Source organism: Lithobates pipiens, unplaced genomic scaffold (genome assembly GCF_037356315.1).
Source record: "Lithobates pipiens isolate NorthernLeopardFrog02 unplaced genomic scaffold, aLitPip1_a1.2 Scaffold_1, whole genome shotgun sequence".
Taxonomy (NCBI): Eukaryota; Metazoa; Chordata; class Amphibia; order Anura; family Ranidae; genus Lithobates; species Lithobates pipiens.
This window is the reverse complement of record NW_027507685.1, coordinates 149,345,464-149,417,552: the sequence shown is the minus strand read 5'-3', so window position 1 is coordinate 149,417,552 and position 72,089 is coordinate 149,345,464. Positions and strand designations below refer to the sequence as shown.

Here is a 72,089-nt window from a genome sequence, read left to right as displayed (position 1 = left end):
GGGGATTGTAGTTCCTGAACAACTGGAGGGCCGTAGTTTGGACACCCCTGACCTAGGGGGTTATCTGTTGCGAGGAGGAGCTGTGAGAACTGCCGAGGGAACCCAGAAGAGGATGATTGGGCCCACCCTGTGCAAAATAAGCTGCACAGTGGAGGTAAGTATGACATGTTTGTTATTAAAAAGAAAAACACACAAACGTTTACAATCAATTTAAGTTCATTTTTATGGCAAAGAGGGACTTTGCAATTATTTGCAATTCATCAGATCACTCTTCATAACATTCTGGAGTATAATCAATATTTGTGTGATTCTGAAAACTTTTGGCCAGGTCCGTAAGTTCACCTTTTCTCAAAGTATGAAACGGAGAACTAAAACCCTTCCCACCCCCCAGTCTCTGCTGTACTTGCCTCCCTGGATGATTAGCTGTTATTGCCCATAAAGGCGGTGCAGCGGTCTGGGGATCTGAAAACCCTGCTCTTCTTCTTTCCTTAGGGCTTCCGGAATGGTTACAGTGATTGTGATGTCACCCCGTGGCCTGTCAGAATCCTCAGAACCTCAGCAGGTATTCTCCTACTGGGGAATAGCAGACATTCAAGTCTCTACATCTTTGCAGGAAGGGCCCCACCACGTCCAATGGGGGCCAACTATGGAGCTGAGCTCCTACCTCCTTTCAGTCTCCATCCAAACTCCTCCCACCGTGTAACACACTCACTATATATATATTTTAAGGGGTGCGTTGCCCAGTGGCCAAAGTGGGAAACACACTATCACCCCCTTACATGGGCATCTACACAAATGCTGTCAGCTTCTGATCTATAGGCACTGAGCACATGCTGAATCTTTCAGCACTCGTGATAACACATTGACTCCTGGTATAGGTGTGACATGGCAATCTCAGGTGGCAGTGAAGCTCGGCGTAGAATGGAAAGCAGGAAGTCCTGTTTTGCAGCACCAAATGGTACTACAAAATAATAACAATAGTGAAACATTTTCACCACTTTTGTAGGGTGGCTGTCACAGGCTTGGGGCTGCAGGGGAACCATTGCCCGGAGAACTCTGTGCTGTACTGTGCTTTCAAGTTATCCAGCTATGTATAATGTAGTCCTATGTGGTCACCAGACTGTCCAAGGTGGGCATTGTCTGTAATAATGTATTTAGGTCTTATCTGATGGTTTTCTGTATAACTTCACTGTGTTTCTCAAATAAAGCAGTTCTTGTTTACTACAAAAACTGGTGTTGTCTAGTGCTTTGGGGTAGCTAAATCATCACTTGCCTCATGTTCCAGAGCTTGGAAAGCAGCTTCTTGGCGGAGATACCCATTCGGGGTGTCCAGAGTCTCTCACAGGAACAAAAAAAGAAATGGTTGCTGTATAATTTAAGTTCTGCTTTACTTGTAAAGCCAGACAAATTGCCTTTATAGATATTGTTAACAATTACATATCTGTAGCGCTACCACTGAGGGGGCCACTGTAGGTCGCACAGGTTCTCTTCCTACACAGTACAGAGGCAGCCAGGCACACAGCAACATTCCTTTCACTCCAGCTCAAAAATAAGATATCTTTTTGTAATTTATTGCTGAAGTAACTTGTAACAAGAGGGGTAAAAGGGGTGCAGGATACTCCAAAACGTTAGGCACACCATGCTGAGGACACCTCTCTCTCTCCGGCATCAGCATAGGTAGAATTGGACTAGGACAGTATATTGTACAGCTGGAGACCATACAAAAATCTGTAGCACGAGTAGTAGACAGTACATGGCTACACAGCTGGGGATCACTACAAATAGGGGGATATTTATGAAAGGCAAATCCACTTTGCACTGCAAGTGCACTTGGAAGTGCAGTCGATCTGAATCTAAGGAATAGATCTTAAATGAGTGGAAGTTCTGCTGATTTTATCATCCAAACATGTGCAAGCTAAAATGCTGTTTTTTATTTTCCTTGCACGTCCCCCTTGGACCTACAGCGACTGCACTTCTAAGGGCACTTGCAGTGCAAAGTGGATTTTCCTTTAGTAAATAACCCCCATAGAGTCTTAGTATGCACATAATCCATAGATGCAGCCCCAGCAAAGTAGTCCAGTGTTCAGTCCTTGAGTGCTCGATGGGCAATCAGCCCCCTGGAACTCACTGGTCCATTTCCACTCAGGGGGAAGACCATCTGTTCAGTGCTCTAGCCTATTTAACAGAAACTCAACCACCATCTGAGCACAGCCCCTCTAAGGGATTGGCCAGGCTCTGCTAAATATTTAGGCTGGATACCTAAATTCTCACGCCCTAAGCAACAGAAGCTTCTCCTAGAGGGTAGAGGGAATCACGCTCTCAGACTGTGAAACTCTGAACAGACCAAACTAAACAATTACTGCTCCTGTGATTATGGCAGAAGCCAAAAAAACTAAAATTTGCCTAGCAGCCTAAGTAGGAGGTGCTACAAATCATTTATACTGTTTTAAATAATGAATACATTGGGGGCATAATTTTGTTGGTCCGATTAAAGTGGACGTGATCAGTAGGGTGTCTCCCAGATTTTGTTTTGAAAATCTGGTCACCTTTTTCTTTGCAAAATGTCCATTTCTGTTTTAGATTTAGACAGTGGGTGTCAGTCTGTTATCAGTTAAATGGGAATTTGTTAGGAGCACAAGAACAATTTTTATACATACCTTTTACTTAACTGCATAATGGAAATTCATCACACAGAATATATCCAAATGTATTAATAAAAATATGCTGCCTGAGGTCAATAATGCATATGGGGCTTAAATGTCAAGTTTGTTGAAGTTGGAAACTTTTAAGATAATATTGAAAATATTATGTTGCTGTCAGTTATGTATGTATCTATCTATCTATGGCACCCCTATGCATCAACGTTACAGCACTCTGCAAAGCACAGTAACATACTACGGCATCCTCAGAAGCTGGGTAATTTTTGCTTTTGATTTTGAGGTCAGGCTTCATTGGAAGACCAAAAGCAACAAGAAATGGGGCCTGGATATTTGTATATACAGTAGGTCAATAGTGACTTTACACTTTCAGTGATATACTAACATTAACTTCTTTTCTGAGAGTTTTAAATGGATGATTCATCTTAAGTATGAAAGATTTGGACCCTATCTGAACTATGGGCCCCATCATAAAGAAAGCCCGCAGCAATGCATAAAAGGAATATGCGGAGGGCGGACATGACGGGGTTAACAGGGGAGAGCAGAGAAAGAGATGGGTGGTACTATGGTGGCGAGGGGGAGGGGGAAGGGGAGGCGTTTAGGTCTCCTCCGCATGCTGTGAGTCAGCAGAGCATGGGGAGAAATTCCCGCCCGCCCTTCCTTATATTGTTAATTTGGACTTGTGTTTTGTAGGTTGTTGTTTTTTTCTTTTGTTTCTGACAGGTTTGTGTAAGAGGGTATGTCATGGCAGTGGCGGGTATTTGGTCTGTGCAGGGGAAGGAGATATGTGTCAGAAGAAAGATTTCCAGAACTATCACTGGTATGGGTCCTGATGGTGGTTTCCAGATAACGGAGGTTATCCGGAAAGTGTCAATGGGGCACCGCGGTCATTGGTTGTCTTTGAGTCAGCTTGTCGGCTTGAGGCCTATTAATATATTTGGAGAGGGACCGCAGTGTAATATGGTAATTTACACAGATGGATACGAATTGCCTGCACAGACCAATGCCATGTTGAAGGTTCGATTAACAGATCTTATATTTTTATATTTTATATGTTTATTTGAAAATATTTCTTAAAATAAAGTAGGCTGCTATGGCCTTTGTTACTCCAACCTTGGTGTGGTCTCAATTTAATAGGAATAAGGAAAAGGGTTGGGGTTTAGGTAATTAGTGGCATCACATCTGTTATACAACAGTCATGTCCTGATTCTACCGTACACATAACTTACAACACGTTTCATGTTTTCAGTGTAAATGAACATTGTCTTTCTGTACAAGGATTCTCCTTGATTTACTAGTACCAACTAAACAATTTTTTTTTACAACTACAACTTCCTTCTAATCATTGTAGATATACTCCAGTCAAACACACAGAGGGAGCAGAGTCTACCTGCTCAGTATTTCACATTCCTTGACCCTTTTGTTCGTAATCTGGGGTCTTTGTTTGTGGTGCAGTAAAGCTATTTCCAGACGCACCCAATGCAGGCTTCTTGCTCTCTTCCATGTCAGTACTGAGGATGGTTTCCAAACAACCACTCAGTGAGATTTGCCTTGTAAGTTTGGGTAATACATAAATCAGAGAGAAAGGAAGTTAGACTTTACAGGCTTTAGGAAGTACACTTCCATTACCCTGTAAGGTGCTGTCTGGATCCTGCTGTGAGGTTTTACTAATCTTACACTGGCCATTCACTGATTGAAATTCAGCTGGTTCAACAGGGACCGGCTGAATCTCGGTGAGTGTGAAACATACAATCAAACATATGATCAACTTCTGTCATAGGGACATGTTTGCAATTTTCCTTGGTCAGTAGCTGAAGCCAATCAGCTGAAGGCTCGGCTCCTTGTGATGTGACTGTAGAAGCTGCCACTGTCAAAATGTCTCAATAGGGGCTTTATCTCATCCACATTGTTTGTGTGAATGGAGGAAGCCAGTTTGACCCACTGGCTGAATGATAAAACTAGCAATGTGTGGCCAGCTTTAGACTAAGGTCAATTAAGTGGACTAATACTGCGTACACACAATCGAATTGTCCGGCCCGACCGCATTACGCCGGACAATTCGATCGTGTGTGGGCTCCAGCGGACTTTTTCATCGTAAAGTCCGGCAGACTTAGAAAGTAGCTTTGACTCAAAATTTGTCCGCTGGACTTGGCTTTCAGCGGACAATCCATTCGTCAGTGTGCTAGTCCGGCGGACTAAGAATGACACATGCTCAGAAGCAAGTACGAGAAGGAAGCTATTAGCTACTGGATATTGAACTTATTTTTTCTAGTCCCGTCGTACGTGCTGTACGTCATCGCGTTAGAAATTGCCGGACTTTCGGAGTGTCCGAGTGTGGCCAAGTCTGTTCGTTAGAAAGTCCGGCGGACTGTTTGCCGGACTAAGTCTGCTGGACAATTTGATCGTGTGTACGCGGCATTACTGACTTTAGCACAGATGCAGTGTTTGCTGGTTAAGCTTTCACTCCTTGCATGAAATGGCTTTTTAAAATACAGACGCATAAAGTTCTCTCCTCTGCGCTCCAGGTTTTGTTACATAAATGCACATTTGTGCTTTTAGTCAGTTGCACAGCACATGCTGCTTATGGATTCAGAGAATATAATTAGTCTTTTCATCAGTGACTGATGAGAACCCTGTCCTCTGAGTCCATCTCCCACTCCCTGTACAGTGCACAGAGCTCAGGGTCTGCTGGCAGCACTTTACAGTTTTTTTTTTCTCTCTGTCTCTGTCGTTTGCTTTGTGTTAAGCTCCCTTTCAGCTGAAAATGGCAGAGGCTGGGTGTTCTGTGCTGGCAATAATTGCTGTAGTCTAGACAGTGTCTGGTATGAAGTGCAGGGAATCAAAGAGGCCCCTCTCGTCCTCTCCACTTCTCGTCCTCTGGTTTAAACTTCTCTTTCTGACATCTGCTCATTTCTCCTCCATTTTAGTGTAGCCCACCCTAGTATTTTGCCAACACCCCCTCTCTCCCCGGCAGCCACTTCTGTGCTTGCCTCTTCTCGCCAGCTCTAGTCCCTTCTGTCAGATCCAGAATGGATGATGAGTGACATTGTCTATGGAGAAACTGTCTGTGGACTAGAAGCAGGAATTTAAATTGAAGGCTGTCTTGACAGGTTAGGCTTTCCCAGTACTGTCAAAGGTCAACTCCTTCCCAGGAGTGGAACAGAGACTGGTGTACCTAAACCCTTTCTGTCCATCACCATTTTCCTCCTGCAATCAATGTGTGCTATACACAGAACCTAATTTATGGTGAGCGCTTCTTTGTCTATGAACATGGCAGCTTTGTGTATGGATCACCTTGTATGTCACCTCCTAGTGTTGCTTGTCTTGGAACTCCAATAAGCCTGGCATGTTCTTTTGCCAAAAAGTCATGGTTTTGACCTGAAAAGCTTTATAGCTGGCTGCTAAACTTCTTTCTTTTTTTTAAAGACATGCACAGTTCCAGGAACGAAAGGTTGTCACTTTTCTACAAGGCTCCTAGCTGTTAAACTGGAGACAAACACTAAATTACATTCCATTTTGATGTGATACTCAATGCCACCATTACCCATCTGTTTCCAAATCTGTATTACCCAAGCAAGCATGTTTTTTGAATTTTAAGGCAAAAAAAGATACATAACCCAATTTTTTGTAAAATATAAAAAATTATGTTACTCCGGGTAACTAGATACCAAACATGTCACACTTTAAAATTGCACACGCCCGTGCAACTACAAGAAATTATGTGGTTTTTATTATCCATAGGCAATGGTTTAAAAGTTTTTACAGATTACCACTTTAGATTTACAGAGTAGGTCTGGTGCTAGAATTACTGCCCATGATATTTGTGGTGATACCTCACATGTATGGGATGGTGACGGTTTATGTGCGTGAGGGATGGACTTGCACGTTCGCCTTTGCAAGGAAACATGGGGGGATGGGGCACTGTCATTTTTTTAAAATTGTGATTATTTTGATTTTTTTTTACACTGTTGCTTTCATTTTTTTTTAATCACTTTTATTGCTGTCACAAGAAATGTAAACATTCTTGTGACAGCAATAGACATGTTACAGGTACCCTCTATGGAGAGATCTGGGGTCTATAAGACTCCCAAATCCTTATTTGCCCATAAAAACATTCAAAACACCAAGATCAGTGTTTTTGAATGCTTTCATTTTTTTGGAAGTAATTACTATAGTAACATCAGTCTCTTTAAATCAAGAGGCAGAGATCTGCCTATTAGGACTAGCAGGGAATAATATCATCCCTATAGGGAGGAGAATACAGGTGGGTCTGTTGCTTTTTTATGCTAGAAAGACAATAGTGCTGAGTTGGAAGAAGGCGGAAGCCTCAATGTTAACACAGTGGAAAAATTTAGTAAATAGTAATCTATCATTATATAGGGAAACATATTGGAGTAGAGGACATGGAGAGAAATATGAGAGAGTATGGGCAAGCTGGATAGATTTAATTAAATTCCATAACTACATTCCATGGATTAAATTCCATAACTACATCAGGATAAAAGAGCATGAAGATAGGGCAAGCCACACCAAAGGGGGGGGGGGGGGGAAGGGGTAAAAGGGATATGAATGTATAAATGTATATGTATAATTTTGTAGTATTTGAGGAAATGACTATGAATGGATTTTATGGAAGCTCATAAAAGAGCGATGCATGTAAATGGTGAAATGTATAATGGATATGTAAAGAAAAAAATTAATAAAGAGAGTTAAAAAAAACTCGAAGTGATATCGTTATCGCTTCCAGGTTACTATAGCGTAGAGCCGATCCTGGCTTTGTTTGGCTGTCCGGCCAGCCAGCGGACACACCAGGTGGCTGCTTGGGTCCCCCAGTGGGTAGTTTAATCACAGTGAAGGACTCTTTTCTCCTAAATGACATGAAACCATTTGGCTAAAGCTGGTCATAGATGGTTCAAATCTCGGCAGGGCTTGGCCGAGATTTAAACAATCTATGGGCAGGCTAATTGTACCCAAATCGATCCATCAATCAATTTGGGTACAAACAATGCCAGATTTTTACATGCAATTATTACCAGCAGCTATAGACGATATCAATAGTAACTGTGTTCTCCCGGCAGGGAATGCTCCCCACTCTGCCCGTCGGGAAGACACATTAGCTCAGTGGTAGAGATTCTACCATCAACCCTGACTATGCTGATAGGGGATCCCTTGGTTGCAGGAAAAAAGATTGCATCATCTATGGCTGGCTTTAGTCAAGAATGAACAGGCTGATAACAAACATGTAGTTACATAGTAGGTAAGGCTGAATAAAGACAATAGTCCATCCAGTTCAACCTGTGTAGGTGCACATGTGTCATTGTCTAGAATTATTTCCCATATCCCTGTATGTTGCGTTCTTTAAGATGCACATTGAAGAGTCTCTTAAAAATATCCATACTTCTCACAGCTACCACCAATTGTGGAAAAGAATTCCACATTTTTATTGCCCTGACAGTGAAAAACCCCTGCGCTGTTTAAGGTTAAACCGCTTCTCCTCCAATCTTATTGTGTGTACCTGTGTCCTCTTACATTCCTTGAGACTCATTCGTTTTTTTCCTATGCTGGGATCGCCATTGAGGTATTTGTAAATCGCTATCATATGTCCTCTCAAGCATCGTTTCTCCAGCGAGAATAGATTTAGTGTTTGCATTGCTCTTCTTATTAGTTTGTTGCCCTTCTTTGGACTCTCTCCCGCTCCAGCACATCCCCTCTGAGGATTGGTGACCGGAACTGGAGAGAATACTCCAGATGTGGCCTAACCAGAGTTTTATAAAGTGGCAGGATTATAGTTTTACTCCCGGAGTATATCCCTTTTTTATGCATGCTAATATTCTGCCTGCTTTGGTAGCTGCAGCTTGACATTGCATGCTATTGCTCACTCTGTCATATACTAGGATCCCCAGATCTTTCTCCATCCTTGATTCCCCCAGCGGTTCTCCCCCTAGTGAATAGTTTGCATTTATGTTTTTTTGCCCCCAAGTGCATTACTTTACATTTTTCTACATTAAACCTCATTTGCCATGTATTTGCCAACTCCATTATTATATCCTGATATGAAGTTATTGCCCTGCTTATTTTTGTCATCCACAAAAACTGAGATTGAGCTATTTATCTCATCACTTATATCATTTATGAATACATTGAATAGAATTGGTCCCAAGACAGAACCTTGGGGCATCCCTCTTACCACTCCAGACCAGTCTGAGTACATGTTTTTATTATCACCACCCTTTGGGCATGCCCCGGTAACCAGTTTTTTACCCAAGAATAAACCTTATGATCCACGCCTGTGGACCTCAGCTTGTAGATTAAGATCTTATCGAATGCCTTTGCAAAATCCAGGTACACTAGAGATACAGGCGTTCCCTTGTCAAGATGGCAGCTCACTTCCTCGTAGAATGTTAACAGATTGGTCTGGTATGAATGACCTTTCGTAAACCCATGCTGATTACTACTAATGATATTTTTTGTTCCTCAGTAAATTGGCTTTTCTCCAATCAGCTAGTACAAATCCTGTAAGTATGTTGTCATAAAGATTAGGAACAATGGTCTGGCTATAACCTGACTGAGTTCTCTGAGGACTCTCAGGTGTAAGCCATCTGGTCCTGGTGATTTATTGGTCTTAAGTTTATCTAGTCTTTCCTTCACTCCGGCCTCTGTTAGCCACGAGGGTATGCCCTGTGACGTGTCACTAACAGTACTGTCACGGTGGATATACCCCTCCTTTTCCTGCATAAACACTGAGGAGAAGAAGGCATTTAGTACAGTTGCCTTCTCTGTTTCATCCGTAAGCATCCTCGTCTTTTATGTGGGCAATGTTCTCCGATTTTGCCTTTTTACTGTTAATGTATCAAAAAAAAAATCTTTGGATTTTTTACTCTCCACCGCTATATGTTTCTTGTAGTATTGGTTTGGCCACTGTCAGAGCTGGCTTAGCCCTTCCTTCTCTGGGCTGGCTACTCAGCTGTCGGCTAATTGCCAGCTCTCATCTCTCTCCACAGTTACCCAGCTGTTCCTGATCCTGCTCGTCTGATCTGCCTACTTAAAGCCTCCAGATCAATTCATCTCTGCCTTTGCCTTGGTCACATCACAAGAAACCATCTCCTGCGGTCCTGTTTAAAAACAGGCTTGCTGACATCCCTTCTGGCTCCTTATCCTGCTTGCTGTTCCTCTACTTGGATCCCTGACTTCTGGCCTGGCTGTTTACCCAACTTGGTTACTGAACTTTGGCTTGGCTGACTACTCAATCCGTTTACTGGACTCTGGCTATGCTTTGACTATGCTTACTGTATTCACCTTTTTATTTTTTATTAATAAACAAGTGTGATTTAATTGTACTTCTGTCTCGGTCTGGTCCATGGTTTCTGACAGCCACCCTGATTGCGTTCTTACACTTCTTTTTGCATTCCTTGTAGTGTTGGAATGCTGACGTGACCCATTCTCTTCATGTTGTTTAAAGGACATTTTTTTTTTTTACATTGCAATTTAGCCACCCAGGTTTCACGTTCACTGTTCTACATTTATTGCCCATTGGAATACACTGTGTAATCCCAATTGATGTCATGTAATGACAGCAGTTCAGAAAAATTGGCTAGTTTGAAACTTAGTATTCTTGTGCTACCCTCCTGCCTCCTTTTTCTATATTTTACATTAAATTAGATCATCTTATGATCGCTAGATCCCAAGTTATCCCGTATTTCCACATCTGAGATCAGACTAGGATCGCTCGTAATTAATAAATCTAACAGGGCATTCTTTCTAGTTGTGGAATCCACCATGTAGTATTTGTCCTTAAAGAAAAGTGTGTTTTACAAACTGTGTATAATATATGCAGCCTATATTAAATGTACACATGTAGAAAACCAGTATACTTTCCCCTTAATCGCTTGCTGCCCGCCGGCCATCATATGAACAGGTAAACAAGAAATGCGGGCGATCATGTGTGCGCATCCCTGTACCTTCAGTGGCGGCGTGACACCGCTCACCACCGAGGGGGGTGAACAGCCATTGCGCATGGGTGTTTACCATGTGATCGGCCATGATGAAGTCACAGGCGATCACAGGTGGTACCGCCCCATTTTGCACATCGCATGCGCACAATCACAAGCCGATTACTTAATGTCAACAAACCGCGGTAACGAGATGTTACCGGGTTCTCCTCTTCACACAACGATTGTGTGTGAGAAGGAGATTGCATTAACATCTCGTTACCACTTACAGTGTACACCAATCACACTGATTGTGTCCCCCCCCCCCCCCAATAAAGAGGATCTGTCACCACCCATCAAAGTACATGTCACAGTTCATCTGAGTACCTGTCAGTCAGTATGAGTACCTGTCACAGTTCATATGAGTACCCGAGTACCTGTCACAGTCCATCAGAGTACCCGAGTACCTGTCACAGTCCATCAGAGTACCCAAGTACCTGTTACAGTTCATCTGATTACCTGTCACAGTCCATATGAGTATCTGTCAGCGCCCTTCAGAGTACCCGAATACCAGTCACCAGCCCATCAAAGTAACCAAGTACCTGTCACCAGCCCATCAGAGTACCCAAATACCTGTCTCCAGCCCATCAGAGTACCCGAGTACCTATCTGCAGCTTATCAGATTACCCAAGTACCTATTTGCAGCCTATGCCACATAGAATATACGTTGGGGTGTTTGCTTTCTAAAATTGGGTCATTTTGTGGGTAATTCCACTAGGCTGGTGCTCAAGGACCTTCAAAAGTGTGATAGGTAGGAATGAAATGAGATGCAGTGTATGCTCCTAGAATGCCTGAAGGTACTACTTTAATGTTGGGCCTCTGTATGTAGCCAGGCTGTGTAAAAGTCTCACACATGTGGTATCACCATACTCAGAGTAGCAAAATGTATTTTGTGGTTTAATGTTTTGTATGCATATGCTGTGTGTGAGAAATAACCTGATAATATGACAATTTTGTAAAAAACAAACAAAAAAAACAAACTTCATTTGGCAAAAAATTGTGGGAAAAAACGACAACTTAAAAAAACTCACCATGCTACTTACTTAATACCTTGGAATGTCTACTTTCTAAAAACGGGTCATTTGGGGGGTATTTGTACTTTCCTGATGTTTAGTGTCTCAAGAAATGAAATTCACCTGATGTACTGAAGGCCTCATCAGATGCAATCAATTTTCAGTGATTGGCACCATAGTTTGTAGACTCTATAACTTTCACAAAGAACAAATAATATACACTAATTTGGATTATTTTACCAAAGATATGTAGCAGTAGAAATTTTGGCCAAAGTTTTTGAAGAAAAATTACCAATTAGCTCAATTTTATGACAGAAACAAAGAAAAATGCATTTTTTTCACAAAATGTACAGTCTTTTTTTATTTATAGCACAAAAAATTAAAAACCCAGTGATTAGTGATTAAATGATTAAGTGATTAAATAGTGATTAAAAGAAAGCTCTATTTTTGTGCAAAAAAGGACACAAGTTTCATATGGGTACAGTGTTGCATGACTGCGTAATTGTCATTCAAACTGTGAGAGCACTGAAAGATGAAAATTGGTCTGTGCAGGAAGGGGGTGTAAGTGCACTGTATAGAGGTGGTTAACCTCCTCCCGCCCGCCCTATAGCCGAATGACGGCCGTAGAGTGGGCGCTTTCGTCCGGGAGGCCGTCCCTGGACATCCTGATGTTTACTTCCGCAATGCGCGCCGCCGCGGGCGCGCATCAGGGAAGTTCTGTGTTTGCCGTGTCCCCCGGAGACAGGCAAACACAGATCGCTGTAAACGTCCAATCACAGCGGCCGTTTACAGCGTGATCGGCGTGTCCAATGTGAGATGATCTCATATGTAAACATATGAGGTCATCTCGCAGCGCCGCTCTCTCTCCTCACACAGACAGGGTGTGAGGAGGGAGAGATGAAAGGCTGCAGCGGTCGTAAGTGTGAAAAAAATAAAAAAGTGCAATCCGCCCCAGTGCCATGCTCCCCCAGTGCCATCCGCCCCAGTGCCATCCACCCCAGTGCCATCCACCCCAGTGCTACGTGCCACCTGTTAGTGCTATTTGTCCTCAGTGCCACCTGTTAGTGCTATCTGTGCCCAGTGCCACCTGTTGTCAGTGCCATTTGTCCCCAGTGCCATCTGTCATCAGTGCCACGTATAAGTGCCATCTGTCATCAGTGCCACATAGTGCCATCTGTCGGCAGTGCCACATATTAGTGCCATCTGTCATCAGTGCCACCTGTCAGTGTCACGTGCCATCTGTTGTCAGTGTCATGTGTCATCAATGCCACTTATCAGTGCCATCTGTCATCAGTGTCACGCGTCATCGGTGCCACGTATTAGTGCATCTGTCATCAGTGCCACGTATTAGTGCCACGTATAAGTGCTATCTGTCATCAGTGCCACGTATTAGTGCCACGTGTCATCAGTGCCACGTGTCATCAGTGCCACGTATAAGTGCCACGTGTCATCAGTGCCACGTATAAGTGCCATCTGTCAACAGTGCCACATATTAGTGCCATCTGTCATCAGTGCCACGTGTCATCAGTGCCACGTATAAGTGTAATTGCCATGTATCAGTGCCATCTGTCATCAGTGCCACATGTCATTGTCCTGGTGCTCCAGGGCCTTCAAAAGTGTAATAGGTAGTCAACAAGTTAGATGTGTAATTTATGCTCCTAGAACACCTGATGGCGCTCCCTGCATGTTGGGCCTCTCTATGTGGCCAGGCTGTGAAAAAGTCCCACACATGTGGTATTGTAATACTCAGGAGGAGTAGCAGAATTTTTTTGGGGGTGTCATTTGTGGTATACACATGCCATGTGAGAGAAATAACCTATTACAATGACAATTTTGTGGAAAAAAAAATAAAAAATCTTAATTTTGCAAAGAATTGTGGGAAAAAAATTACAACATCAAAAAGCTCACCATGCCTCTTACTAAATACCTTGGAATGTCTACTTTCCAAAAAGGGGTCATTTGGGGGGTATTTGTACTTTCCTGGCTTTTTTCGGGTCACAAGAAATGAGAAAGGCCACCAGTACATCAGATGTGATCAATTTTGTATGATTCGCACCACAGCTTGTAGACTCTCTAACTTTCACAAAGACCAAATAATATCCACTAATTTGGGTTATTTTTACAAAAGATATGTAGCAGTATAAATTGTGGCCAAAATTTATGAAAAAAAATTAATAATTTGCATAATTTTGTCACAGAAACAAAGAAATATGCGTTTTTTTTTCAAAATTTTCAGTCTTTTTTCATTTATAGCGCAAAAAATAAAAACCCCAGAGGTGATCAAATACCACCAAAAGAAAGCTCGATTTGTGGGGAAAAAAGGACAAAAAATTAATTTGGGTACAGTGTCGTATGACTGAGTAATTGTCATTCAAAGTGTGAGAGCACCGAAAGCTGAAAATTGGTCTGGGCAGGAAGGGTGTTTAAGTGCCCAGTAAGCAAGTGGTTAAAGAATGGGTTTGGACCCTAATATTGTTTGGTTGAAAACATTGTATTCTACCCGTTAATCTTGTATGCATCTTTGTGAAAAAAAGAACTGTATGCAGTATTTCATTATGATCCCAGCTAGAAGTCTACTGTTGCATTCCTTTCCATCCTAAAGCTATTTCTTTTACTTCCACCGTTTTCTACAAAAATATCCAGCAATGTCCTTTAGGAGTGAAATAAAATACAGGACGTTGTGTTAATAGCAAGCATGTGCATAATTCCTCTCCGATGCATTACCCTGTGGGGAGCTTCCAAACATAACAGTTATATATACTAGTATTGCTTAGAGAATTAGACTGTTGGATAAAGAGGAATGCACTGTTTCATTGCTTATTTTTAGCCTTCTACTGAGTTTTTGTGCCACCTTGTATGTTTTCTAAAGGCCTCCTCTCTTTGTTGTGAGTAAAATAAGGATGCATAATGCTTGATATATATATATATATATATATATATATATATATATATATATATATATAAGGCTATTACCATGCCCCTGACACCTAAATACAGAAGATTTTAAAAACATTCTCTCTTCACTAGGATGGAGAAGTGTGACCAAATTCCAAGGGAATAAGAACCCTGCTCCACCCACCACTGATCCATTCTTTTGTAACTGTGACCCCCTGTCATGTACCTTATGCCAGAGCCTGAAGTGTAGAGGGAAGTGCCTCTTGCATCCCCAGCTCTGAGACCACTGATGTTGCGACACTGGCTGCGAGAGCATGATGAGGTAACAGTGCCTGTAAGATGTTCCTGCAGCAGGTGCGTCACCAGGAGAAGGTAAGATCACTGGAACAGGAGATGGCAGCAGACTCCAGACTAGGCAAACAACAGGCGGCAGATGCTAGAAGGTGGCTAGTGTGGCAGGATTGGTAACACTCAACAGGTGAAGAACCAGCAGAGAACAGGTAGCATGCAGAATGGAGCTGGAGAATAACTGGATGCAAGGTCAAGACAAGCCAGGTCAATAACAGGATTCAATACAGGAACAGATGCAGGAACACAGGTAGTAGCGGCAGATCAGACAGCATAGGCTGATAGCACTGCTGAAGTTTAAATAGTGTCATTGGGGCCAACATTAGCAGCAGGCGTAGTTGCGTGTTCTCGATTGTGCTTTTGCGCATGGTTATGCACAAACAAACAGGCATATCTCTGGATGTCTAGAAGGTTCAGCCGTACTAATGCTAGTGCCTTCTTAACAACCACTAACCAGAGAGAGAATGTTAACACTGGACATACACCAGTAGATTCCTTACCAATTCCTCCATGCTTTCAAGCATTGAAGATGGATGAATCCCTCCTATTTATTGTATTACTACTGGCACCAGCTGAATTGGGTCATTCATAGTCACCTTTCCGTGTATGTTCTAGATGCCACCAGCCAACCTTTCTTAGAGTGCACCATCAACAATTCAAGTTAAAAACCCCATTCCAGACGTTTTTTACCCACCCCCTCCCCAACTTGTCCAGCTGAGAGTGGTGCCTGAGGATAGGTGGGTGGCACTTGGATGTTACTAAAATACGCACCCTATCTCAGTTCTACAGATGTTCATAACCAAGAAGAGCATAAGCTGAGTTGTTGGGTTTAGTTATTTAAATTTGCCAACAGTCCTGAAAATCTTGTAAACCTTGGGACAGGACACCAACGGGTTATTGAAACTCCATTGCAGATTAGGAGATAATTGTGGTCAAAACTGCACTAATAATGTTCCACAAATTCACCAAGGGCCGTTTGCAAATATAGGTATATGTGTGTGTTAAGAAAGAATAGAGAAATGTTCAGTGAACAGTGGACTGTTCACTGTCAGCCATTACAGCATTGTGGGGTACAATAGTGCTCTTCTCCTACAGTTTTGCACTGCCTACTATTTTGCAACCAACTCCTGAATAGAATAATACCTGTGATCCAAGGAACTTTTAGGAATTAAGGTTGCAACATCTGCATGGCCCAATACTGCAGCCAGTATTAAATTGAGTGTCCTCTGGCTGTCTCTTTTAATAATGATGTTTACTGAACCAAAATGGGTTATTGTATTAATGGACTGAAGACGCATTGTTAAAGGTTTGTCTGGAAATCCAGAAGCAAGATCACCACCACCACCAACCAACCAACCTCAAGTTAAGTAATCTTATTCAGGTGACACTGGTGGGCATGGATCCTTAAGGATTGAAAAATGCAGACTTTTTTGACCTGCTATGGTAAATGAAGTTTCAGAAGACACCAGCAGACCATTATGTGTTTGTTGTGCGCTAGGGGTGGAGATACAGTTGGGGAAGGGCAAAAATGGGATATGATAATCAGCTAGCATTGATTGTCCCTGTTAACCAGCGGAATTTATTGGTTTCTAACTTTTGGGCCATCAGAGCTATTCTCTCTGCTACTTCTGCGAGTAGGCCTGCAAGCCATGTAAGTAAAAAAAGTTCCATCATTTGTGTTAGTGTGCATAAAAGAAATTCATTGTTGTCAGTGAGAGTAAAGTAAATTCCATTATTGGTATCAGTGGGGGTAAAATAAGCCCCATCATTGGTGTCAGTGGGAGTAAAATAAGCCCCATCATTGGTGTCAGGGTGATCAATTAGGCCACATACATTATCTCACACAAAAGTGAGTACACCTCTCACATTTTTGTAAATATTTTATTATATATTTTAATGTGACAACAGTGAAGATATTACACTTTGCTACATTGTAAAGTAGTGAGTGTACAGCTTGTATAACAGTGTAAATTTGCTGCCCCCTCAAAATAACACAACACAAAGCCATTAATGTTTAAGCCGCTGGCAACAAAAGTAAGTACACCCCTAAAAAATGTCCAAATTGGGCCCAATTAGCCATTTTCCCTCCCTGATGTCATGTGACTCATTAGAGTTATAAGGTCTCAGGTGTGAATGAGGAGCATGTGTGTTCAATTTGGTGTTATTGCTCTCCCTCTCTCATAATGGTCACTAGAAGTTCAACATGGCACCTCATGGCAAAGAATGCTCTGAGGATCTGAAAAAAGGAATTATTGCTATACATAAAGATGGCCTAGGCTATAAAAAGATTGCCAAGACCCTGAAACTGAGCTGCAGCACGGTGGCCAAGACCATACAGCAGTTTAACAGGACATGTTTCACTCATGACTAGGGTAGCCAGATAGCTGACTACCCCAATAACACATGTATACTCCTTATCACTACTATTTTTTTTTTTATTTTTTTTTTTATTTTTTTTTTTATTTTTTTTTTTTTGGCGACTCTGGTGGGACACGAACTTATCACTACTATTAAATAATAATGACACAGACACCTTCTGGATGTAAATGGCCTGTTCGGCCTTTATTAACAATAAACCAATAAAATGTAACCTTTATTTCAAATATATAAACCATTTTAAAATATTTGAAATACATTTCAGTTCAACTTAAAGTAATTGGTTGCTGGTCCCTGATGGACCCCCTTTTACTTTTTGAGCCTGCAATCCCTTTTTAGTTAGCATCCGTCCCCAGGCACCAACTCGCCTCGGGGACTCACTATCTGACCACAGACCCCCACAACTTATTACGCCGTTAGTCTGGCCTGACGCCAGACCACCCGGGAGGACTTCATACTTGTGATGGGTCCTACCGTTTCCCAATACTTCATGCTTTAACTCTGTATCTGTACATCTGTCGTCAAGGACCCAACCGCCAATGCGGCGCAAGTGTGACACCTTACACTTGCGCCCGCAGCCACACCAGCATCACCCTCCTGATACCGTCTTCCAGCCCTAATGCCCAAAGGTCGATCCCGACCGGGTTGAGGTGAACACCATTCCCTCTCAAATACCTCCCTGTGTCCACCTCTAACTCCCAATGTCTCACCACCACACCCCCATTACGGGCCACAAACCGCCCCACTTCTTTGTTGACCTTGGTCCTGGTCATGAAGGACCAGGATATCCAGAGCACGGTCCAGCCTAGCAAAACGGTGCACCTCCGGTACTACTTTGTGCCACATCATACCTGGAACCCCAATCCATCGGGTCCTGCCTTCTTCCCTGGTAAGCCTGAGCTGCCTGCCATCCGCCCTTCTAGCTCCCCAAAAAACGGATGTATTTTCCATTATCTATATAAGACATCCAGAGGAATCTGAAAAGACATATAATAAAATATATCCAGCAGCAGCACAAACCAACTAGCCAGAAAGAAACTTATACTTACAGGGGTATTAAGAATAATCACAGCAAATGCGGACGAACATAAAGTTGATATCTCGTGGACTCCCATCTCCCAATCTTCTTTATTGCCTCTGTAGGAAGTCCCCACCTGGACACCTCCGTAGCCACCCCAATGCGGAAAGAATGAGCTGCATACTCACCCGGGGTAAACCCCCCTCCTTTAAACATTTTTGAAATACTGCTGTGGCTCAAATCTGGACAGGCGCGAGCCATCCACTTGGATGAACAACGCACTCTCCCTGGTCAGGCGTATATCCAAAAACTGTCTCAAGGCTGTCACTGGACAGACCTGAGAGTCCAATCTCTTAAACAACTCTACCCGTACCCCTCTGCCTTGCTGGTCTGTTTTTGACCGCCTGATCCAAATGGTCACTGATGACTGCGACCACAGTACATCTGACAGCCGCAAACCACCCATCACATGCTTCGACGGAGATACCATCTCCCCGATCCTGAACACTCCAAAATAGGCTAGTAAAAAGGCTGCTCGGAAAAGTACCTTCTCAAAAACTGTTGAGCACGCCTTATCCACTCCTAGTAATATAATCCCCAACACCTCAAATGAAATCGGGTGTCTAGAATCCTTCTTAGCAGATCCCCTTCGGTACCCCCGCAATGCCTTCCGAATCATAAAACACTTTGTGAAATCCCTAAGCTCCTTAAACTGAAACCAAAATGCTAAGGCCGCCATCTTCTTTCCTATTGTGGCCCCTGAAACACCCTTTGAATAATTGACACAAATAAAGCACAACACCCATGCCAGCATCTCCCCCAGAGCTTCTGATCAGCCTAAGTCCACCAACAGGTCCGACCATTCCTGATACACTTTTTGATATGCCTTCCAAGTGGCAGCGCTGAGGGACTGTCATATAAATCCATCGATGATTCCAGTGCAATCTTCCACAACTCTGGAGGGCAGGGCCCCCTGACCTTGTGCGCTTCCGGTGCCAACTTGCGGAATTCTACCCACTGGAAACGAGAAAAAGCATCTGCTAACTTGTCAATGCCAGGGATATGAACTGCATAAACAAATGCATTTATCCTCAAGCAACTGAGCACCAGTTGTCTTAACAGCCTGACCACTGGAGGGGAAGAAGCCAAAATTGTGTTAATTGCCACCACTACCCCCATATTGTCACAATTAAACCGAACCTTCTTATTACGCAACACCTCACCCCATAATTCTATTGCTAGGACAATGGAAAATAGTTCCAGCAGAACCAAGCAGAGATCTACAAAGTAAGATCCCTGCCAGCAACATCCTAACAAATAAATGTTTTGGGGGTGAACCGGCAACAACCTGAACACCGATTCCACATCCGTTTTTGCCATAAGGGAAACCCTCCGATACTTCCGAACCCACGAGGTGGCCGCATCGAACGATATATAGGAAACCGCACAAGCCTGCGGGTCAATACCATTGTCAACTAAGGTAAGACAGGTGATGTATCATCCTGTATTGCTCTGGCTCCTTCTTCGGAACCACTCCCAAATGGGAAACTTTCAATCCAGGCATCGGCAGGGCAGGAAATGGACCGGCCATCCGACCCAGCGCCACTTCCTTGAACAATTTTGCCGACACCACCTCCTCATGGAGTAGTACTAACCTAAAAGTGTCCAATACGGGCGGAACTTCCTGCACCATGCTCGGAATCTTAAAACAGTCCCAAAAACCCGCTTCTAACAAACTCGATGCCACCCGATCAGGATACCTACTTAGAAAAGACAGCATCCTTTCCAGTCTCACCAGCATCATCCCTTTTTCCAGCGAAGTCTCCCGTGCAACTTTTTCCTTGTCTGAAGCAGCGCGAGAAGGGGTGTGCACCACTGCACCCGGAACATTTGTTTTTGTAACGACACGAGTTACCAAACCTGCATGTTCCTTCATTGAACTGCCAACAAACCCCTTTCTTTTTTGGGGCCGGCGATCCCGCTGAGGAGGCGCTGCCGACCCTGCCTGGAAAAAACTGACCAGTAGCCCTGGAAGAAGTCATCAATTTCATGCAGAGACTAATGTCTTTGTGATCCCATCTAATAGAGGGGTGAATGGCCTGCTGGTGAAATTGTTCATCATACCGAAGCCACGCCAAGCCCCCATTAACCCGGTGTGCCTCGCTAATTGCTTCCAAGTAGCAGAACAACGCAGAGCAGTTCTCAGGGGCCTTTTCCCCAATCACACTTGCAAATATTGCAAATGCTTGCAACCAATTCGCAAATGTGCGAGGAATGAGCCTGTATCTCTTTTTTTCTTCCTTCTCCTTCTTACTCTCATCCACCTTCACCTGGTCTAAATTAAATTTCTCTAACGGGACCAGTGAAAAAATTTCAACAATCCTTCCAAATCTTCTCACGCACTTCTTTCTTCAAATGCATCCCTAGAGGGCACTCGAAGCATACATACACCTCACAACGCGCAGCATCCGCTAAGCGTATCTTTTCTGCCACTTTGTCCTTCGCCGCTATCACTGCAGCTGTACCCACACCACCCTTGTCTGTCTGCTTCTCGGTGACCGCTAACGGTGCCATTGTTTTTGGGGGACCGCCGTGACAGTGGACTCCTGAACCGTTGTGGAGGGTGTGACTCAGGGGCTAATTGGGGCCGGGGGTTGAGGAGCCCCACTCTTTAATTGGTGCGGTAGCTCCCGCAGTGTCTCCCACAGGCTCTCTCCTGCGCCTCCTGCACATTCGTACCCCCCAACCCCAGCCCCCACAGGCAACACAGTGGTATCTTTTTTAGCATTAGATGAAAACTTACCGGGCTTCTGCAGGCGAGGAGGCCCTCCAGCTGTCTGTCCAGATGCCACCGCTGTCTCCTGGGGTCCCTCACTCAATTCCCCCTCTTCGCTGCTGCTGGCCAACTGTTCCGGATGCCCCTGTGACCGCCACTGTGTCTCTCCCAGCCATCCCCTGTCTCCAGTGCCAGCTCTAGGAAATGTTATGTTGTGCATATCCCCCTGAGGGCTCTGCGCCATTCCGGCCATCCATCCCAGGCCTCAACTGGGTCTGCAAATGGTGGCGTGCCTCCTCCATAAGGCAAGATGGCGCGACATGTGGCGAGCCGCCGGCCACATTGCATACAAGTCCGGCACTCGAGGAACTGCATCTCCCCCGCCGGGTTGCCCCCCCGACCGGAGCATCGCCGGGGGGAGGCAGCCGTGTGTATCTCCTCTCGGATGGTCCTGGAGGGGGTCTGCTTCTGGGACTGGTGAGTGACCCCCCTTTTGGACTTAGGTCTTGCCATAGATGGGGATTCCTCCCAGGCCCCCTGCCCGCTGACAGAGGGGTCTGCTTAGCAGGGGGACTGAAGGGGCTCAGCTGGGGCTCCCAAGCCAGCATTGAGTCCGGGGGGTGTTATTGGGGCTCAGGCGCACTGGAGGCAGTGACCTGTTGGGGCTGCAGAGGGGCCTTGCCCAACCCCCTGTGAAGTGGCCACAAATCAGCTTTGCAGCCAGTCTGTGCCATGTTGTTCAGCTGCATTCCTAAGTTGTTCCCACAATTGTTCTAACCCACTCATCTGTTCTTTAGAGGGGGCTCCTGGAATGTTTCTCCTATCCTGCTGACTCTGGACTACCGTCCCTCCTCCACCAAACTCCACCAAACTTCTGTACTACCTTCTACACTCCTCCCATCACATCAATACTCCAATCCGGTAAGACCATTACTTTTTCTACCCATCCTATCTTAACCCATTCCTCTCTCAGTAAGTATTTTGCATCATGTCATGTCTGTACTACGCTTACTTTCCACTGCAGCTGCGTACATGTCTGAACAGGCCTCTCCATGGTCGACCAAAGAAGTTGAGTTGAGTGCACATGCTTAGCATCATATCCAGAGGTTGTCTTTGGGAAATAGACATATGAGTGCTGCCAGCATTGCTGCAGAGGTTGAAGGGGTGGGGGTCAGCCTGTCAGTGCTCAGACCATATGCCACACACTGCATCAAATTGGTCTGCATGGCTGTTGTCCCAGAAGGAAGCCTCTTCTAAAGATGATGCACAAGAAAGCCCGCAACAGTTTGCTGAAGACAAACATGGATTACTGGAACCAAGTCCTGTGGTCTAATGAGACCAACATAAACGTATTTGGTTCAGATGGTGTCAAACGTGTGTGGCAGCAACCAGGTGAGGAGTACAAATACAAGTGTGTCTCACCTACAAACAAGCATGATGGTGGGAGTGTCATGGTCTGGGGCTGCATGAGTGCTGCCGGAACCAGGGAGCTACAGTTCATTGAGGGAACCATGAATGCCGATATGTACTGTGACATACTGAAGCAGAGCAAGATGCCCCCCCCTTTGTGGACTGGGCCGCAGGGCAATATTTTAATATGATAACGACCCCAAACACACCTCCAAGACGACTACTGCCTTGCTAAAGAAGCTGAGGGTAAAGGTGATGGACTGCCCAAGCATGTCTCCAGACCTAAACCCAATTGTGTATCCTCAAATGGAAGGTGGAGGAGCTCAAGGTCTCTAACATCCTCAAGCTCCATGATGTCGTTGCGGAGGAGTGTAAAACGACGCCAGTGGCAACCTGTGACACTCTGGTGAACTTCATGCCCAAGAGGGTTAAGGCAGTGCTGGAAAATAATGGTGGCCACACAAAATATTGACACTTTGGGCCCAATTTGGATGATTTCACTTAGGGGAGTACTCACTTTTGTTGCCAGCGGTTTAGACATTAATGGCTGTGTGTTGAGTTATTTTGAGGGGACAGCAAATTTACACTGTTGTACAAGCTGTACACTCACTACTTTACATTGTAGCAAAGTGTCATTTCTTCAGTGTTGTCACATGAAAAGATAGAATAAAATATTTACAAAAATGTGAGGGGTGTACTCACTTTTGTGAAATACTGTATAGTTGGTGTCAATGAAGCAAAATTAACACGTATTGGAGTCAGTGGCATTGGAACAGTAGAAGCAAAATAAACCCTATATTAATGTCAGTGGGTTAAAATGAACAACCTATTGTTAGTATCAGTAGACCAGAAATAAACCCTATATTGTTGATGTCAGTGTGAAAAAAATAAACCCCACCGTTGATATCAGAGAAAGCAATATAAACTGCATATTGTTGGTGTCAGGGGGTGAAAAATGACTCCATATAGTTGGTGTCAGTGGGAGAAAGAACAATATTCTATGTTTGCATTGGTGTTCAGTGGTTACTTATCTGATCACACACTCCCTCCCATTGCTCTGATTTTCTTCTCATCTGTTCAGAACTATGCTATCACTGTCAGACAGGAAATCAATCTACCCCACAGTGCCAGTATAATGGCAGTGTTGGGTACTTCACTGCATTGGGGGAAGGGAGGCGTTTAGTGATTAGTTCAGGAGAACTAGGGAGTGTGGGTCAAAACATCATTTTTTAAAGATTTCCACTCTTTTTATAAGCAATTAGTAAAGGGTGGAGTAACAGAACTGGTGTTATGGGAGCAAGTTGAAGCTGTGTACACATAGTTCAGTTTTATTTAGATCAGCTGAAAATGTTCTAGACAACAGTAGTGTTGTACTGAACATGTACAAAAATTCCAGTGTAGGAAGCAGGCCTTTGGGATTATTGTAGGCCAAATCCAGCATGGATCGTTAGAAGTTCTGAATGTACATCCAAAAACAAAATGCAGACACAGATAAAGAGCTATTCCTCTAGACCAGGGATATGCAATTACCGGACCTCCAGCTGTTGCAGAACTACAACTCCCATGAGGCATAGCAAGACTCTGACAGCCACAAGCATGACACCCAGAGGCAGAGGCATGATGGGAATTGTAATTTTGCAACAGCTGGAGGTCCACTAATTGCATATCCCTGCTCTAGACTAACACGTGTTTGAAAGCAGGATTTTGAACACCTAGCATACCCCTTGTGTTTACCTATGGCTTTATTTACATGGATTGGGTTTGGAGAAAATATGGAAGTGTATGAATAGCTCTACATGGAGTTTAAGAATCTATGACTGGGATTGGGCAATCCCAGTCATAAGTGGGTTATCCAGTGAGTTACAGGCTTGCACACAGTAGAACAGAAACAGTTGACCTGCGTTAAAAAAAAATCAAAATATTGTAATGTATATTGTACTGCTATGACATGCTTTCCAAGTTTAGAAAGAGGGACATGGCAAATTAGACATGATTTAAAGAGGCATGGTCAGACCTTCGGCCTGGTTCACACCTATGCAGGTTGCAGTTTGCATATTCCAGGTGCGTTTTGCATTTTTAATTTTTCCATTGAAGTCTATGGAACCAGAAAAAAAGTCTCTGGACCTTTCCATAAAATACACAGATGTGAACGTGACCCATAGGAAACCATGTTAAATGGACTGTAGTGTGTTTCTGCAAAACTGAAAACTCACTACAAAATACATGGTGTGAACCAGGCCTTAATAAGCATAGTTGAATGTTGCAGTACAGTAGTAGCATGTCTATTACATTTTAAATAAGTTAGTTATAGTAGTTATCTGCAATTAGGGCAGATGAGTTAGGATACCATAATGTATAGAGAACATTATGCTCTACTGATGGCATGTCCCAATATACCCAGTAGCTCTGCTACACCATGTTGCTACAGTAGTGTCTCCATATGCCACTACAACATGTTGTTGCAGTTGTGCCCTCATATACTGCTACACCATGTGGCAGTAGTGTCCTCATACTAAATGGTGTCCTTGCACCATTATGTCACAATACTATAGTTCCACACAACTTGTAACAACAGTACCATAGCTCCCAACTGTTCTTCATTTGGAAGAGCTGTCCCTCTTTAGGAACTAAATCACTCTGTCTATCTTTCCTCCTGAGTTGTCCCCTTGTGTTTGGACTCATGAATAAACTTCTGTTACAAAAATATACTATTTGGCCTCATGCTCATATTTATTATCTCCAAAGTACTCAAGCATAAAGTCCCCAGCAAAGTCTTCAAGCATAAAATGCGTCTCTTTTCCATGTGCTCCTTGTTGCAAAGGCCAGTTATAGGTTGGGGTAGTTGCTATTTGTTTGTACTGTTGGTGGTGGTGGGGGGGGGGGGGGGACGCACTGGATATCTTTGCTGCCATTGTGCTGTTGCTGGGTGTCCTGTGCATTCCTATATCTTTAAGGAGGGGGGGCGTGCAAACTAAACCCTTTATCTTAATGTGAACTGTTTGTTACAGGCTGGCTGGTAAATGATCTGGGAATTTTTGTTGTTTTTTGATATGCAGAATCCCCACACTACAAAGCCAAAATAGTATCACACACCATGATGCCACAGTAGTGCCCCAGAATATTCCACAATATTGTTCAACAAAATGATGTCACAATAATGTTCCCAGACCAAGATGCTGGGATGTGCTCCCACATATCAATCCTAAGCCTAACATCAATCATCGTTAAAGAGGAGGGCCGTTAAAAAAAAAAAAAAAAAAAAAAAGTCAGCAGCTGCAAACACTGCAGCTGCTGACTTAATAAACACACTTACCTGTCCAGAGCGCCCGCGATGTCGGCCGCCCGAGGCCGACCCGTCCCTCGGCTCTCGGGTCCCGGCGCCGCCATTCCCTCTAAGGGAAACAGGCAGTGGAGCCTTATGGCTTCACTGCCAGTTTCCTAATGCGCATGCGCGAGTCCCGCAGCGCTTTCTGAATGGGACGCGCTGTGTTCTGGAACACACAGTTCCCAGAACACAGCGCGACCCATTACCCAGAAGACGCCGCGACGAGGAGAGAAGACAGATCTCCGTGGAGGAGGAAGAGGAAGATTAGGATTATGTGCCTAGCAACAGGCATTTCTGGTAAGTAAAAAAAAAATTTTTTTTTTCATTTTTTTTTTTTTAGATGTTTTTGTAATTTTTTATATTTTTTTGTTTTCAGGGTGGCCCTCCACTTTAACTCCTGAAGTTCACCTGATGGTGGTGCACAGCATATTGACTGCTGCAAGACTGCATCCAGCTTTCTCATTTCCCAGATCAGTGGTCTCCAAACTGTGGCCCTGGGGCCAGATGCAGCCCTTTGCTTGCCTTTATCCGGTGCTTGAGGCATTATTCCTGCCTCTGACACCAACATTTGGACACTATTCCTTCCACTGACAACAAAACTGGGCCACTATACCTCCCGCTGACACCAACTATTTCTCCCACTAATACCAAAGATCTGGCATTATTTACTTCCACTGTGCACAGTCCAGCCACTCTAAAGTCTGAAGGACAGTAAACTGGCCCTTTAGAAAGTTTGGAGACCCCTGGGCTAGATGGAACATCTTTCAAATCATTGGCTCTAAATGTACCATCAAGTGAAAAAAGGTCCACTATATCCCACTGCAGTCATTAAAGTGGAGGCCAGGGGGGGCGTGGCTTGACGCTGTTCCGAGATGGCCGACTGAATCCGGAGCTCCCGTCCGAGAGACCCTGCTTCATAAGCCCAGGCAAGTGATCATCGATCCTCCTGCCCAAATCTGACCCTCACACCACCGCAACATGTCAGCGGCGAGATCCCGGTCACCGCCGGAGCCCGACGCTCCCCCGCCAGACAAATTCCTGAAATATTCAGGTCCCGGCCTGCTGGCAGCACCCGAGCCGCGGCCTCGAGTAGGCCATGATCCCACAGCAGGAGCCCGCTCCGCGCACAGCCCGACGCAGACGCCAGAGATCAACCGGCAATCAGCCTGGAGGACTTGCGCAATGTCGCTGCTGACATCAAACGTACCCTTTCCGCAGCCATATCTGATCTCCGGACGGATATCCAAACCATGACGCTGCGAGTAGAGGACATTGAAACCACGCAGGCCCGCCATGACTCCTCACTATGCCAGCTGCAACAGCTCACTGAATCCCACGCCGTCCATCTAAGGGACATGAACAGGCATATGGAGGACCTTGATAACCGGGGGAGACGTCGCAACCTACGAGTCAGAGGTATCCCAGAAACCGTAGACCCTGGGCGCCTAACCCAGAGGGTCATTAACGTCTTCAACGACCTCCTCGAAAGACCTCCAGACACCCCGATTGTATTTGAACGTCTCCACAGAGCTCTACGCCCCAGAGGCCGCGACACTGACCCCCCGAGAGACGTCGTGTGTTGCCTGATCGATTTCCCCCTGAAGGAGGAAATCCTTCGCAAGGCCAGGGAGAGGAACCAAATCGTACACAGAGGGGTGACCATTAAAATATTTCAAGACCTGTCTAACATCACTCTCCAACGTAGGAGGGAACTTCGGCCGCTACTGGAAATACTGCGGAACAGAGCCATCCCATACCGCTGGAAGTACCCCTTTTGCCTATCTGTTTCTCACCAGGGCCGCACGGAAAACCTGAGAGTCCCAGAGGACCTCGACCACTTTTGCACTGCGCTGGACTTGCCCCAAGTGGACCTCCCTGATTGGTATAGCGACTTCAGATTCCATACACTCCGTAGAGCTGCGTCGATGGAAGGAGTGGATGAAGCTGGCAACTGCGCCATCGGCAGACGCCGCAGACAGGCGCACCAACCCCCTCACCACCGCTCCCCTCAAAGGAACGCCACCCCGCCGAGAAATGGGAGCCCCACTGCATCGCCTGCCCATCGCAGGCCCCGCCATAACTAAGACAACGTTCTTTATCTCTGTTTGCTACATGGCACCTGTTGTTAGAAATGCTGTCTGTTACCGCAAAACCGCTCTGACGTTGCAAATGCCATCTTCGCCTGGAGACATCACTATCTACTAAATCCTCCCACCAGGTATGACAATCTGCTGGAGACTTTTTTCAACCGTTTAACCCCCTGGATGCCCTCCATTGATGCCCTCCCCCACACATCTTGCAGGTTGCTGTGCTCTCTCTCTCTCTCTGCAAGGACCCCTCTTGCCCCAGACTTGTACGGTCTACTTTTACCTACCTACTCCGCGAACCTTGAAACATTGCCCCACTGCCCTACTCCTCGCGGCCCCCCTCCACGCATCCTGAACTGAATTCCCCAACGATGCTACATGAAAAGGACGCACACCCATGGATTCCTTTGATGTTGAGACCCCACATTTTGCCCACTCTCTGCCTCTCTGGAGTGACTCACAGGACCCACTTCGGTCCGCCACAGACACTACTTGCCGAAACCTTTTATTTAACTATTTATATCTTAATATCCCTTCTACCCTTGGTTTGTATTTACTTACTTATTTGCCTTTTTTTTTTCTACATATATGTGCTCTCGGCAGCTCACTTATGGACTGTTTCCAACCGCATCACTGCTTCCATTGGAGTCGGGAGTGAGGTGTATGGTAAGAATAGCCTGTTGCCCCTCGGGGCACTTGCAACCATCTAACTTTTGCTTGCTTCACACCTGCTATCCTGATCTGATTTCTCTGCATTTTTGCCATTTATTTTTCCCTTTACGCGAGATTTATACTTTCCATTTCACAAAATGATTATTTAACGCTAGCACAGGTCCCCAGTCTCATGGGCTGAGCTTTTTTATCTTTTTTTATCTTTATCTTCTTTCCTCTCCTCACTCCCAACTCTGACTGCCGCAGGTTTTGTAAAATTATACCGTGTCTCTCAGGTGAAACATTTCCCTTTATTTCTTGTACTTATTGCAATGTCTGTTTCTCACGTTAAAGCATTTGTTGTGCCATTCTGAGCCTCTGTTATTAGTGATTTTAGTTATACTTGTTTGAATGTGCCTGCATATCACTGTTCCCCTACTATGTGCTTTAATCTGGCAGTTCTCCCTCCACATAACTCAACCTGTTTGGAGGCTACTGGCCCCCTCTGGCCTGCACAAGGCCTGTACCCACCCAGTTTACCTCTCCCCGGCCTTGGGCCTTGATCCTGATCCTGAACTCGAACTTACACTTGCATTGCATTTTATCTTCTAGCTTTACCCCCCGCCTCTAGGGCTAAGTCATTACACGTAACTCAGATACTCCCCCTTCCTCTTATTTAAGTTATGGGGTTTTCATACTAATACCTTTTACTAAACCTCCCCGATCCCACACTATGTCACATATCTAATTGCCACACATTGCCCTCTTAGGTCTCGAAGCGACGGAACCTCCTTTCACCTCGTGTAACTCCGCCCGCCACCCCCAAGCAACAGACGCTGGTAGTCAGTGTTGACCCGACCGGTGCCTTATTCGGAATTCCGAGGGTTGGCAGGCTCCACCCAAACACTGGTCCCTTCTTCCACTCCCCCTACCTGTTTTCTCGGGTACCCACCTCCCTTTTTGTAAACCGAGCTCTACTTTCCCCCCTACCCTCCCCCTCCTCCCTCCCTCTTCTCTTCTCTTCTCCCCTTCTCCCTTTTTCTCTGACCCTCCCCCCTCCCCGAGACCCCCCCTCCTGTGAGCATCGCCCGCTACTCTTGCCTCTGAACCTCAACAAAATGTCCACTTCAGCACAACGGTCCACGAACATCTCCCTGAAGCTGGTTTCCCTAAATGCTAGGGGATTAAACATCCCGGAAAAACGCCATCAAATGCGATTAACGATGCAGAAACTGAAGGCAGACGTTGTCTTCCTTCAGGAAACCCATTTTTGCTCAAAATCAACCCCCAAATTATCCAATTACGCCTTCCCAGTGGAATTTCATGCAACATGCCCCAACTCTAAAAGTAAAGGAGTCTCCATGCTTCTCTCCAAGCACTTTGCCTTTCAAGCTATAGACACTCTTGCAGATGTGAATGGTAGATTCTTATTTATCAAAGGAACGTTTAAAAATAGAATGATTACTCTAGCTAACGTGTACAGCCCTAATACCTCTCAAGTATCCTTTCTTCGGAAGATAATGCACCAACTAGGCTCTTTCGCTGAAGGGATGCTGATCCTGGGAGGTGATTTTAACGCCCCCCTGGACCCCTTGCTAGATACCTCCTCCGGGACCTCCAGCTTACCGTTCCGGGCACTTAAGCAGATCAGAAAAAGCCTGCATGAACTACTATTGCATGACACATGGCGAACACTGCACCCTAGAGACAAAGATTTCACCTTTTTCTCTACACCCCACAATAGGTACTCACGGATCGATTATCTTTTGGTCTCCCAGCAGGAATTACATTTCTTAACCAAGGCCTCGATCGAACCTATGACGATCTCTGACCATCACCCTATCACAGCCCTTTTTACCTTCCCTGAACAATTGGAACGAACCAGTGTATGGAGACTGGATGCGAGTATCCTGACTGACGAAGTTAGAGTCCAGGAGGTCAGGGATTCCTTATCACATTATTTTGTAGACAATAACACGCCTGACGTCTCCCCTCTTACGCAATGGGAGGCACATAAATGCGTAATAAGAGGCAAATTTATCTCCCTGGCCTCCGCCCGCAAGAAAGAAAGAACGGCAGCTTTGACAACCCTTTACACGAAACTCAGATCTCTAGAAACTAAACACAAGAAAACCCTAGCGGTAGACACACATACTGATTTACTGGATACTCGCACCCAGATCCAAGAAATACTGGGCTACCAGACGAGAAGAGCCTTTGCCCTCTCACAGAAATTTTTCTACGAACATGGGAACAAATCAGGTCGCCTATTAGCACGAGCGCTGAGATCCAAGAAGGCCAAAAACACGATTCACCTCATCCACTCCCCAAATGGCTCCACCCTTGAAACGAATGCCGATATTGCCCGGGAATTTGAGCGTTACTATACCTCCCTATACAACCTTAAATCTGACTGCCCACGCCCTCCAGATCCCCAAAAACGTCTTAATGACTTTCAGGCATACCTTTCGAGGCTTCCCCTCAAAACAGTTTCCTCTGACACCCTCCAGTCACTAGAGACACCTATCTCAGCGACAGAATGGCTTCAAGCCGTCAAACAATTGAAACCAGGCAAGAGCCCTGGTCCCGATGGGTTAACCTCTGCTTACTACAAGCTATTTGCTGAAACACTTCAAACTCCTTTCCTTAAGGCCTTCAATTCTGTCCCTACATCCAAATCCCTCCCCCGCAGTACCTTAGAGGCCCACATCACAGTCATACCCAAACCCGACAAAGACCCGACGATCACAAGCAGCTATAGACCAATTTCCCTACTCAACATAGACGTCAAATTATTTGCCAAGATTCTGGCCAACAGACTTCTCCCTTTTATTCCAACCCTTATTTCCCCTGACCAGGTTGGTTTCGTTCCCGGGCGCGAAGCCAGGGACAATACCCTAAAGTCTATTAATATCCACCACATGATAACCCAAACTGAACAGAAAGCCTTCTTCCTGTCTCTAGATACGGAGAAGGCGTTTGACAGAGTGGCATGGGACTATATGGAAGCGGTACTCCTTAATCTGGGTCTCGGCCCTCACATGATGTCCATGATCATGTCCTTATACTCAGCCCCCTCGGCACGGGTGCGGGTTAATGCCACTCTGTCAGACGCCTTCCCCATCAGTAATGGAACTAGGCAAGGCTGCCCCCTCTCCCCGATTTTGTTTATCCTCACTCTGGAACCCCTCCTCCAAACTCTCACCCTAAATAGTGATATTAAGGGCATCGTCACCCCACTTAAGGAATGTAAATATGCGGCTTTTGCGGACGACATATTGATGTTCCTCACAGACCCTATCACCACGATACCTATTATCCTATCGGAATTCAAAAAATTTCAAACCATTTCTAACCTCAAAATTAATTTCTCAAAGTCTTACGCCCTTAACATCTCCCTCCCAGAGACGATCCAAACGCAATGCGAAACGAACTTCCCTATCAGCTGGAAGAATGACTCCATCACATACCTAGGCACACAAATCCCGAGGTCACTAGCCGACCTGTATGCTAAAAACCACCTTCCCATCCTACTTAACCTCACGGCCGACCTTGAAAGATGGAACAAACAAACCCTCTCTTGGTTTGGCAGAATTGCGGTCCTTAAGATGAATGTCCTGCCACGCCTTCTATATATTCTCCAAACAGTCCCTATACAGGTCCCCCCAACATTCTTTAAAACGTATAATGCCATTTGCTCTAAATTTCTCTGGGGGCACCGAAAACCTAGAATCTCCCTTAAGACCCTAGCTCGCCCTAAACACCTCGGGGGCCTGGGCTTTCCGGACATACTCAACTATTATAGAGCAGTCCACTTAACTAGAATTGTTGATTGGAATGTTCGCGATCCCAACAAAGAATGGGTCTCTCTGGAGGCCTCCTTCTCCTCCTTCCCACTTGCATCCCTACCTTGGATGAAACTGTCCCACGCAACCTCCCCCACCATCTCCCACCCCCTCATACGCCCTACACTGAAATGCTTCCAGCAGATCTGTTCCCAAACCACAATCTCTTCAACCCCGGGACCCTTAACCCCGATCAAATGCAATCCAGACTTCCCGCATGGCTTATCCCCGGACTTTTTACTAGATCACTGGCCTAAAGACAGACTGAACGACTACCACTTTTATGAGAGGGGGACACTTGCTTCCGCTCAGAACATCGCCAGTTCAGTTGATAGACCACCCATCCCTCCATGGACCTACCTCTTGATCGCCCATTACCTGCGCTCCCTGAACGTGAATTCACAATGCTCTAGGGCACTCACTCCGTTCGAAACCCTGTGCACTCAATCTACCCCTCAAAGACATCTAATAGCGCTCACACACAACCTACTTTTTGATGGAGTGCGCCCAGGTTCTACCACTGCATGTAAACGTTGGGAGGAAGACCTTGCATTGCCAATCAATGACGAGCAATGGGAGGCTATCTTCCATACAATTCACAGGGGTTCTCTAAACGTCAGCGTTCAAGAGAACGGCTACAAAATTCAATCGAGATGGTACCGCACACCCTCCCTTCTTCACAAATTTGCCCCCAACACCACTGACATTTGCTGGAGATGTAACCAAGACAGAGGAACTCCTCTCCACATCTGGTGGTCGTGTCCCTCACTGCAGAATTACTGGAGAGAAGTTTGCAGACTCACCTCCCAAATTACCACATATGACATTGATCCAACCCCATCCCAGTGCCTCCTTCACCTCTCGCCTTTGCCGAGACGTACTTACCATGGCTCTTTAGCTATGCATATGCTCAACGCAGCTAAACAGTGCATCCCTGTTCACTGGGGCTCATCCACGATTCCCTCCATCAAAGAATGGTTCGTCAGAATCAGCAAAACGGCTGAAATGGAAGAATTGATTCACATATCCAGAGATACCCCCGCTAAATTCAACACAAAATGGGCCTGCTGGAAACACTTCCAGACTACTGCTGATTACCTGGACGCAAGCAAATAGAGACCTCTTGCTTCAATGATTGGCTATAAAGTGTTACCTCTCATGATATTGATTCTCTTTGGAGATCATCAGGCCGGAAGGGCAAACAGGTTTGCTAACTATGCGTCAGCTTCCCTGCTCCGGGGGGTCCCGGGGAAGGGGACCCTACACTTCCCCAGCCTCTCCTGTACCTTTCCGTCCCTCTGATGCTGCTGCTTCCCTTCCCCATCACTCCCCCTCCCCCCCTCCCTTTCTCTTTCTTTTTCACCCCTCTTTTCTTCTCCCACTCCCCTCTGTCCCTTATACTCCAACCCAGGCACATAGATAGTCCACTGTACTTCATGTCACAGACCCCCAACATGACGTCACTCCAGCCCTTATCCACAGTGTTCTCCAGGAACATACAAGAAGCGACTTGGAAATCTATAATCTACTTTGCCCTACCATTTACCTATGGACCCCTCTGAAACAGACCCATCCCCTCTTGCCCAGAGCTCCGACCCCATCCCCCAGTTGGGCCCGCACACCTCACAGGGATAAATATTCCCTTAGCTCTCTGTTGCAGATCAAACCGAGTCCTCCTTATACTCCCCCCTCATATCAACTCCCCCTTCTTCCCACTCTTAGGAGTCGCCTTATGCCTAGCAGCCTATCCCCTCACACCTTATGCCTTTTTTTGGTCCCTTTAATCCAAGAATGTTCCTATATACAATCTTACTGAACTTGATGTATGTTTAATTTGAAATTCTGTTAACACTTGAATCCCCCCCGATTGTTGGGGATCTTACTGTATATCTGAACTTTTGTGCCTATTATCTCTTTTCAATAAAATCTATTTAAAAAAAAAAAATAAAAAAAAAATAAAATAAAGTGGAGGCCAGTGGATCAGAAGTGGGTAAAAATCAGAATATGGACATGTGTACAATATAGCTGATAATGTTCAATGGGATGGAGCTATATATATATATATATATATATATATATATATATATATATATATATATATATATATATATATATATATATATATATATATATATAGTGCTATACCAAAAAAAACATGCTCCCGCAGAGGCATCTGACTTTCCCCATTTAAATCCCATCTCCAGCTAAAAATTGTTTTAGTTCTGTTCAGTCAAAAGGAGTTAAAACAGTTTTCAGTTTTGTTTTTTCTCTCTGTTACTTTATTGGGGAAATGTACAAATGTACCCTTGCAGGGACCATAGGTAGTGTGCATTGACTCTTTTTTTTTATCTGTTCGGGCAATCCACTAGGCACCTTCTGTTCTCTTGCTTGGGCCCACCAGAATTCCCATAGTTTTTGGGCAGAATCCTACAGATCTTACTCCCTCTGAGACACCCTGTGGGTGACCCAGCCTGGCCCGATCAGGAACCAGGACCACTTTTAAGCCAACTCTGCCTATCAAACTTTACTTCTATTCCTCTCCCTGGGCACAGCTCATGTCCAAGAATGTTCCCCCCATTGGAAAAGGATAAGAAATTTCACACCAGGTTCTTTCAATACAACAAATAGGCTTTACTAAAGAAGCTCCTATATACAGTGATACAAGGTAACAGTGGCCCCATACTAGGACTAATTGCAAAATCCTTACTAAAACACGAGAGAGGTGTAAAGAGAAATGAGACCTATGCTTTGGCAGAGGATTACCAAATATCCTGCATTTCTCCAAAGGAGGAATGCATTCAGCCTTACCTTCCATAATAGGAGAAGTTCTCATGCCTCTATCATAAGGGGAAGCCCACATAAAGTAGTTCTTGATTGTATCCCAATCCTGAATGGCTCCTACAAAGAGAATGTTTTTCCCAGGCTCAGTGTCTCTTGTCTGACTGACTCCTTATACATACTGTAGCCCCAACTGTTCCTTATTTGGAGGGACTGTCCTCCTTGTGGAACCAAATTCCTCTGTCCCTCTTCTGTTGGTTGTCCCTCTGTTTGGCTGGAGTATTATTTACAGGGCCGTCTTTAAGGCAGGGCAAAAGGGGCAGCTGCCCTGGGCCTCATCATTGTTGTGGGGCCCAAAGCAGATGCTTCATACTTGCCAACAACCCCAGTTTAAATTCTCTGGAAGTTTTAGTCCGGTGCTGTGTCCTGATATCTTAGTGTGAATTGCTGCTACTAATGCTGCCCAGCTCTGCCCTATTGTTATGTACAGATGGCTCACCTCTGCAAGCCCTGTGTTTACATGTAAATAACCGGCATTGATATGTAAAAAGCGGCTGCATTAAAATCCTGCCTGCAACTGTGTTCATTAAGCCTAACATCAGCCTGGTTTGCAAAGCAAAGCAAAGTGGGGGTAGGGGGGGGGGGTAGTATGGGCTGTGCAGAGGTAGGCAGAAAAGGAATTACAGTTTGGGTGCACAGGTGAGCAAGGAGGGGATGAATAGAGGTAAGGAAGGTGGGTGAAAAAATGAGCAGAGGAGGCAGGTAGAGTTAAAGGAGTGGAGGGTTGAAGTTGAGAGGATGGGGGAGGTTTGGGGTGCAGAGGGTGGATAAAGATGTAGGTCACATACATTTCAATGGGCTGCTCTATGTGCTAGAAATGCGGAATAAAGATCCTAACTCTTTTTCAAAATCACACGGTTCCACAGCACATGTCAGCAGATGCGTGAGGGTGTCATTAACAATTAATGGCACTGCTGTGTATCTGCTAAAGGGCAGCACGTTTCTGTGGTGTCAGGAAAACAATTTTCCATGCATTCCCGACGCACACAAATATGAACACAGGCTAAATGTCTCAGTGACATTGGTGGTCAGTGTAAATCTTCTCATTACATTGGGCTTGTTGTACAATTCTTTCATTCAAACTAGTGGCCAGTGTGAAGGTCCCCCTTACATTGGTGGTCAGTGTAAATCCCTCATTAAATTGGTGATTACTGTGAATGCTTCTATTACATTAGTGGTCAGCCCTTATTACATTTGTGGTCAGTGTTGAAACTCCTCTTTCTATTGGTAGTCGGTAAAAAAAATTAGCATTGCCATTGATCACACCCTCCCCTCCCCCCAGTACTGCCACTGATCCCAAGAGTTCTAGGATCCCTAGGAGTTTGTTGTTTGTGTTTTGTTGATGTGTCCCCTCACCACCCCAGTCCATAGTGTGCAGGCAGTGAGGAGATGATGTGCAGTAACCTCTAGCAACCAATCAGTGAGCAGTATTGATGTACAGTAATCTCTAGAAACCATTCAACAAGCACAAATCATGTGCTACAACCTCTAGCAACTAACTAGTGAGCCGTAATGTGTGCTGTAACCTCTAGCAACCAGTCAGTAAGCAGTGATGTAAGTAACTGAGTTAAAATAAATGGAGTTACTTAACACAGTTACTTTAGAGGGTAATGAGTAATCTAACTGATTACTCTTCCCCTCATGGTAACTCCGTTCCCATTACTTGGGCGGCATTACCGCAATTAAATCTACCGCCCGGGAGGCCCGTCGTGGCCACGCTGCCTGGCCGTTCATTCCACCGTGGGGTGGGGGTCTTTCGCCCGCTGAGCTGAGAAGAGGCTGAGACTCAGAGAGACTGTCTGGACCGCCCCATTCCGCCCTGCCTATCCAGAGGGAGAGAATGTAGGGAGGCGGGGCGGACACTCAAAAATAAAGTGCGCTGACACCAACCGAGTGAAGGGGAGGGTCTCTCTCTCCCCATGAGGAAAGGCTTCCCTGCAGGTATTCAAGTAAGTGACTGTCTGACAATTCGAATTGCAGTGCAATCGATCCATCCCAAGTCCTCCACCACCTCTGCTTCTTACTGATCCCATCCCTACCCACCCACCATCACTTCTACAACAGAGGTGATGGGAGGATAGGGTAGGGATGAGATCAGTGGAGGTGGGGGATGGGATCAATAAAATCTCTCCCACCACCACCTCTGCCTGCCACCCCCCCCCAAGTACACCACCCCTGCCACCCCCCCAAGTACTGTACACCACCACCACTGCCACTACCTCCAAGTACACCACCGCTGCCACCCCTCAAGTACCACCGCTGCCACCCCCTCAAGTACCACCATTGCCACCCCGGTCATAGTTACTTTGCTGAGTAACAAATTACTTTTCCAATGTAGTAACTGAGTTACTAACGCAATTACTTTTTGGGAGAAGTAATTTGTAACTTAACTAATTACTTTTTAAAGTAAACTGACCAACACTGTGAGTAAGTGATAGTGATACACTGTAAGCTCTGGCAACCAATCATAATGCTGCCTGATCTGATTCAGCAAACTGATATTGAGTCTAGCTGCTATTTGTTGTATGTTTCAGAGGAGGTGGAGAGCGAATCTGCATGAAGGGGGGCCCTAGAAATTGTTTGTTCGGGGTCCAATCAATATTAAACATGGCTCTGATTATTTAACTATCAAGAGTGTTTTACTGCACTAGACCTTTTATCTAACCTTCACATTATTTTATTTGTTTTGAAAAAACAGATTTGGGTTAACCATTCATTTTTGTGCATTCATCTTAGTAGTCTGTATTACTTGGAGCATGGCAGTATCATGTACTTTGCCTACATGCTTTGTGCTGAAGTATGTCCCTCTTTCCCATCTAACAAAGTTGGGAGGAATGCTTATATCAGCTATAACATTGTGACCACTTATAGGTTAAGTGAATATCATTGATTATCTCATTACAATGACATCTGAAAGTAGGTGGAATATATTAGGCAGCTATTGAATATGTTGGCCCTGAAGTTGATGTGTTGAAAGCAAAAAAAAGTGTGAAAGCATAAGGATTTAAGCAACTTTGACAAGTACCAAAGTCTAGATGACAAGGAACAATGGCTAGAAGACTGGGTCAGAGCAACTCCAAAATGGCAGCTCTTGTGGGATGTTCATGGTCTGCAATGGTCAGGACCTACTAAAAGTGGTCCAAGGAAGGAAAACTGGTGAACCGGCAACAGGGTCATGGCCAGCCAAGGCTCATTGATGCATCCAGTAGAAGAGCTACTGTAGCTCAAATTTCTGAAAATGTTAATGCTGGTTCTGATAGGTGTCAGAACACACTGCATCGCAATTTGTTGTGCATGGGGCTGTGTAGCCACAGACTGATCAGGATGCCCATGTTGACCCATGTCCACAGCCAAAAATGCTTACAATAGGCAAATGAATATCAGAACTGGACGACGGATGGGAGAAGTCTGCCTGGTCTAATGAATCACGTTTTCTTTTACATCATGTGGATGGCCAGGTGCATGTACTTCGCTTACCTGGAGAAAGAGATGGCACCAGGGTGCACTATGGGAAGCAAACAACCTGGAATGTAGACAGGTTGCCTACAGATTGTTATTTAAGGCAATTGCTTGCCCAGACTGGGGATGGGGTTAATGTTCTGCATCTATTTCTGGGGTTCCGGAGCTTCGGCCCACTCAGGAAGATGCCGTGATTGTTGTAAAGCACCTGAAGTCCATCAAAAGGCACCTGGAGTCTAGAAAAACACCAAGCCTTGGGAAATATCACCTTTTGTACCACCACCCCCCCCCCCCCCCCCTTTTAGAATGTAAGTTCTATGAGCTGGGCCCTCCTGTCCCTTCTGTATTGAACTGTAGTGTAATTGTGCTGTCCCCCCTCTACATTGTAAAGTGGTGCGTAAACTGTTGGCGATACGCCACTGCGTTGTTTTAACTGACAAATGTCGTGCGATGCTGTACCCAAACAAAATTTGTGTCTTTTTTTCCCCATAAATAGAGCTTTCTTTTGGATGTATTTTATCACCTCTGCTGTTTTTATTTTTTGCACTATAAACAAAAAGAGTGACCATGTTGGAAAAAAACAACATTATTTTTTACTTTCTGCTATAAAACAGATCTAATAAAAAAATGTAAATTTCTTCATCAATTTAGGTCAATATGTATTCTGCTGCATATTTTTGGTGAGAAAAATCCAATTAAGCGTATATTGATTGGTTTGTGAAAAAGTTATAGCGTCTACAAACTATGCGATTTTTTTATCGACTTTATTTTTATTATTGTTTTTACTAGTAATGGCGGCGATCAGCGATTTTTAGCGGAACTGCGACAATGTGGCAGACAAATTTGATACTAAGTAACACTTTTTGGGGACTAGTGACATCCTTTTAACAGTGACAGTGTATTTTTTTTTAGCACTGATCACTGTATTGACACTGACAGGGAAGGGGTTAACATCAGGGGTGATCAAAGGGTTAAGTGTGCTCCTAGGGAGTGCTTTCTGTGGGGGGAATGCTGCGACTGGTGGAAAACAGAGATCTGTGTTTCTGCTTAGCAGAACCACAAGATCTCCATTTTAATCCCTCACAGAACAGCAGTCTGCCTTGTTTACATAGGTAGACCACCGTTCTGTCTCTCCTGTGAATGATCGTGGGTGGCCATCCCGCTGATTGGCTCTGCTGTGTCCAATCACAGCGGGAGCGTGGATGTGGCGGCGCACACACACTCCAGAACCGACTAAAGGGATGTGGTACAGGTACGTGATTATGTGCCTAGGGGCAACCCTGCCGCAGTACATGTACCTAGGGCGGTTAAGGGGGTGCATGAAGGCTTCTGGCATATGAAAAAGCAAGAGTCCATAAAACCCATGTGTGGTATGAAACAAAGACACTATGGAAGATGTATTCCGCAAGCCAAGCAGGAGGAGTAATGCAGTTGCCAGGGATAACCAAGAACTAGTCCAAGGTACATTGCAGACAGTTGTGTGGCATGGTACCTGGTTAGGTGATGGATCTTCCGGTAGTGAGAGGGACGGTTTTCTGTCTCGTTTCCCAAAGCAACGGGACCGAACCTGAGTTATGGAGAACCCGTGTGCCGCATGGTTTAAGGAGTTAATTATGTGCATGCATAATATGCACGCTAGGTGCACAGCAAGACCCCATTCTGTCACTGAGAGTGTGACGACAGAGGTACCCTGGACCGGTAGAGAGGGCATGGGCTCTGCAGTGTCCCCCCTCAATGAAAGAAACATTAAAGTTGTTCTAAAGCCTCAAGGCTATTTACATTGTATGCATTTAGGTAAAAAATACTTTCTGTGCTGCAGAAACCATTGCACAGAGCAGGTAAATATGACATGTTTGTTACTTTCGTTTAAAAAAGTAAGTAAGGTTTATAATCACTTTAAGCTAGTGTGTAGTGACACGGGACAGCACTTTTTCAGAAGGACTCTGTACATTTTCCCACTGCACTCTGTGTGTAGCTCATCTTTCAGCCAGGGGGAACCGCCTTAATGTTTTATTCTCACATAAACGCAGTGCCGGCCTGGTCCTGGGCATTGATGAGAGCGCTCTGCACGAAAAGGTACCCCATGTGCGGGGCGAGTGGGCCCGCCCATAGGTGGAGGCAGTATTAAACAGCATAGAGGTCAGGTGAAGTCCGTGCCTTGAAGGGTCGGGCTGTTATGGTGGCAAAAGTGTGACCTGCTCAATATTAGGAAGGTGGTCATAATGCTATGGCTGATTGTTGTGTACCCTAGTTCCACAGAATCTACTGACTGGCAGGTTACAGTTTCTAATAAAGTCGCTGCCCAAGTGGTGTCCTATTTTACTGCTAGTTGGCTCCCAACAGGGACATCTAGTGGAAGATTTGGCAATTACATTGGGGAATGACAGTATGTCCTGCACTCCCCTACACCCTCACGTTCTGTCCCAATGACATCAGGAGAAGAAATAGGTAGAGTGTCATTAGGACAAATCGGTGTAAACAAATGTCCTATTTCTTTCACACAATATAAAAAATTAAATAAAAATACCCATTTGAGAGATCTGCCATTCTATTACAACCTGTAACAACACCCTGTCACCTGGATAAGAAGTCCGGGCAAATCTCTGGGCAGGAAAATAATATTGAACTTTCAGTATGTATATACAGTATATTGAACTTTTATTGCAGTATTCATCTTAAAGTAATTTTTAAATAATGTTTACATGTTTACATTGCATTGCTCTTCATATATTTGTTATTGTATTAAGTGTAGATTAGCCAATAGAGACAGAGGAATTAACATTCACCAGCCTTCTGTTTCCCTGCTTAACAACTATTAAGATGTAGATCAACTACACAGGGAGTGCTTTGTTCTCAATTAAATTGGCCATAGGTGGATCGAAATTCCACTGGTTTGGCAGGACCCATCCAAATTTCAATCCATCTATGGGCTGGCTGGTTGTACTGAAGTCAATATACCATTCAACTTCAGTGCAACCAGCCTGTCGGGGTTTTTTTGCCCAATAACTGCTAACAGCTATAGGCGTAAGCAGTGTTTATTGCATTTTTCTGGTGGGGAAGGCTCCCTGTGCTTCCTGCGGAGTTGAATTAAAGAAAACTGCATAATGTATGGCTTGCCTTAGTTAGCCAATTTATAGCTCTATTGTGAGGAGGAATAGTAAAGTAGAACCCTTGTGTTGCATTGCAAAGCTGAAAGCAAAGCCGGATATCTATACATTAAGTCAGTGAGTCATAAAACATTAAGGCTGGATTCACACCTATGCATTGCAGTAACATGCAGTAAAATGTGCATTCTACCTCTCACTACTGCAGCATCTATTACTACAAGGTGAATTAAGCAGGATACAACATGTGCTGCAGTGCGATCTTTTAGAAGTGCACTCCAATAGCCATCAGCATACCTGTACTGCAGCACAGAACACTTTGTGAAGGTGCCCGGCAGTCAATGAATAAGTGTTACAGCCAGGCAACTAGCATTTTCAGAAAGAAGTCCGCTATTTCTCTCATTTAGTTACAGGCTGGGTTCACATATATGCGGGTTCGCTTTCAGTGCGGTTCCTCCCCAGAGTGGCTCAATGATATTGAGGTCAGGAGATTGAGATGGCTACTCCAGAACCTTCACTTTATTCTGCTGTAGCCAATGACAGGTCGACTTGGCCTTGTGTTTTGGATCATTGTCATGTTGGAATGTCCAAGTACGTCCCATGTGCAGCTTCCTGGCTGATGAAAATGTTCCTCCAGTATTTTTTGATAACATTGCATTCATCTTGCCAACAATTTTGACCAAATGTCCTGTGCCTTTGTAAATCACACATCCCCAAAACATCCACCTCCATGTTTCACAATAGGAATGGTGCACCTTTCATCATAGGCCTTGTTGACTCCTCTCAAAATGAAGCGTTTATGGTTGTGGCCAAAAAGCTAAATTTTGGTCTCATCACTCCAAATGATTTTGTGACAGAAGGTTTGAAGCTTGTCTCTGAGCTGTTTGGAAGTGCCTCCTTATTGTGCTTCTTGAAACATCCACACCACAAGTTTTCAGAGAGTCCTGTATTTCACCTGAAGTTTTGTGGGTTTTTCTGTGCATCCCAAACAATTTTCCTGGCAGTTGTGGCTGAAATTTAAGTTGGTCTACCTCACCGTGTCTACCTCATTTTCCACTTCTTGATTAGAGTTTGAACACTGCTGATCTTTTTATATGCCTTTCCTGTTTTAAACAGGACCTTTTCCTGGAGATCCTTTGACAATTATTTTGCTTTCGCCAGGACTCAGAATCCAGAAACATCAGTGCAGCACTGGATGAAAGATGCAAGGGTCTGTCAGGAGTCCAGAAACTGAATGACCTTTTATACACACACTAATTACAAGCAAACAGATCACAGGTGAGGATGGTTACCTTTAATAGCCATTTAAACCCCTTTGTGTAAACTTGTGTGCATGTTATCAGCCCAAAATCACCAACCAGGGTATGTAAACTTTTGATCAGCATCATTTGGCTAGTTTCTGTTTCCATTATGATTTAAAAAGTGTAAACACATTTGATTGATAATAAATGGCTTCAGAAAAACACTAACCATGAGTGAAAGAAATGTTTTGGTGTTATCATTTATATTCTCTAAAACGACCAAGAAATCATCATAAATTCTGCCAGGGTATGTAAACTTATGAGCACAACTGTATGTGAATGAAGCCGAAGTCAAAGAACAATCTGATTATAAAATGAATAGTGCCATGTATATTTTATGCAACCTAAAAAAAAAATTCAAAGTTTTGCATTAATCCACACATTTTCACACTTCCAAAGTGCTGCTGACAAAACAATTAGCAGCGCTCCTCCAAAAAGTACTATAACCTAGAAAAGTGTAAATTACTTATATGCATACAGCTAAGACAGGTCTTAGGTTATGTAGTGTCTTATTGTTAATATTAGTCTGGTTTTAACCCTCTGCCCCAAAAAATCTATTCTTTCTGTCTTTTCTTGCAACCATTACTGCTGAAGCATTTCTGCTTTGCAAAAACTCCCTTACCACTTTTTAACAATGGGTTGTCTGTGTATACAATTGCCGACTTTTTGTTATGAACCGCTGAAACGCAGTCCGCATTGTGTTTTCTGAATAGCACATTACTGTGCAGAAAGGGAATAAGCTTTGACAGAGTGTCAAGGGTGTTTAGGAGGATTTTAAAATCAATATAGAATGAGGATGGTGAAGGAGTTGTGCAGCAAGTGCTCAGGCTGGTATACCATGTCTACAATATATCACCCAGCTAGCTGTATCCTTGCCTGATGTCGGTAGTAACACATATCCAAGGCCTTGGCTTGTATACAGTGACTACTATATATTAACCTTCTGGTAGTCTACTGCCCCTAGTTTAGCAATCAAACATAACCATAGCCTGGGTTAGTATCTAGTACCTACTACCGTGTTTGCCAGAAAATAAGCCCTACCCCGAAAATAACAATTAGCTTGATTATCGGGGAGGGCTGCAATATAACCCCTACTCTGAAAATAAGCCCTATTAAAGTTCATGAAAAAAAATTTAATACGTTTTGGAAAGAGATTTTTCTAGGTATAAGGTGCAGTGTGTCCCCATTGTAATTGTATTCTGTAAAATACCTTATTTACAGCTGCCGCTGACCCGCCAGGGGTCTTCTCCTCTCCTCCCTGTAGTGCCCAGAGCGGGCTGATGTCAGTGGGGATCTCAGAGCGGAGAAGAAGAGCTCAAGCAGACCACATGAGTGCGCAGGGGAGCTGTAAAAAAAAGGTATTTTTTCATAAAACAGTTACAAAGGGAGACACATTGCACCTTATACCAGTATAATCTTTTTATAAAACGGATTACATAATTTTATAAGGATTTTAACCAAGATGGGGTTTTTTTGGTCTTAAAGATGTCAAAATACTGACTCCTGACCTGACGGGGAGGGGAGGATAGAAGACAGGGACACAGGAACTTTTAAAAAAATATTTTATTGTTTTATTTCAAGGTTTTTTTTAGAACATAGAGGAGTAAATGACACAGCACAAGCTCTGTGCTGTCTATCATGCTTTAAAAGATCAGGATATATATATATATTTTTGGGTCACAACCACTTTAAGATCGTCATTGTACATACCATAAATAAATAAGACATCCCCTGAAAATAAATGTATTCAATAAGCAAAGTTCTGGGTACTCACATTTAAAAGCCATAAAATGTACAGTTTAAAACACGAACGAGCGCCGCGCTCGTACTCGTACCCTGATGAAGTCACATGACTGGTGACGATACGCGTAGGAACGCTATTGGAGAGTGAGGACACCGGAAGTGACGTCCGGAGTACGAGCGCGGCGCTCGTTCGTGTTTTAAACTGTACATTTTATGGCTTTTAAATGTGAGTACCCAGGACTTTGCTTATTGAATAAATAGAAACTTTGAATACTTACTTCACCATTGGAGTGTTCCCCTTTCTTCCCTTTATGATAACTACATATGCATGGTGATTGAGTGTCCAGAGTAAACCACTTACTGAACCCACACCAGCGGATAGCAAGTGTTTATTGGAATGCTGTTTACCTTACAGCAGTAAGGTAGGGTAGTTATTGCACCTAGCGTGTGAACACAAGATTCACAGGAGCACCGGTGGAATCAGTCCTTTTTTGTTTGGTCACGCAGCCTATTGATTTGTCTACCACTAGATGGACTCACATTTTGCATGACTATAGATAACCATTACTTGATGTGATTTTTTTAGAGCACATTCTGGATGTTTATACTTTAGAGCACATTCTGGATGTACATTTGGATTTTGATTATCATTTTCAGCACTGTATGCACTTCGATTAAGATACACTGGATGTTATTGCACTGTACCAAGTTGCACTATTACGTTTTTACAAGTCTTATCCTTCTGTATATTCTGAGTATTAATTTATTTATTTTATTTTTTTTAATTTTCATTTATTCTTTATAATTTTTTTCTTTATTTATTTACATTCTGTGTATATTTTTCTATTTTATTTTATTGTTTATTACATTTTTTATATTTTTATATTTTTATTTTAATACGACATTTTTTATTTTCTTTTTTAAAAAACATTTTTTTCTATTTTTATCTACTCATTTTTGGATTTCATCTTAGTCTGCTACCTATATATCTTTTTTATCTTTATTTATGCTACACGCTGTTTTACTTCTATTTGAACCTTTTTTGATTATTGACTTTGCACATAGCACTTGATTGGATACTGTTAGCACTGGGTTAGGTGCACAGTTTGATGCATTGCACCTGAGTGGATATACACACTGTCTGAGTCTATTAAGGCACGTAGTTTATTTATATACTATTTACTGACACCTAGGCACTACAGCTAGTTTATTTAGCTACATTGTTACTTTTCTCTGTTCATTTGGAGCGCAACACCAACTACTACCTATCATCACTTATTCTGTAGAGGGTTATCACCCCTACCGGTGTTTTGCTGCAACCATAGCCTTTATTTATTTTATTTCACTCTAGGGCACGTAGTTTGGCGCGAGAATACCTTATACCTTTAGCTCAATAACATTGTTTTAGGCTGGGTTCACACTGCTGCGGGGGGAGATCCGGATGTGATTCACACCCGCACTGCAGTGCAAATCACATCCGATCTCCGTAGCGATGCGAGTTCAGCCATACAGATAGTATGGCTGAATTCGCATCACTCCCGCAGCAAACTCGCACGGGACCCTTTTTTTGGTCCGCAACAGAATCGGATCGCATGGGGGTTCACACCATGCGATCCGATTCCTGTGCGAGTCTGCAGATCGCACTGCGATATGCGGACGGATCTGGGGGTGTCATTAACATATCATTGACACTCCCAGCCGTCCGCATAGGGCAGTGTGAACTGCCGGCGGGAGGTGTGCGATGCGGGAAAACGCAGCGGATTCGCGGCGTTCCCGCATCGCTGTGGTGTGAACCCGGCCTAAATGTGCATAAGTACAGAACACAAACAAAAATTCTGTACTGTGCTGTACAATACAATGATGCATAGCCAGGGCAGGACTTACCATTGGGCTTGACTGGGCTCAAGCCCATGGGCCCTGCCCAATATGGGGCTCCTCCGAGATACATAGCCGAGTGTACTCGGCTCAGCTCTGCTCACAGTCACGCCCAGTCCCGACCTACGATGGACATAACACAGGGAATGGGCGTGACTGTGAGCCGAGCCAAGTACACTACTCTCGGCTCCGCTCGGGACTGCGAGAGGACCTAAGCGCCGAGAGAACCCGAGAGCTGCCGAAATACACAGGACTCTGTATCTCAGAGGCGTCATTTTTAAACTTCAAGACTGCAATGACAAGGCTGCAAATGACACTGGGGCAAGGCTGTAAATGACAAAGCTACAATGACAAGGCTGCAAATGGATGGGCAAGGCTGCAAATGGATGCTGATAAGGCTGCATTGATGGGCATTAAAATGTAAGTTTTTCTCAAACTTCCCTCCTAAAAGTATTTTTCCTTAAAATTCCCACCTAAACTTGGGGTGCGTGTTATATGCCGGCTTGTGTTATACGCCGATAAATACGATAATGTATAGAAGGTAGGCCCCGAAAGTGACTCAAGCCCAGGGGCCCCCACCACCCTAAGTCCTGCCCTGTGCATAGCGCATCATTTAAATGGGGAGAGCTGGTCGTAAGTCCGAGTGGTCGTTAAACAGGTTAGTCATTAAATGAGGAGTATCTGTATATCGTCTTGCTGACTGTGTCCTTCCCTGATGGTGGCAAGCACACATAGCCAAGGCCCGGATTAGTATACAGTGTCTACAATATATAATTTAGCTGACTGAGTCCTTCCCAGATGTTGTCAGTAACACATAGCCAAGCCCCGGGTTAGTATATGGTGCTTACTATATGTAGCGGGGTCCCGGGGCCCCTGAGGCCTAATGGTGACCTCCAGGGTTAGGGACAGCCTACATCCTTCTGTGTAGACTGGATTACAAGACATGGTGGGTGTGATGCAAGGTGAATTAATGGGCGCCAGAGACTTCTTGAATGCAAAGAGATTTATTGTCTCTTGAACAGAACTGTAGGAGAGAGGGTTAGGGCCAGGACACCCTTAAGTAGATGCAATGTTAATTGGCAGACTCAAAGACTTCTATAGGCAGACAGCCATGCAGGGAAAGGCATCCAGCTAGACACCACATCCGCATGAGTAGGATCTCTGTCTCCTATGGCAACAATCTTGAAACAGTTTCTAACAAAGGTTGTAATTAACTTCTTCACTTCTACTACAATCTCCTATTGTAGATCTTCACTTAACTGAGATCCCAGTCTATCACTTATGCCTTGTACACACGGTCGGAAAATCAGACGGAAAAGGTCAGATCGAATTATATTGTCGGAAAATCCGATTGTGTGTTTGCTCTATCAGACTTTTTCAGTCGGAAATTCCGACGGAAAAAATTTGAGAGCAGGATCTCAAATTTTCTGTCAAAAAAATACGATCTGGCTTTTTCCGATCCTTTGCAGAGAATTCCGATCGGACAAAGTGCCACGCATGCTCAGATCAAATTTAGACCAAAGCTATTGGCTAGTAGCCTCAACATAGTCCCATCATAATGAACTAACGTCATCACATTCAAAACTATCAGATTTTCCAACAACTTTGTCCGACCGTGTGTATGCAACACCAGTTTAGGACAAAATCCATCTGAAAAAATCAGATGGATTTTGTTGTCGGAATGTCCGACTGTGTGTACAAGGCATTAGCCCTTGTAAAATCCGTCAGACAAAATTTTGTCTGAAACTGGTGTTGCATACACACGGTTGGACAAAGTTGTCGGAAAATCCGATCGTTCGTAACGTGATGACGTTATTTCGTTATGACGGGACTACATTCAGGCTAGTAGCCAATAGCTTTGGTCTAGGAATTTGATCTGAGCATGCGTGGCACTTTGTCCAATCGGAATTCTCTACAAACCATCGGAGAAAGTCCGATCGGATCATGTTGTCGGAATTTTTTTATAGCTGAGCTCTAAAACTTTGTCGGTCGGATATTCCGATGGTAACAGTCCAATGGAGCCCACACACGGGTTATCCGACAACACGGTCCGATCAGACATTTTCCATCGGAATGTCCGACCATGTGTACAAGGGCTTAGACTTGCTGATCCACTGCCACTGGATCCCCTGAGCTCTTCCAATCTTCTTACTCAAGCATCACCCCCGCGTGCCTGCTGGGTCCCTAGCTTGGCACTCACCCATAATCTTCAAGCATCACCCCACTGACCTGCTTGGTCCATGGCTTGGCACACAATAATGCTCTGCAAGCGTCACCTCCACTGGCAAGGTACCTGGCTTGACATCTGCTGAATTTCCCAATTCTTTACCCCGGTTGGTGAGAATACTGCTCTGGTACTTGCTTCAGCTACTCACAGTGGTCCCCGGTAATAAGGTGGATGGTCCCTTAGTTGCGACAGCTTCCCCTCTACCTCCAACCACGGCAGATTCTCCGGCCGGCAGAACCTTTACTTCTGGTTGGACTGCAAGCTGCAATCCCAACCCTACGCTGCTCTCTTGCTTCTGGATAGGCCCTCAGACAGCCTAGCAGCCAGATGTCCTCGGGATAGGCCTCAGGTCTTTGGCCTAGCAGCCCGGGGCAATACGACACACACGTCCACCCAGACAGCCATCCAGGTAGCACAGACCCGCGATCACCTGACGCCACCTAAATAAATATGCTCTCCCAGCAGGCCAAGGGACCCAAGAAAATCCCTGCCCATTGGCTGAGACACCCCATTTGTTCCTAATCTGTTCTTGCAAAGCCCTTGTCTTATCTAGTGACAGAAGAGAGAAGTGCAGCAATTACAGAATTAGTTGGCTTGGCCAATTGATAGGAGGTCAATTGATTTCACCCTATCACTTGGCAGATAAATTTAATAGCCACCTACCTAAACATCAGGGTGCTACACCTGTATCGTCTTGCTGACTGTGTCCTTTCCCAATGTTGTCAGTAACAAATAGCCAAGGCCCAGTTTAGTATATGGTGTCTACTATATATTGTCTAGCTGACTGTGTCCTTCCCCATTGTTGTCAGTAACACATAGCCAAGGCCCGGATTAGTATACAGTATTTACTATATATCGTCTAGGTGACTGTGTCCTTCCCCCTGATGTTGTCAGTAACACGTAGCCAAGGCCCGGGTTAGTATACAGTGTTTACTATATATCGTCTAGAGGACTGTGTTCTTCCCCGATATTGTCAGTAGCACATAGCCAAGGACGGGTTAGTATACAGTGTCTACTATATATCGTCCAGATGACTGTGTCCTTCCCCGATATTGTCAGTAGCACATAGCCAAGGCCCGGGTTAGTATACAGTGTTTACTATATATCGCCTAGATGACTGTGTCCTTCCCCAATGTTGTCAGTAGCACATAGCCAAGGCCGGGGTTAGTATACAGTGTTTACTATATATCGTCTAGCTGACTGTGTCCTTCCTCGATGTTGTCAGTAGCACATAGCCAAGGACGGGTTAGTATACAGTGTTTACTCTATATATCGTCTAGCTGACTGTGTCCTTCCTCGATGTTGTCAGTAGCACATAGCCAAGGACGGGTTAGTATACGGTGTCTACTATATATCATCTAGATGACTGTGTACTTCGCCGATGTTGTCAGTAGCACATAGCCGAGGCCCTGTTTAGTATACAGTGTTTACTATATATCGTCTAGATGACTGTGTCCTTCCCCGGTGTTGTCAGTATCGCATAGCCGAGGCCCGGGTTAGTATACAGTGTTTACTATATATCGTCTAGATGACTGTGTCCTTCCCCGATGTTGTCAGCAGCACATAGCCGAGGCCTGGGTTAGTATACGGTGTTTACTATATATTGTTTAGTTGACTGTGTCCTTCCCCGATGTTGTCAGCAGCACATAGCCGAGGCCTGGGTTAGTATACGGTGTTTACTATATATCGTTTAGTTGACTGTGTCCTTCCCCGATGTTTTCAGTAGCACATAGCCAAGGCCCGGGTTTGCATACAGCCTGCTTGGTGCAGCATCTAGATGGTTAACGAGGCAGAGTGGTATTAATGAGCAGATCTGCCCTCTTTTTCACACCCTAGGTATAAGAAGCGCCGGAGACCGAACAATCCTCTCTGATCAAGCTCAGCTCCCTTTGAAAGAGCTTTCTTTCCACATTGCAAGCGGAGAAGGATTTTTTTTTTTTCCTTTCCCCTTCATTGTACTGAGTGAGTGTAACTTGATATTTTTCTGCACGTCCCCAGAGGGTTTTTTCCATTACACAGACACTGCAGAATGGTTTGGCTTTTTCTGTGCGTGCTCTGTTTGCCCCCTCCCTTCCCCTCTCCATCTCCCTCCCCCTGGCATGCTTTATCCAGAGGCACATTGTGCAAATGTAACCTTTCAACAGGCCCCGCCTACGCCAGGAAGGCAGCAGGGACAAGGATGGGGAGGAAAAGAGGGGGGTGGGGGGAGAAGACAGTCAGGCAGCCGGCTGGGAGCTGGAAGGCAGCCCGTTAATCAGAGCAGCCTGACAGTAAAAGCACAGATCCTGGGGAACAGATTTTTCCTTCAAACTCCCTCTTGTGCTGCCTCTGCCTGCAACTTTTTTCTCTGCCTCTCTTTTGTTATTCATTTTCTCCTCCACCATTTGCCTTCTCTGTGCATCTGTCCATGGCTTGCCTGCACATCTATTATCCCTCACCCTTGTCCGTTACCTTATTTCATTCGCTGCCGTTATCTGATTAAATAGTTTTTTCTCTATATCCTTGCCAAGCTTTGAGGTACAGTGCTTGCGGCATGCTTGGCAGCGTTGTCGACACGGACTAGACCAATTGGTAGGTAACCAAGCCCTCTTCATAATTAAAGTGACACTCCAAGCAGATATAAAAACACCATTTAATGAGTATATTCTTCTAAAAGTAAACATGTATTTATACATACAATCAGCGTAAGTACCTGAATCTGGCTTGATAGCTTCAGTCTCCGGTCACCTCCTGCACAGCAGCACTGGGAGAAGGTAAGGCAGATCTAGGAGCCAATCGGGCTCTGCTAAATGCACATGTTCTGACAGGAACATACTGATAGGTGGAGGGAGAAGAAATGATGACTTATCAGTATGATACTGCTCCTCCATTCATTGTCCAATCAGTAGGATATGTTTGGGAGGAGGTCGGTGACAACACTGTATTCCTAAAAGCAGATCTTCACACAAAAAAGAACAGTACTATTGCAATCGTCCCCATACCACAATCTATAAAAGCCAATATATATTTTTTTTTATTTACTTTTTTTCTTCGCACTTCACCCCTCTTCTGCCACCATACCCGCCTAGGTACAATGGTTATATACCCTGCTCCTGATGCACCTTGGGATATCCACATCAAATATCCCAGGAGTCACAATGGCCATTTAGTCTTTCCCAGCAGGTAAAACCCCAAGGCCAGATGGCCTGCCCATAGAGTGTTATAGAACCCACACAGAACTACTTTCCCCCAAACTAGCTCAGATGTCTCAAGCTTGTTTGCAACAGGGCTCCTTGCCTTCCTCTATGAGGGAAGCCCATGTCGTTCTCATTCCAAAGCCTAATAAAGACCCTAAGCTGTGCGCCTCCTACAGACCAATCGCACTTCTCAATTGTGACCTAAAAATACTAACCAAGTTACTGGTCACTAGACTTATTAGAGTAATATACATGCCCCCCATACTAACCAGGGCACTAGGACCATTGCCCCCTTGATATGGAAAAAGCATTTGACACAGTGGATTGGGTATATCTGTGGGAGGTGCTTAGATGAATGGGTTTCCCACTGAAATGTATTGCTTGGATACGCACACTGTATACCAGTCCCATGGCATGCATTAAACTGAATGGCTCCCTTTCTCCTCCGTTCCCCCTGCAGAGGGGCACCAGACAGCTATGCCCTCTCTCCCCGGCTCTGTTCGCCCTGGCCATGGAGCCTTTTGCTGAGGCCCTCAGGAGCTCGGCCAAGGTTTGTGCTCTTAGGGTGGGCTGGCTGGAGGAGAGAGTGGCTCTCTACGCAGATGATCTGCTGCTTTTTTTGAATGACGCTGGTGACTCTCTGCGGGGTGCACTCGGTATCATGGATGCCTTTTCCGCCTTCACGGGGTTGAGAGTGAACTGGCACAAGTCGCAGCTGTTCCCAGTGGATGAGGGGGGTAGGTCCTCCTCACCCTCCTCTCTCCCACTCCAGTGGGTTAATCAGTTTACATATTTAGGTATTATCATCTCAAGAGAGAGTAGAGACTTTGTGCGGCTCAATCTTGACCCTGTCTTGGTAGCAATTAAAACCAAACTGAAGGCGTGGAGCAATCTTCCCCTTTCCCTCATTGGGCGCATCAGTCTTCTCAAAATGAAAGTCCTCCCTAAATTTACGTACGTTTTTCGGAACTCCCCACAATGGCTGACCAAAACTTTCTTTGATACTCTTAACTGCTTAACCACTTCCCACCTGGCCAATGTACATATACGGCCGGGTGGGAGCCGCCTCCTTCTGACTGGACGTCCCAATGCGCTCGTGTCACCCGGACACGGCGCATTTCGGATCGGCAGGAGGGCTCTGTGATTGGCCCTCCTGATCACATGACAGCCGTGTCTAATCACAGCCGTCATGTGGTGTAAACAAACAGCCGGTTGCTAGGCAATCGGCTCTCCTCTCCTCACATGGAAGTCGACGCTGAGGAGAGGAGAGCAGATCGCTGCAGCCGGCTGGTGATCAGTGAGTATGAGCTGTTTTTACAGCTTTTTACTCACTGATCACTAGTCTAGTGTAATACACACATGTCCCCACACATGTCCCCAAAACACGTCCTCACACATGTCCCCAAATAATAAAAACACATGTCCCCCACATATGTCCCACTAAAATCACATGTCCCAATGATTATCTGCACACATATGTACATGATCATTTGCATACATATGTCCGTGATCACACAAACCAATTATTATACACTTAACGGAATTTTTTTTACCAAAAACATGTAGCAGATTACAATTTGACTTAAATTTACGAAAAAATTAGATTTCATTGGATTTCTTTTAAAATAGAAAGAAGAAAATAGTTTTTTTTCCCAAATTTCCGCTTTTTTTGCGCTTCTATCACAAAAAATAAAAAACGAAGTTGTGAATAAATACCACCAAAATAAAGCTCTATTTGTGTGAACAAAATGATAAAAATTTCATTTGGGTACAGTGTAGCATGACCGCACAATTGTCATTGAAAGTGCGAGAGAGATGAAAGCTGAAAATTGGGCTGGGAAGGAAGGGGGTGAAAGTGCCCTGTATTGCAGTGGTTAAGGACTGCCTCCTGCACATATACGTCGGCAGAATGGTACGGCTGGGCACAAGCACGTACCGGTCTGTTGCTCTTTAAGTGCCCAGCCGTGGGTTGGAAGCACGCCGCCGGCGGCACGCTCCCGACCCGGTCCTGAGCTCTGTGACCGTGGCCGCGGGACCAGGGGACCCAATCGCCACTGATGTCCCGCAATCGGGTCACAGAGCTGAAGAACGAGGAGAGGCCTGTGTTAGCGGAAAGAGCAGAAACCTGCACCTTGAGGGTGCTTGAACTGAGGCCTTTGTTAATTCCTGACTGAAGGAACTCCAGAATTTGAGGCGGTTCTGGAGAAAGAGGATTCCAATCTCTTTCTTGGGCCATGAGGCAGAACTTTTCCCAAATCCTTGCATAGATGGAGTTAGTAGAAACCTTCCTAGCCTGCATTAAGGTAGAAATGACCTCCTGAGAACAGCCTTGTGCCCTCAGTCTAGACCTCTCAACTTCCAGGCCATCAGATGCAACTTCTTGGGAGCTGAATGGAGGAACTGTCCCTGTGAGAGAAGGCCTGGTTTTAATGGAAGAGGAATTGGTGGTTGGAGACTGAGTTGCAGAAGGGTTGTAAACCACGGCCTCCTCGGCCAGAAAGGAATCACTGCGTTTATTGTTACTGAGGACCTCCGAAGTCTGGATAGGAACCTCGCAATCAATGGAGTAGGAGGGAATATGTACCCCAACTTGAAATTCCATGGATGGACCAGACAGTCTATTCCCTCGGCTAACGGAAACGGATTCCTTGACAGGAACCTGCGACATTTGGTGTTTATAGGTGTGGCTGCTAGGTCTATTTCTGGCGTCCCCCAGGCTTCCGTCAGGGGAGAAAAAATTTGAGGACTCAAAGACCACTCGTTGTTGGACAACGACCTCCGACTCAGATAGTCGGCCAATACATTCTGCGTTGCTGGGACATACACCGCTCTCAAGTCCGCCAGGTGAATCTGGGCCCATTCTAAAATGGGACGAACTTCCTTCATCAGAGTAACACTTCTGGTACCTCCCTGTCTCTGTACATAAGATACTGCCACCTTGTTGTCCATCCTGATAAGCACACTCTTTCCCGAAAGTAGAGACGTGAATGCCCTCAGGGCGTGAAAGGCCGACCTGAGTTCCAATATATTGGAAACCACTCCTAGGGCTTGGAACTGCCATTGGCCCTGGGCTGCTAGATCCTGGTAGTGGCCTCCCCAGCTGCTCTGGCAAGCATCCGAAGTCACCACTTCTGGGTCCGGAGGGACCATTGGCTTGTATTTTTCTAAATTGCCACCGCCATACTGATCGCTTCACCGACCTGGAGATGACAATGATCTGATGCATGGACACTCCATCCCACTGCTTGAGAAAGGAGTTTTGCAGGGTCCTCGTGCCATTGGGACCATTGCACCATGGGTATGGTAGCCGACATGGATCCCAGCATACTCAGACAGACCCTGGCTGACAGATGATTTGCTGACAGCAGTCTCCGCATTTTTTGAATTAGGGGCTGAATCTTTGCCTGTGGGAGTTGAACTCTGTTCAGTTTGGTGTCCAGATGTGCTCCTATTAACACCATCTTCTGAGTGGGCTGTAAACTGCTTTTCTTCAAATTGACGATCCATCCGAAGTTGTGGAGGGTTGAAAGAAGAATTTCCCGGTGCTGAAGCAATAACTCTTGACTTTTTGCCAACAGTAGGATGTCGTCTAAGTAATGATGAATTCGAAGACCTTTACCTCTGAGGAATGCCACTAACGGTAAAAGAACTTTGGGGAATGTCCTGGGAGCTGATGAGATGCCGAATGGAAGACACCGAAACTGAAAATGGCAATGATTGATGGCGAATCGAAGAAATTTCTGAAAAGCCGGATGGATTGGGATGTGAAGATAGGCGTCTCACAAATCTACTGACAGCATCCAATCGCCCAGACTTATCGCTAGGAGTATGGATTGGAGACTCTCCATCTTGAAGGCTTCTACTCTGATGTTCCTGTTGAGCCTTTTGAGATCCAATACTGGACAAAAATCTCCTGTCCTCTTCTTCACCAAAAATAAAGGAGAGTAGAAACCTCTTCCTCTTTGAGTCGATGGAACCTCCACAATAGCCCCCTTTTGTTTTAAATCTGCTACATATTCTACAAGGAGATTTCTCCTGAATAGTGTGGATGGTAGTCTGGTAGCCTGAAAGTGGTTTCCTGGAAACCCGTTCACAAACTCCCACTTGTGCCCATACTTGATTGTGGACAGTGCCCAAATGTCCTGTATATGTCTTGTCCAGATCTGAAGAAAACCCCTTAGCCTGGCGCCCACCTGGGCTGGGTGGGCGGGCAAACCTTCAAAAAGATTTTGGGTGCTCCCCTGCGGGTGTAGCCTTGGCCTTCTGCATTCTTAGGAAGGAAGGTTTAGTATTTTTCCAATCTCTTCTGAACTTTCTGCCGGGACAGTAGGATCTGGACTCCCTATACTTATCCGGGAGATTGTGTCTAAAAGAAGGCCCTTTCTGAGCCTTGGGTCTTCTATCGGAGGGAATCAGCCCAGATTTCCCTCCCGTGACCTTGGAAATGGCCGAGTCTAGTTTGGCACCAAAAAGATTAGAGCCGTCATAAGGAATTTTGCACCAATTAATTTTAGATGCTGTAACCGCCATCCATGGTTTCAGCCATAAGGCCCTCCTTGCTGTCACCGATGCCAACATTGTTCTGGCCGAGGACCTGATGATGTCCACTGAGGCCTCCGCTACAAAGTCACTCGCCAATCTGATCTCTTGCAAAAAAGAAACTATTTTCTCCATCTCTGTACCATCTAGAAGATCCTTTTCTATCTTAGCCGCCCATCCCAAAATGGCTTTTGCCACCGTCGCCGTGGTAATAGCCGGCCTGCAGGAACCCCCTGCCATGGAATACGCCTTTTTTAATTCCAAGTCCATTTTACGGTCTAGTACGTCTTTTAAAAGAGATTGCGTCCTCGATAGGTAAGGTGACATGACGGGCCAGACGCATCAGGGAGGAATCCACTATGGGAGCATTAACTAAAGGTTTAACCTTTGATTCGTCCAGAGGATACATTTTCGCTAACCTGTTAGCAATGCTTGGCCATTTGTCTGATTCCCACTCATCCTTAATAAGATCTCAGAGTTCAACAATGAACGGAAAGGACTCTGGGCGTCTCTTTAAATTGGGGAAATACTTGCGAGTTTTCTGAAGCTCAGTAATAATGTCTTCCCAGCCGATAGCCTCTTTGACTGATCTTGCAAAGGGCTCCACCAAAGAAAAATCAAACCCTGCAGACATCTCCTGGCCGTCATTATCAGAAGATGATTCTGAAGCCTGGGAGTGATAGGGGTGCGCAGCGGATGTACTAGGGACTGCCACATCCATAGTGGGTGCTGTTGTCTCCAAAATAGATTCCCGTACTGATTCCCTTATAAGATCAGTAGCTATTCTTGCGTCTGCCTCCTTCTCTTTAGTTACTTCATTGAAGCAAGAACGGCAGGCAAGTTTTTCTGGTAGGGCTGGTGCGCTGCATATCCAGCAGGCGTTAGCTGCGGGTCTGGCGTGATGGCTGTGATGAGAGGAAGGAGACCTCCTGTGGTCCGACCGGCTATGCCGAGGGTGACTGTGGTGCGAATGACTTTGAGAGCGACCATGTCTCTGACAAGATGAGGACCTGGAGCGACTCCTGTGTGATCTTCTACTGGAAGTGCGACTTGACCCTCTTCCATGTCTGGAACTCGCTCCTCTTGCTCTGGTAGGGCTGCCAAAAAAAGAAGCATCTTAGCAGTCAGCACTCTTTTTTCTCCCCTTCTTCAATACTCACCTACGGCGGTAGAGCCTCTTACCTTTCTTGCTGTCGTGGTCTGCGTGGGCAGTGGACTCCATGGAAAAGAGTAGACAGTATAGACTGAAGGGAAAATAAAAAATAACTTTCTTGCAATACCAATAAACAGAAAAATAAACAATAATTATATATATATATATATATATATATATATATATATATATATATATATATAAAATTTTTGCCTGCCCCTTTAAGACCTAGACCCCTAAGAGACCTGTAGATGCCATAAACAAAAAAGACAATAAAAATGTAGCAGAAAGAAAACGTTCTTACCTTAACCAGCAGAAAGGAGAGGATACAGGGCAGTATTTAGGCAAACAGCAGTATGCAGAAGCACACAACTGTATTTTAAAAAGGGCGCCATAGCGGCGGCCGAATGACGCTCCGCGCATGCGCAGAACGTCTCGAGGATACCGGCGCCATCTTGGAAGAGGGAAAAAAACTCTTTTCAGAGAAGAAAAACGATTCAGCTGCAAACGGACATGCGCAGAACGGCAGGGACACTAGCGGCGGCCATGACAGCTGTACTGGAGGACAGCAAGCCCCAGCAACCCTGGAAGAAGAAAAAAAGGTAGAGCCATAAAAAAAAGGTATACAATATAGGAAGGGAGTCCACTGCAAAATTAAAGCTTATTTAAAGCTTATATAAAACTGAGCCAGATGTCCCCTGAGACCACCAGAACGGGGTATCCCTCCATAAAGCTCTTTTAGAGACTGTACAGGAGGGACTTCCAAACAGGAGAGGCTTGAACCTGCTGGGGTGATGGGGTAAGAGGCTTATTCATCTGTAGATATCTTGAAACCTGGACAATCCAACCTGCCAGGTGAGGATAAAAAAAGAGAATGCAGGGGGGGTCTCCCCTTCAAATTTATAGTTAACCGATCCTGTCAGGTTGTAGGGGCGGAGTCACAACCCAGTGTGTGCTGCCATGAAGGCGTCAGGAAAACAAACTTAACCCCCAGAAAAAAAAAATTCACTGTATTTCAGCCCTGCCACAAAAAGACCAGCTGACATAATTTCAATGATTCTCTCATTAACACAGGTGTCATTGTTGGTGAGGACAGAGCTGGAAATTACTCTGTAATGCTGATTGAGTTAGAATAACAGACTGGAAGCTTTAACCACTTAAGGACCAGCCTCGTTTTAAGATTTTGGTGTTTACATGTTTAAAACAGTAGAAAATTGCTAGAAAATTACTTAGAACCCCCAAACATTATATATTTTTTTTCTAGCACCCTAGAGAATAAAATGGCATTCATTGCAATACATTTTTTTACACCATATTTGCACAGCGGTCTTACAAGCGCACTTTTTTTTGGAAAAAGTTCCCTTTTTTTAAATAAAAAAATAAGACAACAGAAAAATTAGCCCAATTTTTTTATAATGTGAAAGATAATGTTACTCCGAGTAAATTGATACCCAACATGTCATGCTTCAAAATTGCGCCTGCTCGTGGAATGGCGACAAACTTTGACCCTTAAAAAATCTCCATAGGCGACGTTTAAAAAATTCTACAGGTTGCATGTTTTAAGTTACAGAGGAGATTTAGGGCTAATATTATTGCTCTTGCTCTGCCGATTGTGGCATTACCTCACATGTGTGGTTTGAACAACCTTTTCATATGCGGGGCTACTCGCGTATTTGTTCACTTCTGCGCACGAGCTCGGCGGGACGGGCGCATTTAAAAGAAAAAGTATTATTATTATTTATTTTACCTTGTGATAGAAAAAAGCATGACAGGGCCTTTTAAATATGAGATCTGGGGTCAAAGAGTCCTCAGATCTCATATTTAGACTAAAATGCAATAAAAAAGAAAATGTGTAATTTAAAAAAAGTCCCTTTAAGAGCTGTGGGCGGAAGTGACGTTTTGACATCGCTTCCGCCCAGCAAATTGTATGGAGATGGGTGGGGGCCATTTCCCCTCACTCATCTCCATACATAACAGGAGACAAGACACGATCGCCTCTGCCATCGGCTCCGGTAAGCGGTGGAGGGCACAGGATTGGGATGGGTGGGGGGCCCTCTCCCGCCACCGATAAAAGTGATGTCGTGGCGAATCTTCTGCAGAGACCACTTTTGTCTTGTAGCGGACCGCCTGCCGAAGAAGGGGATACCGGGGTTATGGCAGCTAGCTGCTGCCATAACAAAGATATCCTCCTTCAAACAGCCACCGTAAAACTGCGGCGGCAGTACGTAAGTGGTTAAAAGGAGGGTGGTGCTTGAAATCATTCTTCCTCTGTTAACTATGGTTACCTGCAAGAAAACACATGCAGCCATCATTGCTTTGCAAAAAAAAGGTTGTACCTAAATCAACCATTTATCGGATCATCAAGAACTTCAAGGAAAGAAGTACAATTGGTTTGAAGAAGGCTTTAGGGCACCCAAGAAAGTCCAACAAGCGCCAGGACTGTCTCATACAGTTGATTCAGCTGCAGGATCGGGGCACCACCAGTGCAGAGCTTGCTCAGGAAAGGCAGCAGGCAGGTGTGAGTGCATCTGCACGCACAGTGAGGCGAAGACTTCTGGAGGATGTCCTTGTGTCAAGAAGGGCAGCAAAGAAGAGAGTGTGTCAGGCAGCGGGGCTGGTGTCTGGTAATGAGGAGGACTAAAAGGAGGTGGGGGTGGGAGTGGCCGAGGTAAGGAGGGAGAGAGGGTGAAGCCCCCCGAGTCAATGGCACAGGAGTCCGCCCCCTATGCACACTAGTGTGTGCAATAGAAGGACTGCAAAACCGTGCCACAGGGCATAGATGGGCAGGCGCTCTCTCAGCCAGGGGATTGGCCACGCTCGATGTTAGCAAGGCGGTCGCCGCGAGGAGACCTCGCAGTCAGCTTCCCTGCATAGAAGTCACTTTCACGTGTACGTACCCGGCGTCGTGACATCAGAACCGGAAATGTGTGGGGACCGGTGCCTGGGTCACCGGCTCGCAGCGCAAGTGGGTGGGGAGGTCCAGGACAAGGAATTGTCCCAACCTCTCCACACGTACACGGGCCGCTGGCGCTGTGTAGCGCATTTGCGCCCATACTTACTTACATACTTACATACTTTATTACTAAGCATTTGTCCTCTCCCTTAAAAGTCCCCCAGAGGCAATTTTCCTGAAACATACAATGAATAAAGAATGGGACAAAAACATCCTCCGACAGCAACTTTTCCCAACAATCCAAGAACAGTTGGTTGATGAACAATGCCTTTTCCAGCATGATGGAGCACTTTGCCATAAGGGAAAACAAAACATCAAAATTTTGGGTCCATGGCCAGGAAACTCTCCAGACCTTAATCCCATTGAGAACTTGTGGATATACAGTGCCTTGACACATTTTGTTATGTTACAACCAAAAACGTAAATGTATTTTATTGGGATTTTATGTGATAGACCAACACAAAGTGGCACATAATGGTAATGGGGTCATTGTCCTGCTGGAAGGTGAACCTCCGCCCCAGTGTCATGTTTTTCAGACTGTATTTAGATCCATCCATTTTCCCATTAACTCTGAACAGCTTTTCTGTCCCTCCTGAAGAAAAGCATCCCCACAACATGATGCTGCCACCATCATGTTTCACGGTGGGGATGGTGTATTCAGGGTGATGTGCAGTGTTAGTTTTCCATCACACATAACCAAAAGGTTCAATTTTGGTCTCATCTGACCAGAGCACCTTCTTCCACATGTTTGCTGTGTCCCCCACATGGCTTCTCGCAAACAGCAAATGGGACTTCTTATGGCTTTCTTCTTGCCACTCTTCCATAAATGCCAGATTTGTGGAGTGCACGACTAATAGTTGTCCTGTGGACAGATTCTCCCACTTGAGCTGTGGATCTCTGCAGCTCCTTCACAGTTACCATGGGCCTCTTGACTACTTTTCTGAATAATGCTCTCCTTGCCGGCCTGTCAGCTTAGGTGGACGGCCATGACTTGGTAGGTTTGCGGATATGCCCTACTCTTTCAGTTTTCGGATGATTCATCTGAACAGTGCTCCGTGAGATGTTTAAAGCTTGGGATATTGTGAATATATGAATATTGTCTTCAAAGACAAAGGACACTGCAAGGGATGTCTGTTAGGCATTCCTCCTTCCCTACATACAGATGCAAGTTTATAGTTAGGTGCTAGTAGTGATGGCCGAACGGTTCGCCCGGCGGTCGTTTCGCGGCGAATTTCCGACATTCGCGGTCCGCACGTTCGAACGCCTTTTTCCGTCGTTCGCCGCGGCGGACTTACGTGTTTAATGTATACAAGAACTTTAACCTTTGGTGACACGTTTATCATGTGATACAGGACAGCCAATTGAGACATGACAGCACATGGACACTTGTACATTCCCCCTAACCTATAAATACACCCGATCCGGTGGCCATTTTACATTCTTTCTTCTGTTAAGATAGGGACAGGTTCCTGTGTGGAGTAGGGAGAGATAAACCACTAGCTATTTGGTACACAAAAGTTCTTTTCAGGACTGGTATAGGTGTTAGGTGTTGATAGGTTTGCTGTGCTGCTGATTCTTGCAGCAGCCTGAGTGTCTTTTGTTAGTTTAGAGAAAGGGAAAGGACGGTGTATGCTACAGGGACAGCCAGATTAGTCTTTCATCATCATCATCATCATCATCATCATTAGCTGTTACTATCAAGGTCCACAAAAGAGCTGTTCCAGTAACCACTAATCGTTCTCTTTTTTTGCCAATTTGTATAGGGACAGGAAGGAAGCAGTGTTGTCAGGCAGTGAGGGTAATTTTAAAGACTTGCTGTTATTATTAGTTCCACAAAGGTTCTTTTCAGGACTGGTATCAGTGGTACAGTAATAGGCTTGTACATGTATAATATTCTTTCTTCCAAATATAGAAAGGATATTATACTTGACTGCTGCCCTTCTGCTGCAGTCTGCTAAACATTCACAACTCACTTGTTCCACAAAAGTTCTTATAAGGACTGGTAACTTGGTATAGGGTGCTACGGTACATAGGCTTGAGTGCGGTACAGTCTGCTGTTCTGTAAGGACCGCTATCGGTCCACAATAGATAGGGTTGACGTGCACCACTGCTGACCGCTGCCCTATACTGCAGCAGTCCTTCAGCGGTATAGGGACTGACGTACAGTCTGCTAATCACTAACACACAACCTGCTTGTTCCACAAAAGTTCTTATAAGGACTGGTAACTTGGTATAGGGTGCTACGGTACATAGGCTTGAGTGCGGTACAGTCTGCTGTTCTGTAAGGACCGCTATCGGTCCACAATAGATAGGGTTGACGTGCACCACTGCTGACCGCTGCCCTATACTGCAGCAGTCCTTCAGCGGTATAGGGACTGACGTACAGTCTGCTAAAAACTAATACACAACCTGCTTGGTCCACAAAAGTTCTTATAAGGACTGGTAACTTGGTATAGGGTGCTACGGTACATAGGCTTGAGTGCGGTACAGTCTGCTGTTCTGTAAGGACCGCTATCGGTCCACAATAGATAGGGTTGACGTGCACCACTGCTGACCGCTCACCTATACTGCAGCAGTCCTTCAGCGGTATAGGGACTGACGTACAGTCTGCTAAACACTAATACACAACCTGCTTGTTCCACAAAAGTTCTTATAAGGACTGGTAACTTGGTATAGGGTGCTACGGTACATAGGCTTGAGTGCGGTACAGTCTGCTGTTCTGTAAGGACCGCTATCGGTCCACAATAGATAGGGTTGACGTGCACCACTGCTGACCGCTCACCTATACTGCAGCAGTCCTTCAGCGGTATAGGGACTGACGTACAGTCTGCTAAAAACTAATACACAACCTGCTTGGTCCACAAAAGTTCTTATAAGGACTGGTAACTTGGTATAGGGTGCTACGGTACATAGGCTTGAGTGCGGTACAGTCTGCTGTTCTGTAAGGACCGCTATCGGTCCACAATAGATAGGGTTGACGTGCACCACTGCTGACCGCTCACCTATACTGCAGCAGTCCTTCAGCGGTATAGGGACTGACGTACAGTCTGCTAAACACTAATACACAACCTGCTTGTTCCACAAAAGTTCTTATAAGGACTGGTAACTTGGTATAGGGTGCTACGGTACATAGGCTTGAGTGCGGTACAGTCTGCTGTTCTGTAAGGACCGCTATCGGTCCACAATAGATAGGGTTGACGTGCACCACTGCTGACCGCTCACCTATACTGCAGCAGTCCTTCAGCGGTATAGGGACTGACGTACAGTCTGCTAATCACTAACACACAACCTGCTTGTTCCACAAAAGTTCTTATAAGGACTGGTAACTTGGTATAGGGTGCTACGGTACATAGGCTTGAGTGCGGTACAGTCTGCTGTTCTGTAAGGACCGCTATCGGTCCACAATAGATAGGGTTGACGTGCACCACTGCTGACCGCTCACCTATACTGCAGCAGTCCTTCAGCGGTATAGGGACTGACGTACAGTCTGCTAAACACTAATACACAACCTGCTTGTTCCACAAAAGTTCTTATAAGGACTGGTAACTTGGTATAGGGTGCTACGGTACATAGGCTTGAGTGCGGTACAGTCTGCTGTTCTGTAAGGACCGCTATCGGTCCACAATAGATAGGGTTGACGTGCACCACTGCTGACCGCTCACCTATACTGCAGCAGTCCTTCAGCGGTATAGGGACTGACGTACAGTCTGCTAATCACTAACACACAACCTGCTTGTTCCACAAAAGTTCTTATAAGGACTGGTAACTTGGTATAGGGTGCTACGGTACATAGGCTTGAGTGCGGTACAGTCTGCTGTTCTGTAAGGACCGCTATCGGTCCACAATAGATAGGGTTGACGTGCACCACTGCTGACCGCTCACCTATACTGCAGCAGTCCTTCAGCGGTATAGGGACTGACGTACAGTCTGCTAAACACTAATACACAACCTGCTTGTTCCACAAAAGTTCTTATAAGGACTGGTAACTTGGTATAGGGTGCTACGGTACATAGGCTTGAGTGCGGTACAGTCTGCTGTTCTGTAAGGACCGCTATCGGTCCACAATAGATAGGGTTGACGTGCACCACTGCTGACCGCTGCCCTATACTGCAGCAGTCCTTCAGCGGTATAGGGACTGACGTACAGTCTGCTAAACACTAATACACAACCTGCTTGGTCCACAAAAGTTCTTATAAGGACTGGTAACTTGGTATAGGGTGCTACGGTACATAGGCTTGAGTGCGGTACAGTCTGCTGTTCTGTAAGGACCGCTATCGGTCCACAATAGATAGGGTTGACGTGCACCACTGCTGACCGCTCACCTATACTGCAGCAGTCCTTCAGCGGTATAGGGACTGACGTACAGTCTGCTAATCACTAACACACAACCTGCTTGTTCCACAAAAGTTCTTATAAGGACTGGTAACTTGGTATAGGGTGCTACGGTACATAGGCTTGAGTGCGGTACAGTCTGCTGTTCTGTAAGGACCGCTATCGGTCCACAATAGATAGGGTTGACGTGCACCACTGCTGACCGCTGCCCTATACTGCAGCAGTCCTTCAGCGGTATAGGGACTGACGTACAGTCTGCTAAACACTAATACACAACCTGCTTGGTCCACAAAAGTTCTTATAAGGACTGGTAACTTGGTATAGGGTGCTACGGTACATAGGCTTGAGTGCGGTACAGTCTGCTGTTCTGTAAGGACCGCTATCGGTCCACAATAGATAGGGTTGACGTGCACCACTGCTGACCGCTGCCCTATACTGCAGCAGTCCTTCAGCGGTATAGGGACTGACGTACAGTCTGCTAAACACTAATACACAACCTGCTTGGTCCACAAAAGTTCTTATAAGGACTGGTAACTTGGTATAGGGTGCTACGGTACATAGGCTTGAGTGCGGTACAGTCTGCTGTTCTGTAAGGACCGCTATCGGTCCACAATAGATAGGGTTGACGTGCACCACTGCTGACCGCTGCCCTATACTGCAGCAGTCCTTCAGCGGTATAGGGACTGACGTACAGTCTGCTAAACACTAATACACAACCTGCTTGGTCCACAAAAGTTCTTATAAGGACTGGTAACTTGGTATAGGGTGCTACGGTACATAGGCTTGAGTGCGGTACAGTCTGCTGTTCTGTAAGGACCGCTATAGGTCCACAATAGATAGGGTTGACGTGCACCACTGCTGACCGCTCACCTATACTGCAGCAGTCCTTCAGCGGTATAGGGACTAAGAGTTTTGTCACAGGGTCATTTAAAAAATGACATGCAGAGGAAGAGGCAGGCCCTTCCGCAGGGGTGGTAGGGGTAGGGCAGGAGCAACAGGCTTGAGCCAAAGTGGGAAGTTGCAGAAGGTGCGTTCAATTACTTTAAAGGATGCACCAGACTTGGTTGAGTGGCTCGCTCAGCCTTACTCTTCTGCACCCTCCTCATCCTCTCGATCTGCACCCTCTTCTTCACTCTCTGCTATGTGCACCCCCAAAGACACTACCACCAACAACACGACCACCACCACCACCACCACATACCTTCCGCTTGAGTCACTGGAATTATTTTCCGATCCATATCAAGAGGACATTTCTGATGCGCAGCCACTCTTGGTATTGGATCAGGAAGAGGAGGTAGCAACAAGCGCTACTCAGCAGTCTGACGCCAGTACCCAGATCAGCCCAAGGAGGAGGTTGGTCCCCGGTGTTGCTGCCTACTCCGAGATCTCTACTTATAGCGGTGGGGAAGGTGACGTTGATGATGACGTGTCTAGTGATGTCACGTGGGTGCCCACAAGAGAGGAAGAGGAGGGGAGTTCAGAGGGAGATATGGACCAGCAGATAGGGAGGAGAAGCAGCAATGACTTACATTGCACAGCAGGGACAAAGCAGACTGCAAATGTATCAGGAGCGAGTCATCGACCATGTACGGTCACATCTGGCGCTCCCAGGACACCGGCACATGGCTCCGCAGTGTGGGCTTTTTTTAACGTGTCCGCTGCTGACAATAGCGTTGCCATCTGCAATCTTTGCAGTCAACGCGTTAGTCGCGGTAAGCCCAATACTCACCTAGGGACGACCGCCTTAAGAAGGCACATGAGCAGCCATCACCGAGCCCAGTGGGAGCAACGGAACACACAAAGCCACACTGCAGGCTCTCACCGTCCAGCCTCGTCTTCTACTTCTCCTTCTCCTCTCTCCTCACAATTGTCCTCCACTCCACCTTCCATCACGCCAAGCTCACATTTTTCTGCAAAAAGGCAGGCTTCCGTGGGCCTAATGTTTGAGCGTAAAAAAATGATGATGCCGGATAACCCTCTTGCCCAACGGTTGGCGGCTGGCTTGTCAGAACTCATAGCCCGCCAACTACTGCCATATAAACTGGTGGACTCGGAGGCCTTTCGCAAATTTGTGGCCATTGGAACACCACAATGGAAGGTCCCAGGAAGGAAGTATTTCTCAGAGAAGGGCATCCCAGAGCTATATGGCCATGTTCAGCGGCAAGTGAATGTATCTCTGGCACACAGTGTCGGTGCCAAGATACATCTGACCACAGACACGTGGTCTAGCAAACACGGGCAGGGAAGGTATATCAGTTTTACTGCCCACTGGGTGAACCTTCTGACGGCCGTCAAGCATGTAACCCGTGGCACCCGTGTAGATTTGGTTTTACCGCCACGGATTGCATGCAGGCCTGACTCTTCTTCTCCTCCTCCTACTCCATCCTCCTCCCTCTCCTCCTCAGCTGCCTCCTCCTTTTCCGCTGCTAGCGTCTCTTCCACTGCACCGCCCAAGCTCCCCAGAACCTATTCCACATGCCAGGTGAGACGTTGCCATGCCGTGCTGCGTCTGTTGTGCCTGGAAGCAAAGAGCCACACTGGCCCGGCACTCCTTTCAGCTTTGCGTTCACAGGCAGATGAGTGGCTAACACCGCTCAATTTGACAGTTGGTAAAGTGGTGTGTGACAACGGTGCCAATCTGCTTAGCGCATTGAAACAGGGCAAAATCACGCACGTGCCGTGCATGGCACACGTCTTAAACTTGGTCGTGCAGCGATTCCTTGTCAAATACCCTGGGGTCCAGGACATCTTGCGGCAGGCAAGGAAAATCTCGGCCCATTTCAGAAGATCTTACACGGCCATGGCTCGCCTTGCTGACATTCAGCGGCGACACCATCTGCCGGTCAGACGTCTTATTTGCGATTGCCCGACGCGATGGAACTCAACCTTCTATATGCTTGATAGGCTGCTCCAGCAGAAACGTGCAGTTAACGTCTACCTGTATGAACTCTGCGAAAGAAACGGTTCTGGGGAGCTGGGTTTTTTTTCACCGCGCCAGTGGCTGCTCATGCGCGACACATGCAGACTTCTGCGGCCATTTGAGGAGATCACCAAACTGGTCAGTCGCAGCCATGGCGCCATCAGTGACATGGTACCTTATGCCTTCTTTCTGGAGCGTGCATTGCGTCGTGTCATTGATCAGGCTGTGGAGGAGCAGGAGCGGGAAGATGAGGAAGTCGCAATGCTGGATGAATTCCCAGGGGGGGCTACTCTATCTGAGACAAGTCAACAACAGGAGTCTGATGAGGAGTCAGAGGAGGATGGTGCCGGGGCGGATGAGCAGGAGCAAGAAGAGCATGCTTTAAACCTTTCTGGGATCCCTGTTGTGCGAGGATGGGGAGAGGAGAATGAAGAGGACGACATTATCCTGGATGATGAGCAGGAGCCAGGCCACCACACCGCTTCCACTTTAGTGCAAATGGGGGCCTTCATGCTCCAGTGTTTTAATAGGGACCCCCGTATAAAAAGCATGAGGGTCAAGGACCAGTACTGGGTGGCAACGTACTTAGACCCCCGGTACAAACACAAAATGGCGGAAATGTTACCGCCGTCGCAGAGGGCTGTCAGAATGCAGCACTTCCAGGCCTTGCTTCGAGAAATGCTGCATTCTGCTTTTGCGTGCGCTGGCAGAGGAGCAATTCCCACTCCCAGAGAAGGATTTGCGGGTACCAATCCAACAGCGCCTGCAAGAAGAGGCCGGTTTGAAGATGTGTTGGTGACTTCGGATATGAGGTCATTCTTTCAGCCGACCCATCGACAGGTGTCATCCGGATCCAGCATCAGGGAACGCCTAGACCGTCAGGTGTCCGACTACATTGGGTTAACGGCCGATGTGGACGCTCTGAGGAGTGATGAACCCCTAGACTACTGGGTGGGCAGGCTTGACCTCTGGCCAGAGCTTGCCCAATTTGCAATCGAACTGTTGGCTTGCCCCTCATCCAGTGTCCTGTCCGAAAGGACGTTCAGCGCAGCAGGGGGGATTGTGACCGATAAGCGTACTCGCCTAGCTCACCACAGTGTTAACTACCTCACATTTCTAAAAATGAATGAGGCATGGATCTCGGAGGAATTCAACACATGTGACCAGTAGACCATGTATATGTCTATAAACTATTTTTTTAATCAAGCACACAGACCTTCTTAATTCATTTGGCTCACTTCCTTGACCCAAAAAAGCACACCGTACTATATGCCCCTACCCTCCTCTTTGAAGAGGTTGAGCGGTGTCATATTTCTACTGGGGCTGCTTATGATATCCCTGTGCTGTGCTGACTTCCTCCTGGGGGTTCTTATTATGAAGGGATCACACTATCCCTGTGCTGTGCTGACTTCCTCCTGGGGGTTCTTATTATGAGGGGATCACACCATCCCTGTGCTGTGCTGACTTCCTCCTGGGGCTGCTTACGGTGCTGCTGTCAGTGCTGTATGTCACGGTGCTGCTGTCAGCGCTGTATGTCACGGTGCTGCTGTCAGCGCTGTATGTCACGGTGCTGCTGTCAGCGCTGTATGTCACGGTGCTGCTGTCAGCGCTGTATGTCACGGTGCTGCTGTCAGCGCTGTATGTCACGGTGCTGCTGTCAGCGCTGTATGTCACGGTGCTGCTGTCAGCGCTGTATGTCACGGTGCTGCTGTCAGCGCTGTATGTCACGGTGCTGCTGTCAGCGCTGTATGTCACGGTGCTGCTGTCAGCGCTGTATGTCACGGTGCTGCTGTCAGCGCTGTATGTCACGGTGCTGCTGTCAGCGCTGTATGTCACGGTGCTGCTGTCAGTGCTCTGTATTACGGTGCTGCTGTCAGATGCCTCTATCACGGTGCATGTGTCATTCCGGTATGTCACGCTGCTGGTGATCATCTCCTGCACCCTCTTCTTTGCCTACCCTGGTCCCTGACCTTCCCTCTCCTCCATTGCCTTCATTAGCTCCATAGTCCTGAATTGTTAGAACAATTTCCCAAATAAAATAAAAATGCTTGTAGTTATCGATCCCAAATTCACCTCATACATGTATTATGTCATTGTCCAGATGGTGGGACTACGTTTTACCCCCTAATAATTACCACGTGGCCGCAAATTCGACATGAAGGTTTGCAAAGTTCGCCTCCCATTGAAGTCAATGGGGCCCGCGGCGAACGGTCGGTTTCGCGAACGTTTGGGTCCGTTCGCATTTCGCGTTCGCGAAACGTCCCGTCGGAAGTTCGTCCATCACTAGGTGCTAGTCTCTACCCCCTGCTATCCCACTCTCCGGTCAGGTCACACCTAGGCTACAGTCACACCTCTGCAGTTTACAGCAGTGTATTAAATGTCTTATCTATGGTATCTTTAGTCCAACTTTCAGCAAAACTCAGTTTCCTTGGGTACGATTGATGATGCTTGTAACCGGTGGCTAAAAGGCATTGCCCTGTAACTGTACCACATGAAAAATGCAGGAGTGTGTGAATGTTGACTAAGCAGAAATGTGCATATGGGATATGTTTGGGACCCTCTAGATATAACCCAAACCATCAATAGAATGCACTGCTCACTCAGCATGGGAGATACTCGCAGTATGCCCTAATGACGTATGTCTACAACCTCTACAATCAGAGGTTCCAGTATTCTATATTTGCCTTTCCCCTGTAGCTAAAGGACTACAAGCCCTAGCATCTAATATCTGCATTTCTGTAGAATTAAAGCAGACACCTTTTTTAGGGGCTCATCAAGCATTGTTGATGAACTACCTTGCACGGGTTCCAATTCTAAACAAAGCAAAAGCTGCCTTTGACCTGCTTTGCCTGTCATGCAAAAGGATCCTAATAGGACCTGCCACATCCAAAGAAAAACAAAGCACAACAAATACAGCTTCAGAACTGTCATTCACACTACTCCAGCCCAACTAGACCTTTTACACACAGAGGAACCCTTGAAATAACTTTCTGGTCTCAGGGAACTCTTGTTAAAAAAATTTATATCTACAATTCTCGATACATTAATGTGATGGTCAGTGAATGCTCCTTACATTGGTGGTCATTGGGAAGAATTACCACCTTACAGATAGCTAAAAAGGTCACTGGTGTTAGTAGGAACTTATCTCACAGGCAAAAATTGCTAATTTCTAGATGGAACCACTAGCAACCTTTGGAGAAACCCTAGTTGAGAAAACCAGCACTTAAACCATTAAAATAAATAAAGATTTGTAGACTTGCGAACAACTCACGTCTACAAGACTCTTATGAGTCAAATATATAATTTGTAATAATCCAAATTGCATAAATCTTCCCACTCTAGGGCACCATCTTCTGTGGGCACAAGGGGCTCTATTCTTACAGGTTATTGCTTTTCATTGTTTCAAGATCCCTCCTGTGCCCAGTATAGGAACAATTTTTATACTATGTTTAGGAAAAGAATTAACCCAGGGATCTCTACGCTTGAAAAAAAAATGGACGTGTCACAAGATACAGACATGGTTGTACCTGCGTTGGTAGCAACATTTAGGTTTAAAGAAGGAATGTATGAGTGTTTTCTATCAAGTTTGAGTAGCAACAACTGAAAATGTGTTAACTACTTGATTTATTCAATATGGTAGAAAACAGTGAGCAAACTACAGTAATCCACATCAACCAATCAGATGGATTGCTTGCTGCCCCCCCCCCCCCCAAAAAAAATAAAAAATAAAAATACATTTTATATATATATATATATATATATATATATATATATATATATATACCACCAGCTGCCACTGCTTGGTTTCCTAAGAGGGGGGTCAATGGAACACATTGTGTATTATGCTTTATTATAAACAAAATGAAACCATTTTATTCACGCATTTTGTTTGTATACAATGATAATCCCTGTAAAATGTATTGATATTTTATTTTGTTTCTATTACAGCCCTGCCTATACTCCATTTACTTTTACATCCCTTTGTATATAGCTATTTGTAGCTGAAAATATTTCAGAGTAAAGGAAGCTTGACAAAGAAAAAAAACAATCTGTGGTGGGTGCTGTGAGACCGCTTTCTGC

The 72,089-nt window shown here is 45.4% G+C and overlaps 1 long non-coding RNA gene across 2 annotated transcripts; it reads right to left on the bottom strand.

Annotated features, from left to right (window-relative positions):
• Window positions 1-41,357: 41,357 nt before the first annotated feature.
• LOC143975923 (uncharacterized) lies at window positions 41,358-51,495 on the bottom strand. 2 transcript variants are annotated; one of them, XR_013272432.1, is made up of 3 exons: window positions 51,388-51,495; window positions 44,302-44,436; window positions 41,358-43,435 (listed from the first exon to the last, which is right to left on the bottom strand). It is a non-coding gene; the product is annotated as an uncharacterized LOC143975923 (long non-coding RNA). The 2 variants fall into 2 exon arrangements; XR_013272431.1 differs by lacking the exon at window positions 51,388-51,495 and adding an exon at window positions 50,768-50,924.
• Window positions 51,496-72,089: the final 20,594 nt, after the last annotated feature.